General features: G+C 38.5%; 3 protein-coding genes across 4 annotated transcripts; 1 reads left to right on the top strand and 2 right to left on the bottom strand.

Moving 5' to 3' along the window:
* Window positions 1-15,870: 15,870 nt before the first annotated feature.
* Window positions 15,871-40,096, bottom strand: LOC128864825 (uncharacterized). The gene is made up of 4 exons (XM_054104582.1): window positions 39,623-40,096; window positions 38,985-39,494; window positions 16,064-16,170; window positions 15,871-15,902 (listed from the first exon to the last, which is right to left on the bottom strand). Exons 1-4 carry the CDS (start codon window positions 39,679-39,681, stop codon window positions 15,871-15,873), a joined length of 708 nt encoding a protein of 235 aa, XP_053960557.1. The 5' UTR covers window positions 39,682-40,096.
* Window positions 40,097-42,037: 1,941 nt separating this feature from the next.
* Window positions 42,038-43,821, top strand: LOC128864103 (cryptochrome-2). 2 transcript variants are annotated; one of them, XM_054103603.1, is made up of 2 exons: window positions 42,038-42,794; window positions 42,862-43,821. In XM_054103603.1, exons 1-2 carry the CDS (start codon window positions 42,131-42,133, stop codon window positions 43,788-43,790), a joined length of 1,593 nt encoding a protein of 530 aa, XP_053959578.1. In that variant the 5' UTR covers window positions 42,038-42,130; the 3' UTR covers window positions 43,791-43,821. The 2 variants fall into 2 exon arrangements, with proteins under 2 accessions (XP_053959578.1, XP_053959577.1); XM_054103602.1 differs by having other exon boundaries at window positions 42,850-43,821.
* Window position 43,822: 1 nt separating this feature from the next.
* On the bottom strand, window positions 43,823-45,198 carry LOC128864104 (uncharacterized). The gene has a single exon (XM_054103604.1). It carries the CDS (start codon window positions 44,995-44,997, stop codon window positions 43,954-43,956), a length of 1,044 nt encoding a protein of 347 aa, XP_053959579.1. The 5' UTR covers window positions 44,998-45,198; the 3' UTR covers window positions 43,823-43,953.
* Window positions 45,199-72,089: the final 26,891 nt, after the last annotated feature.

Here is a 72,089-nt window from a genome sequence, read left to right as displayed (position 1 = left end):
TTATATGTATGTATTTATGTATTTCCCATTTCGACATTCCCTCCATTTGAGACACTTAAAAAAGACATTTTCAATAATTGTATACGACTTGAAAAATAAATAAACCTTGCATACTCGTATGGTAACTTCAGGCACTTTCGGGCACCTCGACTGCTTAAACTCAGGCACTTAAGCCCAGCTGAACTGACCTCAGATACACTCGTACAAAGAGATCGCTTGGAGTGTTGATTCGTGTTGCTCATTTCGTATGCGATCGGAATCGGTAAAAATAACAAATCCACTTCATTAACATTTACATAATAGTTTTTTGTTAGTTTTACAATTGAAGTTGAAGTTGTTCAAATGCAAATGTAAGCGCCGAAACATTTGACTTCGACTTGACAGTTACAGTTGAACCGATTGTTGCATTACAATTGCTCTTTTCAACGACGTCACCGTAGTTGTTGTTGGTGTCATTGAGTGCATTTATCTCAAGAATTGCAGCAACAAGCCACAATGTGACAGACTTACACACAAGCAGTCAAGATACCCGACGACTCTGTAGACTGTGACTCTAAAGCGACAGACGAGTGAAGATAACAATGTTTTGTTGTTGGAATTGAAGCCGGCCGGCCGGCTGGCTGGTTGGTTGGTTGGTCGGTCGGTCAAAGTATTGGCCGGTTGACTGGCCGCTTTTACCGGCACTGGCGAATGCGTCGAACAAAAGTGAAATTGTTGGCAATAAATTTTTGGGCAACATAAAACAAATGAATACAACAATATAATTTGTCCAATGCTATGCTAACGGCAAAGGTTACCAAATTGCAACACACACTTACTTGTTAGCATTTCTATATGTATATATGTATGTGTGTGTGTGAGTTTAAGTGGCGAGGTACACGCTGGACTAAACGAAACCAGCATCAGTTGGTAATGGATGGGCATGACAATCAACGGTGGAGTATGGTGGTACGCATATGGGTATGTATGTATGTGTGTGTGTGTGCTGGTCGGCGAGGATTGCAACACAGTGTGCCATTTAAAGGTAGATAGGACGAAAAACGTTATGTTGGGGAATATAAAATCGCATAGAAATAAAAATAATATATATTTAAGAAGTGTGTTCATTTCCTATACAAGGTGGTTCATATAGTGGTAAGTTTTTAAATATTCAAAAAAATGAACAAAAATCAATTTATTGGTATATTATTGGTTTATTCGACAGAGGAAGCAAAAAAGGTTTTTTGGCTCTATCTCACAAATGGCTTGCTCAACATTCGCTATTCAATCTTTCATGGCACCCCACAAAAAGGTTTAACGGAGTCATATCGTAGCTCTGAGGTAGCCAATTCACATCGCTGAAGGAAAGAGCGGGAGAGACACTGTCAAAATAATATATGATTAAAAAATAGCACCCTGTACATCTGTATTAGGGATACAAATTTTCATGATTTTACTGAACCCGTAATTTTCGGGATCTTATTTTGGGACTGTTCCAAATGTAATCGAAGTATAGATTTGTTGGACGCCGTAGTCGAATGGGTTGGTGCATGACTACCATTCGGAATTCAGAGAGAACGTAGGTTCGGATCTCGGTGAAAGACCAAAATGAAGAAAAAGCCTGTTCTAATAGCGATCGCCCCTCGGCAGGCAATGACTAACCTCCGAGTGTATTTCTGCTATGGAAAAGCTCCTCATAAAAAATATTTGCCGTTCAAAGCCGGCTTGAAATTGTAGGTCCCTCGATTTGTGGGACAACATCAAGACGCACGCCAGAAATAGAAGGAGGAGCTCGGCCAAATACCCTCAAAGGGTGTACGCGCAAAAAAAAAATATATATATACATATATAGATTTGTTATATTTAAAATATACTGGCGAATTACTTTTTGTTTTCATTAAAGCGTGATCTTAAAAATACCAAAGCTTTGAGAGTGTTGCCCTCCAGCCCTGACCTAAATTTATTAGATTCAACACTTCTTCGCTGAAATGTTGAGATAAAAATTGAAATGTTTCAAATTTGACTATCTTCAAATCATGCCTCTATTACACCGATAAACAAATTTCGATTTCTTTAATCAAAGCTACTTCTTTTACCCTTGAAGCTTGGGAAGTGCTGATTAAAGACCTATTTAAGCAACTTATCCTTCAGGCTAACTGCTGAATGTGCCGGTAATTTTTGACGGTTATTTTTGCGCTCTCTAAAAACACCGCCAATCTCCGCCAAATACAAACTCTGCTGTTTCGTAAAAATAGTGTTGAAAACGCTTAAGGCTTAAATAATGTTGCAAATATTTTATCTTATCAAAAATGAGGTTTTTTGTGATGAAAATTTGACTAATTACACCTGATGAAAAAATATGCAATAGTCCTGAGATTTTAATCAACTTGTCCCGGGGTTTTCGAAATTTATAAAAAGTCGGGATTCCGGTATCCCGGTATTTCCATCCCTAATATGCATAAGATGTTTTTTATATGATGGGAGTCTTACTTTTGTTCCACCAGTGAGTAGATAGAGATACAGAGAACAGATAGTTTTTATGAGAAGCTTTTTGCGACAAAAATGCACTCGCAGATGTTATAACTTTGGCAGTAGGATAGGCGAGGATACTCCCGTCACCAATATTTGTGCTGTGCAAAGATTTAAAAGCGTTCAAAGTTGTATGGTATGGCTGAAGTGGCATGGTGTAAGTCTATATTGTTTATTCTCACGACTGAAATTTATTTGCAATTGGAAATGGGTATTTCGACCGGATTTGGCATCAGTAAACGGGGTAAGAGTGCCTCATGATTGTTGTAAATGACCTTTGGCCTCTCTCAAGGTTTTTACACTTATTTTGAGTCTAAATGCTATGGTCTCAAGTCCCACCAGCAGTCAACGTCTTTGTGTTTTGTGTTTTTGGCGTAAAAGGAAAGGAGTGCGAGATAAGTTGAAGTGGAACATGAGAAAGTAGTATGTTAACTTCTTTACATATTGGGTATACTTTCTGTCGAAAAAGTACTGAGCATCGATCACTAGAGAAGCCCATTTCAAGAGATTATCAAAACTAAAAGAAAAAAGAAACAAAAAACAAAAACAAAATCTGAAGGTAACTGACTACTCTTATCGGGATGTCGTGCGGCGTTTCAGAGAGCGAATTCGTCGAAGAAGGTCAGCTTTGTGAAAAGAAACTCACACGATTATCGTTGTGAACGAATTTCTGCCAAATATTGTATTGTATTTTAACAAATATCACGGAACTAGAACCAAATTCATCTGATGTGTCTCCGGCAGACTTGATTCTGTTCACAAAACTTAATTTCCTTCCACGAGGCTCACGCGTTTATTCGATAGAGGAGTGAAAAGACAACTCGAATAATCAGAGGTAGATCTAATAGCGGTCGCCCCTCGACAGGCAAAGACAAGCTTCCGAGTGTATTTCTGCCATGAAAAAGCTCCTCATAAAAAAACTATTTACCGTTAGAAGTCGGCTTATAACTGTAAGTTCCTCCATTTGGGGAAGAACATCAAAACGCACGCCACAAATAGTGGGAGGAACTCGGCCAAACACCTAACAGAAGTGTAGACGACAATTATTTATTTATTTACTAGCAATCCCGCAAACTCTGTTTCGCCACCAGATGGCTTCGTTTTTTGTAACATTTCGTTTAGGGATTAAAAGATGAAAAAAAATTATTTTTTTTTGTTTTATATTGTATTTGAAAAGGAAAAATTGTATTTCATTTATCCGTTTCATTGAAGTGCTTTTGGTAAACCACATTTTTTGTTCTTTGGTATGACGTTAACACAAAAGAAACGAATGGTTTCCCAACTCGTGAACACGCAACGTATGCTGCCCATGTGAAAAGACTGATTTTTTAAATTTATCCCGCAAACACTAAGCGATTGGCTTTGCGACTTCTTAATTGTCATTGCGAACGCAAGGCGAACCGGAAATTGCAATCGTTTAAATTCAAACGGCAGATCAGTCGGAATCATTGGTATTCGAGAAATACATACATTTTCACCTGCGTAATTGCGTTAATAATGGTTGCCTCAATCAAATTCGGCATAAGTCTTTTCACCGCAAGTCGAGTACCGTTGCAAAGTCGCGGTGGATTTAAATTACGCAATATCATAACAAATGAACCAATTTTGAGTTGCAAGTTATATGGTGCAAATCCTGGTAATTCCAGAGAGTTCAAAAACTCCGTTGCATAATTTACAACATCATGGGGATTTGTTATGGAATCAACGAATTTGTATGTCACCAAATCGCCATCGAATGGTGAATGGTGAAATTCAGGGCGTATACATCAGTATTCTTTGCGGCGAGAATTGCTCGTTGACTTAACCAAGCATAATTCAGATAATTTTCCCTAATGTTTGGGAAAACATTTTCAATAAGAGCTAATTGAGAGTCTACAAATCGGCAAAAGTCTTTGGTAAGAGTAATTAATCCAGCTGTCGCATCATCTGGGACTTTTCCATTTCCAACAGCTAACAATTGTTTGGAAAATTGTGGAGCACTTTGTTCATTTTGAAGTTGAACTCTCATATTAGTGGTTAGCGATAAAGTTTTTACGTTATTCCACGGGGAATTACTGGCAACGTCTGCCTGAAATCGTCTGCCAACAATATGATCAAGCCGCCAAAGGTGTTGTTATTTCGCCGAAGATCCTTCAGTATGAAGTTAGGCGCTTCAAGTGATTTCTGCAATCCAAACGCTAGGATGCAAGATTACTGCTTGTGTTGCAATCATATCGAAACGCTGCTCGATTCAAATCAGCACTTGATAATTATCTTCTTGCGCGTCGAAAATAATCTACTTGTTGATCTCTGTTATTCGCTCGACGATTTCGCATTGCCAACCGAGCCGTTTCACGGGCTGCCTCGCTTTGCTCTTGTGATTGAGAAGCACGAAGTCGACCCATACTAACGCGGCGCTCTTCACGGGCAATTCCTTGTGCTTCTTCAGTCGTTTCATTCGCAATGTTTCGTATCCTTCTTGCATTACGGCTTTGCCGGGAAAGATTCGATCGTCTTGGTCGCAGCATTGATAATGATGATTCAAATTACTGTGATTATATATTTCTGACAAAATTTATATTATCAAAGTTTCTACTTAACCATAGACAAAATTACGTTTAGCTGTCATTTGCGTATTATTATTCCACATCAGATGCGTTTTTGTTATACCACATTTTATACGAAAACGCGTCCGAATGGGATAAAAAGTATCCTATGTCCGTCTCCTGGTTCTAAGCTACCTCTCCACCAATTTTCAGCCAAATCGGTTCAGCCGTTCTCGAGTTATAAATAGTGTAACTAACATGACTTTCTTTTATATATTATATTATATATAGATTTATATATATAGGTATGATTGGCATGCAGAGGTTTATCCTGAATAAGTAGAAGCTGAATCTGGTACAATGACCGGAACATAATCGTGCCAGCTTTACGCGCGTCTCATGATAGCATTCATGGATCGAGCGTTTTTCGAATGTCATTGATTGCCTACCCATAGGCCGTCGCACCAACGATGGGATTATGAAACTCGCGTTTTAGCTCAAGAAGGTGACTTCTGACGTGTTTAGGAGGCGGCTCAGCTGTTCTAAAAAGACTGTGGAGTCTTACCACTATCTTTTCATCGAATTGGGGTTTCATAGTTTGAGAGCAGAAGGCATAATGGCTTACCAAGAACATATTTTTGTCTTTGTTTCAAGTGCTGCCGTCTAGCGATTTGAGGACTTTCTTGCGATGAATAAGAAATAGTGCGGTTCGCTATACAAAATAGTTATAACACAGAAATCGAATCCTAAATCGGGCAAAACCATGGTCATTTCAGTAAATACAATCCCTCTGTTTTGTGATGTTGATAGGTAAGTATAAACCGGAGAATAAGTTATTTTTTTGACAGTAGTTATTGAAACTATTGTGTTTTTTTGGAGCAGCTTACAAATTCCTGTTTAGATCGGTGAAATCATCAGCCGTTGTGGTCAATATCGTCGAAAGGTGTTGGCTGTTTCAAAGGGGCTGGGACTAAAGGGAAGGTGGAGGTGAGCTCCTGACATTATCTTAAGTTGCCTATCAACAGCTGCATTAGACTTAACTCTTACATAGAGTGTCAAAGGAATAACGCCAACGATATTTAAATGCTTATTCGGTGCAGGCTACTTTATTTTGCGGTGGAAGGTTTCAAAAGAACTCTGAAAGGCTACGTAACGTGAAATCTTTGTACACGCCTATCTGAGTAGGCTTTCCCTTGTCGGTGTGAATATAACTTTAATTTTTATTTTACCCTTAATTGATTGACAAGTTTCGCTTTGACACTATGAGCTCCGCACTCCCATTTAAGCAAACTGTCATACTGTCATTGAAAACAAACCACTGTCTAACAACAACTCAAAAAAGTCGGATAAGGGATGTGGTGGGCGGCTGTAGGTGTATTCCCATTGGGATGGATTGAAGTGCAGTGAGCCAGCAGTTTGGCCGTATTATTCCCAAATGAAAATGAATTTTCCTTTTGGCCACATTTTCATGCAGATTATTTATTTGTATACCGAAATCGTCCGCCTTCTTGTCTGGTTAGCCTAGCCAATAGAGTCAGGGATTGTCTGGCGTCCGGCAGAGTCGTTAGACAGTGGTGACTGGGTATGCGAACCTAATCAGATGCCGGTCAAACGGAAAGACAGACAACAAACAGGCAGGCAAAGATACAAAGAGTGAAGTTACCGCTAAAGGCCTGTTGGATCTGCCGACGCGCGGCGAGCGAAGTGGTGAAAAAGAGGAAAAATTTTGCCAAAAAAAATACAGAAAAATGTGAATAACAAATAAGACCGAGCAAAAAGAGAGAAAAAACAAAGGGGGGAAGAAAAAAATTAACAGCACAAAACCGGCTGGCGCAACCAACACATAACTGACTGACAATTCTGCCGGTCCGTCAGTCCAATCGTCCGCATATCTGTCGCGGTTAATTCATTCAGCAGTTTTTGAGTCACCAAGTGGGTAGGCAACGACGGTGGCTCTAAGGATGACGTTGGTAGCAGCAATGGATACTAGTGACTCGCTGCCGGTCTGTGAGTTTTTAAGATTGTCTTTCCGCCGACTTACAAATGAATGAAATGTTTACTTTGCAATGTTTCTCGCGATAACGAAAGGTGGATATTTTTCGTTTCGATTTGCTTTTTTTTTGTTTTTTATTTTACTTTTTTCGATGTTAATATCAATTGCAAATGTTTGGCTTTGCAAAGCGCCAGTGTGAACTGGCTATATATGGCGAATGGGGCAGAAACGAGTCGTTTAAATGGCGGCAGTGGCAGCGCTCAGCGGTACTATACACCACTTCGGCACCAACAAAATTAAGTAAACACCAACGCGAAAAATGGCTATGCACTTCACCTCCACCGGCGGGCGGCATAGCCAACAATACAGCACAACGTATTCTCCCTCAATGACTTACGATGCTCAGCCGTAGTACTTGGACAGTTGCAGTTAAGTATCTACAAGTCAGGAAAATGCGCCATAGTCGTAGATCAAAACACCAGCATACGGCTTAAGTAAGAGCGTGGAAATGTTGTATAAAGGAAATAATGCAACAAATACAGCAATAAATAATGCAGCTTGCAGAAAATGCGAGTGATATTAAACAAAAAGAGAAAAAAAAAACAATACGATCGCGACTTGAAAATGCGTCACTCAACGAATTCCCAGTGCAATTATTGCCAGCAATCAACGACTGAATTGCCAGCAATTGCAGCAACGCACTGATAGCATCGCTATGTGCGCTTATGAGTAAAGCAAGCAAGCCAGCTAGCTGATGGCATCGTTGTTGCTCGCCATTCATAGCGTATGCCGTTTGGGATTCACTTTTTCAACTTTGCTAGATCAGCGCTCAAGATCGCGATCGGGATGCAATAAAGTTGAGAGTGGCAACGGCGGCAGCAGCAGCAGCAGCTCATTTGCATTAGGCGCAAATTTGTGAAGTTTAAACCGAAATATGCAAGCTGAAGCAGTAGGCATGTGCGCGGCTCTACCTATGGCATGTTCAGGCAAACTGCGATAAACGCAAACGCCATTACCAGCCGTAGCGCCAGTTCCGTGCGCGCAGATCAATCGGAGTAATTGCCAATTTTGAATGATTACGGAGGCACTTATTCCATAACAACAAAAACAACAACAACAACACACACACACATACAAATCAAACAAAGCGACTGATCACGCATGCGAGCTAACTAACAAACAGTTATAGTGGATGATCATCCTCCCGCACGAAACGAACATTGCCTGCCTGTTGGCTGTCTGCCGACTTTTAACTGCAATCTCGTCATGATGATCATGACTTTTCGCTGTTCAGTGACAACACAAACGATCGGCGCATGATAGCAACAGCAACAGCAGCATCGCTGAATAAACAAGATCACACATGTGTCGTGTTGGTGGCGGTGGCGGTGGTGGCGCTGGTGGTAATGTAAATATGTATTTTGTGAGATTATCGCCGCTTGTTATTTGCAACGATCATCATTTGTTTGTGTGTGGGGTATTTGTGCGAAAATTGTTTTGTCTGCGACTTGATAATGAAAGTGAAAGTATCAGCGCGGCTTACATGTAAGCGACGGCCTGCAAGTATGCAAGCGAGTAGGTATGTAAGTGAGTATATTAAGTAGTCAAGTGCAAGTGTAAGTACCGCTGCCGCATATGTTATTGTTGGCGCGTTGAAATAATCGTAAAAGTTCACCTGAAGCGCAAAACGATGCGGCTGGCCGTCCTCCTTTACTTTATGCCATGCCATGCCATAGTCAGTCAGGATATTTACAACAAAAAATTTTAATATATTTATTAAAAGAAATTGTTTTATTTTTCTTTTTATTTCTGCTTTTTTGTTTTGCTACACATTTATTGCACTTATCTTGCTTTGTTGAATTGCACTGTATGTTGGCGCATATTTGTTTTTGTGTTTTTTTAATTTTCATTCCATTTCATTTATTTTATTTATTTATTTTTCATTTTCATTTATTTCTAACCATTTACTACTTCACTTAGCTTGATTTCGTTTAAATTAATGCAGACCGTTTGCTTGTTTTTGTTGTCCTGTTTTTATTGCGCATTTTAATTGACATCATTTGGAAATGGTTGCAACCCGCAGCGGTGTATGCCAATATTATGTCCATATGTATGAACGTATGCACATTCAATACAACATTTCTTCGTTTGCTCACAATATGCGTGTAATAAATTGCAACTCTGCGTTTATAACTGCCATAACAGCCAGTAAAAGGTCAATGCATGTCGGCTGGATGAATAGCTACTCGCATGCGCGCATTCGTACTTACTTGTATACATACACATATACATACATACAAATTTACATCCGAATGTACACGTCCACTCACATAAACATTTAATGTTTCACCTCTTTGCTGTCTTTCGACTTGGCATGAAAAATGGTAGCATAAAGCCAACCATAAAAATTGTTTTTGGCACATAAATAACTATAAGCTAGTACTCGAAGTGTGTATGTATGGGTGTATACCCCTTGTAATTAAGCCGCTTGTGTCAGTAGGATTTTCTCGCAAGTGATTTTTATAGCGCAAAAAGCCATGTTATGTAGCCGCTCAATACTACTGGAAGATCAAACAGCGCACAGCGCCTGTCTGTAGCGTAGGTCAGGTGATTTTGGCCTTGTGTACAAACAAATTGTATTAAGGAAGGCATAAAAAAGGGATTAATTGAAAAATGCTGTTAGGGTCACTCAGCCACCGGTTTGTCCATTTATAAATGTTAAGTGCTAAAAATATGATTTTCCCTGGTTATGTTGGAGAAACATTTGATAGGTGTAGGAGAAAAAAGAAGGATAATCGCAAACATAACAAAGAAACGGGGCGTTGTTGCTTTAGTATGATTTTATGTTTAGCTTTTTTGAGAAAGCTTATTTTTAGAGATTTTAAGACTTGTGCTTTAAGACTTCATTAATTATTTTTGGCGTTCCGGCGTCCATCTCAAGACGCTAACCAGGGAGAAGTCCTGTGTCGCTACTGATGTAATTAGCACTGAATGTATATAACATTTAAAGCGTTTTCGAAAGGATAAAGTGGATTTTGTGTGCCGATTATAGATGAGACTTGGATCTGTCCCCAAACAAAACAAGAGGCTAAAGAGTGGTGTGAGACTGGTTTTTCAGCTCCGAAGCGAGCTCGCCTCCAGAAATTGGCCAAAAAGGTGTTAGTATGGATGCGAAAGGAATTTTGTTTGTGATTACTTGCAAACTGGAAACTGGTAAAACAATAAATTCTGAATAATATTGTAGTTTTTAAGACTAGCTGAAGGAAAATTTTCGTGAAAAAAGCCCAAGTTTGCAAGAGAAAAAATGTATTTTCTATCAGGATAATGCACCGTGTCACAAAAGCATTTTGACTATGGCTCAAATCCATGAATTAAAGTTCGAATTGTTGTAGTATCCACCGTGGCCCCTAGTGACTTCCATCTGTTTCCAGACCTAAAAAATATGCATGCGAGGAAAGCCTTTTGCAACAAATGAAGAGGTCATAACAGCGGAGTCTCGTTGAATTAATAATCGACTTCCCACTTAATTTCCTTCAAAGTAATTTCAATGTAACTAATAATCAAGCACCAAAGGTTTTTTGAATTAAAAAACTCAAAGAATCAAGAAATTTCCGAATCGGCCTTCGGGACTTCTTCTGTATAGGCGCAAACGCTTTCCGCGAAGTAGCAACTCGTGTCGTGGGCACAAGAAAAAAATTACAAGTGGCCATAGAAGGTGAGTATGGAGCTTGCGTAATCTTAGCAAGGCTCGAACCCACTGAGAAACACCAAATGATAGAAAAGGTTTTTCCCACTTGCGCCCCCCCTCGGCAGGCAATGACAAGCGTCAGAGAGTATTTCTGCCATGAAAAATCTCCTCATAGAAAAAAAAAAAGAACTGCTGTTCGGAAGCGGCGTAAAACTGTAGGTCCGTCTATTTATGGAATACTATCAGGACGCACAGAGCAAAGTGGAGAAGGATGGATAAATGATGTACACGCCAATTATATTTATACATCTATACCCCAGTTTAAATTAGGTCTCTACAAAATACTTTGGTTTACAAAAAAAAAAGTCTAGTAAGATACTCCTAACAAGAATTCACTCTATAGCCCTTTGTGTTGAGCAGAAAAGATTTCTACAATCCTCTCCCCTAAACATGCTTAAGTTATCCCGTTGTTTTTATTTTTAGTAAATTGACTAAGCCTCTATGATTCTTCAGAAGCTTAAAGCTAATTATTTGAAATGCGCGGCATTGACACAGGAAGTTTTAAATGGGTTCTACCTCTTCTTCATCTCTACATCTCTTACAAAAATCGTTACGCATGGCTCCGAACCTTCATACGCATATTATCAATAGTTCAGTGCCCCATTAATATTTGAGTGAGAAGTCGTACATTCGATTTTGTTCATCTACTATACTAATATTCAAACTGAACGTGGTACTGCGTATGCATGGTGAAAGGAATTGAGAAGGTGTGGTCAAGATCAGACCGTTATCCAGCTCTCAGCGAATTTGACGTAACTGGGGTTACGAATCAGTTTGTTTAAGAAAAAACTAAGATTGTGTTAGTGACATACGAAAAAATGTACACAATGTCACTTCATTGCTGTCTGAACTGCGAATCGCGGCTCATGATAAGATTGGTTAGTGATATACGAAACCAAAATTCACACAGTTTATGCTCATGCAGCTGCGTTGCTATCCGAACAACGACTGATGGGACGAGTGCGTGAATACATGTAAATGATCATGCAGATTTCGACTGCCGAATCTCTCTTGTGACGTGGCAGCCGAGGTTCCCCTCACAATTTTCTTTTTCGCCATAGTTACAGAGCAAACCTTGTAACCTTCTATCATCTTTGCGTTTGTGTGTTCGGAAATACCAGCACAAATTGTTGCTGTGCTGACGAAGAGATTGAGTTTATTTACAATTCTGGACCAAATTTTGAGTTAGCCATTACTGACTCAAGGCTCTTGATTACAGATTTTTCGTCGAGTTTTGATGGAACGAGATCCACCATGCTTACTAGTTTGTTTGCTGAATAAATCTTGACTTTAACAAAGCTGCATTATTTTGAAAATTCGTAAGCATCTCTCAACACGAGTGGCTGGGAGTAGACGGCAGAAACTGTTTCACAGCCACTTTTTGCATGCGTCTGTGAAAATTGGAGTTCCGCTAACGTTTTGAACTAGTTGAAGTTGTCACCAGATAATCTCGCCTTCTTCGTTCCAGCCCCTTCCCGCTTGATAATGAGGTATATCCTTTATTCGCCTTCTGCAGCATGTTACACGTCTTAAGCCTTAGGGCGCACTTTTGAGTGAAATGTTTGGGAGTACTTCTTACCTCTAGCGCCGACTCAGCCCTAGTAATAGCTTTTATTGTTAATAAAGGATTCTCGACAATTTCGTTTTCTTAAAGTGTTAAAGTAAAAATTCCGGTCTCATTGGTATACGCCTGACAAAACTTTTCACTTCTGAAACTACTATAGTACAATTTTTCTTCTTTAATGACTTGGAGTCACTTTCGAAATCACTTTCCCGGTAACATGTTGATGAACACCCCAACGACCCCTTTCTAAATAAATGCACGTAAATATATACAAGTGTGCGTGTGTATGTGTGTGGATGTGTTAAAGCACAATGCAAATATTAGTGAATTAAAACTAACTACTAAAAGCAACATCAATCATTGCAGATAAACATTTGAATACATGAATGTTTGCAAAAATTAACAACGACAACAACAGCAATAACAAAATACATAGTAGTAAATGTTGCTGAAACATTTCGATATTTACTGTTGATGTTGCTATCGTTAACTACCACTTGTTGTGCTTGTTGCTTGTTGCTCGGCACTTCGTCGTGCCATATCAATCAATTACAATTGAAAGTGATCACACAATTTTATTGCCAAATGCGCACATATTTTTGATTTATTCCTTTGACTCTGCGGGTAAATTGATTTTTCTCTAAATTAGCTTAAAGCGCGAGCAATAACTCCTTGAGGTGAACTGTTGCACGAGTGGGTGAAGGAGTGTAACTGAATGTTAATGTGACTTTCTGTGTGTGTTTGTGTATGGGTATGTGTGCTTGGCGGTCATGGCTTGCAAAAACACAAACAAAAAATTGCTCAATATAGTCGAAATTCATACTAAGTAGTATTCCTGGGTGAATGCCGCTGCTGCTGACGCGACTAGTAGTTGAGCTCTAAATTTATCAGCCAGAAGCAGACGAGTGTAGACTGAGGTAAGCGCGCAGAGTGTGCACTATGCCAAAGAGCGCGCGCTAGGCCAGGTGTCGACTGTAAATGCGTTTTCAATATTTCATTTAACCGCCGCACGTTGGCGTTTGACATTTTTCCATTAAATGTGACGGCAACGCGACGGCAGGCGATTTACTAACTCACATGATGACGATGCCTACTCCGTATTCTCCATTGTCGTTTCCTCTGCACCCCCTTGGCGGCGTTTAAAGTTAGTGAAATGCCTTTATAAGGATGTGATGGTGGTTGGCGGTGACGGTGGACAGCGCAAACGATTTATGCATCAATGAAATGCCCACTCTGGTAAAATTAGAAAGTAAAACTAAAGTAAAGCAAGAGCTTAATGTGGGAGGGGTGAAGAGGCAAGGGGGGTGGGCGGAGCAGTTGCCAGCAGTAGAAGCTGATGTTTGGAAGCGCAAAACTGGAACTAAAGCACGCGCGCATATAAGCGACAAATAAAAATTTACATTCCTTGTGTTCCAAAAGTACCCGAAATTTCTGAGTTTAATGAACGGGGCTAATTTTTCTAGGTTTTGTACATCTGGCAGGTGTTTACATGCAACTTTTGTGTGACATCTGCGTGCATAACAGCTTCGTAAACGATTCATTGTTGGGTGTGGGAGTTTTTTTTGTAGGAATTTCGATATGCTAAATTTAGTTAAGCAAAGAGGTTCTCAATAATTTTGAGTTCTTAATAAAATAGTACGCTTAGAAGCATTGAAAAAATTCGCAGTAGTCTACGCGACTCGAAAATATATAAAACACAAGCGTATGAGTGCTAAATGGAGTTTAAAATAGGCTGCATTGTGGTTGGTGCTTCGTCACCCATCCACTTATGACTGACGAAAATAACGAAAAGTTAAGAAATGGTACTAATAGTTATTTCTGTAGCAGCTCACAAAATCCCGCCAAGTGCACTAAATTCATGGGTCATCGGGGCGTTGCTCCCAAGGGAAAGGGGTTTTAGATGGGTGGGTGCCTAATGATGTGCGGGCTAGCTTCACATGTCGGGCGTACCTTGAGAGTAGGCCTGGGTAAATTCTGGTTTGGTGAAGAGCGATGGACTGGATTATGGTGCGTTTATATAGGAGCCGTATTCTCAGTTCGCTGAGCGGCCACCGTAGCCGCATCGGTTGGTGTGTGACTGCTTTTCGGAAGTGCGTAGATTCGAATTTCCGCGCATAAAATACCAAAATGCTGAAAAAGTTTTTTCTAATAGTGGTCGCCAAGCGGCAGTCAATGGCAAACCTCCGAGCGTATTTCTGCCATGAAAAAGCTCCTCCCAAAAACCATTTGCCGTTCGGAGTCTGCTTAAAACTATAGGCCCTTTCATTTGTGGAACAACATCAAGGCGCCACAAATAAGGGGAGGAGCTTGGATAAACACCTAAACAGGGTTTTGTTTTTCGAGGAAAGCGTCAAAAGCCTACTCTAACCCTAACTAAAACCTCCTTTCGTCCAACCGGTAGCGCCTTCCGGAAACTTGACGTTAAGTAATGCGTCGGAAGGCCGTTGTCAAGTACTTTTACTCAAATCGTCAGTCTATGTCAGCGCCGGTAACTGTCCGCTGTTCACGCTGCGACGGCTCTTTCCAGTTTTCAGCAGCCTGCCTGTTTCGTCAGTTGAAGTTGTCGTTTTCCGAATGAAAGCGGTGCAAATATTCCTTGAAACATCCATGGCTTCTCAGCAATTGCGTTACATAAAAGAGGGGTATTACTGAAGATTGCTGTTCGATCAGTAAGATTTTCAGATTCTGTACCATCTTACAACTCACATCTTCTTCTGATTGGTGTTCAACCTCTTGAAACGGGAGAAAAATTCATTCTCTCTCATTCGTTTTTTATATTACGAGGGTTGCTATTTATATTTCTGGCTTTGTCTAGTGTTCTAATCTAGTTTTTTGGCACGTCTAGTATTGCCAAGCACCATCTAACGTTTCCACTGATAAGTGTGAAATATTTTTCATATCAGTGTTTTTTACAGTGACTTTAAAAATTAATTTCGGTGCGATTATTTTTCACAATTTACGACGTGGATTAATTAACAAGCCAAGGATGCATTGATGAACTAAAATCATCAATGACGGCGACCAAGCACCATCCTTTAGCACTGGTAAAATCTGATGCAATGAATTTTCTCGTGATCGCTGTTATTATCGTTTCATAAATTCCGTTTTTTGCCTCACAAGGCCACATACAACTCTTTAAAGTTCACAAAATTTATGTTACCATTACGCGGAAAGCATTTTGAGACGATTGAGGTGATAAAGAAAAAGCACCAGAAGTAGCTGAAAGCGACTGCCGCAATCCGCTTGCGAAATTTGATTTTGTGTTTATTTATATTGGAAGAAATGCTGGATTATACAATATGTATTGGCCACCCCGGAGCTAACCTGATGCAAATAAAATAAATATGAGTGAATAAAACAGTTCTACAAAATTCAATTTTTTTTGGGTTTGTTTTCGATACCGGACTGATTTCCGATGCACTTTTGTGTGCTGGATACTTTTTGAACAGAAGTTATTTGTGTATTTGTAGTATACGCCATGGCTGTCGCCATTTATCGTGGGAGCTATGCGCGACTGATGAGCTTGCGCAGCTTAACCACCGCCACCGCCACCGACGCTGATGCCTGCAGTGCGAGGACAATGTGGGTTGTTCGAAACGGTTTATTTTCCTACTATTTGTTGTTGTTGTTGGTTTTTCACATACTATTTATGCGAACATTTCTGCTGCAAAAATTATGCATTTATCCCTAAGGGGTGAAAATGGTGCGCGATTAAATTCGCTCACCACCACCTTCACCACCTTCACCACTAACAACTCGAACTGTGCGCGTACAATAGAAAGTGTGTGAGGGTGTGTGTGTTTGGTAGCAACTCATATGAGTTGTGCTCCATCTGTGCGGGCGGATTTTAGCAATTTTAATTCATTTTATGCTAGTTTTTTATTTGTTTGGATTTTTTGTTTGTTTGTTTGTATTACTCGTACATTTTCTGAAAAATTTTATTTTCACCGTTTTAATTTCGTTGTCATAAAAAATTACATTTAAATGCGCAACGTCGGGTAATTGCAGGCGTTACTGGTCAAGTGGCAGACTGATAAATTGATATGGACAAGCGCGCGCATTTAGGCGATTTTGCTTTCGATTTTCAAAACAAAGTTTTCGAAATAAGTATGAAAAAAAACAAGTGAAAAGAAAAGGTAGAAACGTTAATTGTTTCTCGAATGGCGACATGGCGTGGGAAGCTGTTGAACGATTGCACAGATGGTGGCTATAGATTCGTATTTTTATTAAGCTAAGCGTCAATGAACTGCCTTAGGGGGAAATGCACTGTAGGGTACGTCGAACCTTTGGTTTTTCACGTAAGAAATATTGTCCAAATATTCTTCCTTATCGACCCTTAATTGTCGTAGAAGTACTACAAATCATAGCACCTTAAAGGAGGCCCTATTTCGGTATGATTTGACCTTAGAAGGCGCGGTTCAGCACGACAGTTGCTAAGGCGGTGGTGATAGAAGTCGGAATTGGTTGCCATTAACTATGTTGCATTATTGGGAACATAGTTTTGCCAGTATACGCATTTTTCTCGACGAAAGTCGAATGTTCCAATAAGAAAATAATGCTTTGACATACATTTTGTTTTATATAAAGAGTGTTAGTGACGGTCGTAGGCATTTAAACGCATCATCGTTCACCGAATGCATCTTCTAACACTCCCAATGCCTCTAAGTCTCAGGCAAGAGAAGGGTCGTACTGGTAAAGCGGATGAGTTCCTTTAGGACGAGCTCTTTAAGACCTAACACCGGTTAAAATCGTCTTCTCGAAGCGCGTTCACCTTATCCACCTAAAGGTTGGTCATTCACATATATAAGGAAACGCAGTCTAGTTATATTCTAGGTACGAGATTTCCCATAAAGTCTAGCCTCTTACCCCAATTCTATTGAGGTACTCACTGAAGGCAATGAATCTCGTTATTTGGCTAAGAATATTCTGTAAATTAAGCACTTCAGTTCGGTCGATGCTTGGGGCGGCAGAGAAAATTATATACTACCGGTAGCTTCTGAGACTATGTCGGTAGTTATAGAATTTCTGTGACAAAGGTTGACTGACTTCAGCCCATGATACACCACACAGCCATGCATTTTTTCACCAAACCAGCTTTGTTGAGTGTGTCAGTTTTGTATTAACCTTATAATCTGCATGTGTTTGTAACTACAAAGCGTAACGGTATAGGATCTGCCCAACTCTCCTAGTCTGTGCCTCGCCCACTATCTTCGATCCCTTACATTTCGTTTAGTAGCTGCGTAACAGCCACAGACTTGGCGAATCCAGATAGAAATTACCAAGTAGTGTTCCTTGGGTATGTTCTCCCGATATGTGACTTCGTCTATGAAAAGCGGGCTTAGGTATCAAAAACCCATTTTCACTTTTTTGCCTATACGGATAGAGATAATTTGTTGAAAAGTGTACCGAACATATTTCGAATCAACAATTTTAAAATCGTTTTGTACTCCTATATATAAAAAAAAAGAAAAAAACTAAACATACATATATATATTATATTACATGAAAATATTTTTATTCGAAACAAAAATAATAAAAAAATAACAACCACGTGTGCGAAAACCAGGTCGCAAATTTTGCCAAAAGCAAAAATAGAAATCGAAGAATATTTCAAAATAAATTAGTGTCATTTTATTTATTTGCTGACTTGGCAGTTTTTGTTGAATTAAATATATGTATAGTATGAATAATTTTATTTTATTTTTATTAGAAAATAGTAGTATACTCGAACATGAATATTAATGCCTTCCTTTTAGTTTTTTCAATTTTTTGGAATAAAATATCTGCATGCGATGTTGTGGATAACCTAAGCTACCCTTTTTCTTTGTTAAATTTTTTTTTTTTTTCATTTTTATTTCATTCATTTTTTTGATTGATTTTTATTTTTTACCTTAACAATCACCCAGACATGCTAAACTGTAAGTTATACAAGATGGCGCGAAATTTGTTTCAATAAATTTTTTACGAAGTAAAAAAAAAAATTATTTGAATAATGGAAATCTTTATTTTGACCTTTAGATTGCAGTCAGAGTGAGCCGAAGACGAATATAAAGGCGAATTGCTTGTGTTGCGGGCAAGCTGGCGAGTATTCATAGTGGAAGATGAATGAGATGTAATAACAGATACAATGGAGTCGTCTCCAGATGGGCAAATGTTTCTAAATGAAAAACTTTTTTTAAAGGTAAAAGAAAAAGAAATTCATTCACGAAATTAATTTTTATAGAGAATTTCCCTGGTAAAGTTCCTTTTTTATCTGGCGTAAAAAATGTCTACGATCGTCCCGAAAAAACAGCATTTGAGTCATGCTTCATTATTACCTTTTAAAGAAGAGTGCAGCTGAAACGGATCGTATTTTGATCAATATTTACGGTAATTACGCTCCATTAAATACAACTTGTAAAGAGTGGTTTCGACGCTTCCAAAGTGGAAATTTCGACGTGACTGATAAATATTGCGAAGGGGCACTGAAAAAATTCTCAACTAGAAGATACTCAACTACAACAATTATTGGATGAAGGCGCATGTCGAACTTTTGATTATATGTCTAAAGAGTTAAATGTTGACAGATCAACCATCGGTAAACGTTTGCGCGCGATGGGAATGGTCCAGAAAGCAGGTAACTGAATGCCACATCAGTTGAAGGACAGGGATTTCGAGAGACGTTTGGAGACGCTTCTTGAACGGCAGAAAAGAAAAGGTTTTCTGCATCGCATCGTCACTGGCGATGAAAAAGGACAACGCAACGAAAAACAAAATTCCTGCTTCAAAGATTACGTTGCGCATTTGCTGGGATCATCTATTATGAACTCCTTAAACCATCAATGCTTTGACTCGAGCTCACAAAGAAAAGCGGCCGGCGAATAGGACGGTAGACATGACAAACCGATTTTGCTGCATGACAATGCCAGGCCGCATGTTGTTAAATAGGTCCAGAAATATTTAGAGGGACTGAATTGGGAAATCTTGCCCCACCCGCCGTATTCCCCAGACATTGCATCTTCGGATTACCATCTACTCCGATCAATGCTGTCAGCCCTTATTGGAAAGCGGTTCACTTCTTACGAGAGCTTCGTAAACTGACTCAATGAATAGACCAAGGCAAAAGAACTAGAATTTTTCGTCAGAGGAATCCGTATGCTGCTTGAAAAATGGAGTAAAGTTGTAGGTTGTATTATGTATTCTTTAATTGTTTAAATAGTTCGTAACTTTGGCTAAGAAAGAATGGATACCTATTCTCATACCTATAATACCAAGAATGTCAATTAAAATTGAGCCATTTATTCAAAAATAAAGTTCAAAAAAAAAAAATTCCAATAAAACTCCGATTATTGCCGCTGAGAGATTGTTTGTGACTTTTGGGGCTCTTGACGGAGGGGGAGAGGTGTAGCACTTTAAGCCACATATAAGCACAATCCAAACTTTATTAAGATTCTTATGGATCACTGTAGATCCATTTGAAAATGAGACAGAAATCCACAATATTATTTTAATCCAAGATAGTTTATTTTAATTATTATTAAATTTCTTTAATTTATTAAATTGTCATTAATACATTTTTCAAAAGTAAACCGCGTTTATTTCAACGTAAAGAATTCACTGCAGTAAGCGATTCGCCTTCGGATACAGTTTCAAGTTGACCGTGCCACCTTGTATAAATTAAGCTTGGAGTAAAATGATTCAATATTCGTTATAAATATCGATATTTGCATTGAAAACTCAATTTTCTTTTTTGCTTTTAGATTTTATTGAACTCTGTGAGAGTTCTGAGGATCGGTGCAATAGCAAACTCATTTGCTTTAATTGAATGCATGTAAAAGGATTTCGAATACGCAAGACTTCGTTGGGATGTAGTAAGTGGAAACTCTAACCACTTAAGGGGCAGTCCTGTTAACTCGATGATGCACATACAATACAGCGAGCGGCTTCACAAGGTACTGAGCCTAGTGAATTGTTCAACTAACTGCCTACAGTACAATGCCAATATATCCGTTTAAGTGTGTAGATCGGGAGAGTCAATAAAATCACAAATCAAATCATAGACAATCGATTTTAGATTATATCTTTGTTTTAATTCCTGCATTTGCATAAATGATTGTGATTGAATCCACCATAATTAATTTTTTTAGCACAAAACTGAGCACAACGCAAACAACTTTTACTAAAACCTATGATTTCTGTGAGAAACAACTTAAAGCGTTTGGTCAATCGCATCTGGATTGGTCAGTGACTAGTAATTTAATTGTCAGCGATGGAAATGTACGAAGGCCAGTTAGTAAGCGATATAATCCTCGTTATTGTAAGGAAATAGTAAAGAACGTTGGAGTTTGTGTAATGGTGTGGCACTGCCTTTCAGTTCAAACGGAGTTGGGCCATTATTTGAAATTAATGGACTTATGGATTATTTACAAAAATGTACAAAAATATTTTAGACTGTAATGCTTTCATACTCGTATTTGGCATGGAAAATGTCGTTGCATGGGATTTACTAACAGGACAATGACTCAAAGGAAAGGAAGCGTAATTATCTGAATTCTGCGCACACATGATTTTCGCGGTTCTGCAAGTGGCTAGATTATTCCACCTCCTGTCTATCAGTGTTTTCATGTCCGCAGCGATGTCATTGTACAACGTATTTAAAGGTTTCAGTATGAATTGTATGTAAACAGCGCTTTTGGCAATCTCATCTACAATTTTGTTTCCGGCAATGCCCTTATGTCCGGGTACCGAATAGATGTGTAACCGTCTGTCTGCGACTAGCCTCTCCGGCTTCCCTGGCCCTAAGAACGTTTTTAGATGAAATTTTATATGAGTTTATTGCTTTTATTGCCGTTTGACTGTCAACTTATATATTTAGTCTGAAGTTGCTCGACGTCCTTGCTAGTGCTATTTCTGCAGCCTTTCCTATCGCAAAGGCTTCTCCTTGAAAAATACTGCAATGATCAGAGCTCAGCTTAATTGCCCGCCTGATGTCTAGCTTTGCGCAATAATTCCTTGCACCTACTCCGTCCATCATTTTCGAGCCGTCAGTAAATATATTGTGGCTAGGTTTCATACCTGTTTTCCTCCCCTCTTCTTCTATTGTTGTTCGGAATCTTTTCACCCAATTGTATTTCGAAGTCATATAGTCCGTATTGGTCCGATAACTCATACCTATTGAGCTATGTCCGAATATTTTACAGGTAAATTCACCCGTTGCGTTAAGTCTTGCGGCAGATCCAGCTGTTAGACCTTCTTCCGCAATGTCAATCGGTGGTAGGTTGAGTATTCTTTCAAGTGCTGCCGTAAGGGTAGTTTTAATTGCCCCCGTAGTGCAGAGGGCACCAAGACGTTGAAATCTTTCCATAGGTGTTTGTGTGTCATTTTTTCAATGCAATCCACCACACTAGAGCACCATAGAGTAATATTGGCTTTACTACAGCTGAGTAGCACCAATACATTATTGAAGAAGAAAGATTCCATGCAACTCCCAGCATTCTTTTACCTGCATATAGTGCACTACTGGCCTTTTTCTTCCTCTCCAATATATTGTGCTTCCATGATAGTTTGCTATCCAAAATTACTCCAAGATACTTTGAGTGGTCTTCCAACCAAAATAGATTCGGGGAAAAAATTATCTTCACAAAATTAGCAAACAAAAAATTATAATATTTAAACATCAAAGGCAGAAGTCAATCTATAGAAAATGGGGAATCAAGGCAGACAGAATTCGAGATCTCGTTGAATTCGCTTAGTGAATGCAATAAGGAAGCATTTAGTAGTGGCTTTATCTGGATACAAGGGATTGAAATTACGTAGAGTTCTCGGTGTTAGAAGAAAATTGATATTTTGCAATAAAGACGGGCAGTCGACAGTCCTATACATTATATTAAGAACGAAATGAAGCGAAAGAATATTTTTCCTCGTTTCAAGAGGTCAGAGACTAATAAAAAGCAAACATGAATTCTAGGAATGTATACTTATATTTCCGTGAAATGTTGCTGAAGTGACAGTTCTTGGCCGCATATTCATCCGAATCGTTCCATTAACGTAGAATCGACTTTCCAGTCACAAAACACTTAGGTTAAGTAACTGTAAACACAAAAACATTTTTCTAATAGCGGTCGCCCCTTGGCAGGCAATGGCAAACCTCCGAGTGAATTTCTGCCATGAAAAAACTCCTCATAAAAATATCTGCCGTTCGGAGTCGGCTTGAAACTGTAGGTCCCGCCATTTGTGGAGCAACATCAAGACGCACACCACAAATAGGAGGAGGAGCTCGGCCAAACACCTAACAGAAGTGTACGCGCCAATTATTTATTTTTATTTTTTTAAGTAACTGTACTTCTTCGAATTACGTTTTATGAGTCACTTCAAGTTGTTGGTACCAGTTTAGGTAGCTATAAGCTCGAATTTGTTAAAAAAATAAATAGTACTTCTTGACAGAAAATCTGCACGCTAATATTTGGGGTTTCCTTCTGTGACGAAAAAAAGAATTCTGACTCTAAAAATAACACCAAGAGCAAAATATGCATTTTAAATTATTTTATACAGCTGGTATTCATTGAACTAGAGTTTTTTGATATTTATTTGCGAAATTTGTGTAACTCTCGTCTGACGTTATTAAGTAATGAAGCAGAAAATAATAACAAAAAATGTAAAATAAACAAAAACATCACAAAAATAGACAGGAAAAAAATTAAGTATATAGGGTGGGCCATGTAAAAAAACGAATCAATATTTTTCCAAACTCTTTTTTTTTTATTTTGAAGATTGAACATTGTCATTTATGAATGAAAAATAATATCGTTCATATGACTGCCACGACTGGCTTTACAGTAGGCCATTCGATCAACCCAATTTTTAAGCACATTTTCGATTGTTTGGGCTCCAATTTCATGAATGGCAACTTCGATTTCGTGTTTTAAAGCATCAATCGTCTCTGGATGGTTCGCATAGCATTTGTCCCAAACGGCTCCCCACAAAAAATAGTCCAACGGGCTTAAATCACAGCTCCGAGGCGGCCAATTGATAGCGGAATTTCGGCTGATTATTCGGTTTTCAAAAACGGTACCCAAAAGTTCGAGTGTAACTTTGGCAGTGTGACAAGTTGCACCGTCCTGTTGAAACCAAATGTCGTCCATGTCATCCTCTTCAATTTTTGGAAACAACTCGTTGAGCATGTCACGGTAACGTTCGCCATTTACTGTGACCGCGGCTCCTCGCTCATTTTCGAAAAAAAAAAATGGCCCGATGATGCCGCCAGACCAAAAACCGCACCAAACAGTGACTCGTTGTGGATGCATTTGCTTCTCTGCAGTAACAGAAAAGAAGAAGAAGACTCACCACTTTGGAAATAGGTTTTCAATATTTCCCAATTTTGTTCAAGCGTATAGCGTCCCATTTCGTAAATGTCAAACCTTTAAGTAAATTATGAACAAATTTGACATGTCATTTGTGTTACCATTTTCAAAAAAATAGGTGGTTCAAAAAGCCAACGCTATATGGCCCACCCTGCATTATTTATATTTAAATTTCAGCAAACACTTGATGTGCGTATGTCGCTGCCAATTTTTCGAATAATTTTCGAACGTTTATTTTTGTCTACTTATTTGCATTATTTCAGAGTGCGCACAACACAATAAGGAACTCAACTAAACATTTCTAATGACAGCAGCGACCTTGAAATGGTCAAATTACTCAATTGCTTGGTTAATGGAAAAAGAGACAAACTAAAAGTCAAAAGTGGCAACCTTGAACTTAATACCGAACTTAAAACCAAGGGAAAAGTGGACGGTGAATGTACATATTGACTGAGTATTTATGTTGTTGTTGGGTAGCAAAAGTTAGAAATGGTTAATATAATCAAATAATTTTAAAAGCACGAAACAAGTGAAAGAAAAATAATGGTAATGAGAGCAAATATTGTGAGTTGATAAAATACATCTGTATGTATTTGAGTACAAACATATTTTTGTAATATATATACTCGTATTTTTATATTCCATATGTTCTATTAACTAAAAGTGGGTGTATAGGAAATAAAGTTAATGAAATAATTGCCGGTTCAGTGCCTAGCGACAGGCACCGATAGCCGCTGCTGATAACGTACCGCTTAAAGCTGAATCATTCACAGAGCATTAAATACCCACATTTAAATATTTTTTAGCTTGCATATGTTCAAGTGTGTGTGTGTTGAGCATCACGCGGATTTAATAAAAAATACTGCATACATACGTTGTGTTTTTAGAGATCTTTTTTACAATAGAGAGACATTTAATTTGACAAATCCTGCCACATTTTTATTTAGCATTATTTGGTATTTGATGATGCAAATGTTTGTAAGCATTTATTTTCAAAATAATATTGTAGTTTAGTGAAAAATTGTCGTAGGATGCCCCATCCAATTTACGGCATACATCTTCAGCGAATTGGGTGAAACAAGCAAAATGCAATAAAAAAGAGTGCGAGGGAATGGGTCTGAAAAAGCTTGTTTTCAACAGGCTATGTTTTGAAACACGGTGCACTCGTACAGAATGCAAAGGCGGCACCCATTTTGTATCGATATGCCGTTTTCAGTGAGTTTCACAAAATTGCTCTGTGTGTGACGTCACACTAGATAAAAATATATAATTGGCGCGTAGACTTCTTTTGAGTGCTTAACCGGGCTCCTCTTCCTATTTTTGGAGTGCATCTTGATGCTGTTGCACAATTGGAAGGACTTACAGTTGCAAACCGACGGCAAATGGTATTTATTAGGAGTTTTTTCATGCCAGAAATACACTCGGAGGTTTGCCATTGCCTGCCGAGGGACGACCGCTATTAGAAACCACTTTTTAATTTTGCTGTCTTATGCACGAAGATTCAAATCTACGCACTCCCGAGTGGTAGTCACGCACCAACCCATTTGGCTACTTTGATCTTGACCGGATAATTCGAATGCCATCAGAACAGTGTACGAAGCTATCGAAATTTTCGGACCGAAATGGACCTATACATTCTACTTCAAGATTAATTTTTGGTCAGCATGAGTAAATCAAAAGCTATTGCAACTCTGAAAATCAGCGTCATATACAATAAACGCGGCATACGCTCTAAAATATTTCAACAGTTTTGGAAAATTGCTGTTCTAGGATGTCATGATTTGCCACCAAGGTTAGGATAATTAGGATAAATGGCTGCCCACGCGAGGGGCCCACTTGAACAAAGAATCAAAAAAAGGTCGTCCATTGTGACGCTTAAACAGAGGGCAAAGAACCAAGCAGGGGAAAAAAGCTAAAAGGGGCTTTAGATTGGAAGATAACGTCCAAACAGTGGCTAATTATATTTGTATTAACCACTTCAAGCCACTGATTAAATTCACCTGGTGTTGTGATATTTAACCTTGCTATATCCGCAGGTGTAGCAAAGAAGTGAGAGCCCAGATGCCTGAATCTTAGCCCGACGAGAGCAGGGCAGCTGAGATTATTCCCCATCATCCTCCAAATAGCTACTGCAGAAAGGACTTGAAGCAATCCCAAGTCTCCCCGCTTGGATACCTAACGGACAATGCCCGGCAAGGACAACCACCAAATTCGACAGCTGCGGATTTGTTAGCCTTAGAAGTTCCCTCGGTCGCGCAAGGTCTTATCTTTTGCCAGTAGAGTCCGCCCCTATAGGGATATAGGCGACTGTTGCCTTCCTTATCTTGAGCTTTCACGTTATGGTAGACAAAGCTTCGAAAAAATGTCCAATTATTAATGTCAGGCCTTGTCTACTGTATGAGGAAATCTTATTTCCTAAGGGCCGCTTTCTTCATTACCTGTTAAAATGTTCGTTTTTGTTGTTAAATTTTTAAGGCACGCAATAACAACAGTGCCATCTACGTATTTGGTAAACATTAAGCTGATGTAAAGGGTATTTTTTTAAGATAATACAAAACAGAAATGTTGAGAAATAAATGAACGCAACCAGCAAAAATGCGACGCAAACGATAGTCTTTTGGTTTCAATTCTTTCACGAGCTGTATTTTATAGGCACGGAAGCCAAGATGCTTTTGTAAAATTTTTCATGTAGTCGAAGGACATGGGCCAACAAGTTGAGAACGACGATGAATCGACGTTACGGCGTCTTCTTCAATATCTCATGCTATGAACTTGGCGAACACACTTATTTTTTTCCCGCAATTTATAAGCGTAGTTCTGCATTAAATGATTCAAATGACTTGCCAAATCTTACAGAACAGAAATGTCAACACCGTTTGCCATTATCAGCTGTCAAACTATAGTTATCGATATGGATAGTTTTCATGCACTAGCATATTTTTGTTGCTGTTGTTGTTAATATGTGCTCCTCAGCTAAGTCCACAAGAACTACCTCCGTTTTGATAGTTAAGTTCTCTCCGCTTTCTATAAATTTGTTTATTTTTTAACAGCTAGACGAAATGGTCAGCCTGTTTCGTATTGTTAATATCGTTCATTTGCTGCAATATAATAAAAAAAACCGCAATACCGAGAAAAATGGCTCAAAAGTTTTCAATTTACTATGCCTCCATATGAAAAAAGGAATGACAACTTTTTATGTAATAAAAAATTATGCAGCGTAAAAGAAGAGTTTGATCTGCATAATTATTAAAAAAAAGTATTTGTAATATGACATTCTTGCAGCGAGTCAGCGATAAGCTGGTAGTGAGAATACGGCCTTAAACTTGCACTAATCTAAATTTATAATCTCACACCCCAAAAACAAAACTTCTTTGTTATAGAAATGTGAAAGAGCTATAGGCAGCACATTTGCTATGCCATTCACAAATAATAGACAAAAAAAAAACAACAATAATTATTTATAATAACAACGACAGGAAGTAACAATCGGAAAGTAATGTAATGGAAGTGACGTTCAGCTTTGTTATCACTCGCTCCCTCATTTTTCTTTACTATTACATTCGTACTTCTCTACTATTTCTGATAATTGGTTTATAATTCGACGAAATATGAAACGTACATAAAATCCGACAGTGTAAAAATTAACAGAGTGCTTTGTGGAGAACAATGGCCTCTGAAATATGGAATGGACAGGGTGGCGCAAAATTAATCATCCTATTTTATTTTTGAATAATTTTGTTATTAATAAAAAAAATTAAAAAAAAAAAATTATGTTATATTTTAAATAATTAGAAAAAAAAAATAATAAAAAATTAATATATTAAAAAATTTATTGAATAAAAAATTATTTTATTAAATTTTTTTATTAAATAATAAAATAATCTGATTGATGGAATATTTATTTTGATCTTTTCGCGCTTCATTGATTATCTGTTTTTATTCTGCAGTTGTCCAGTTCACCAGTGACATACGACCCAAAATTTGCAAAAAAACAATAAATCTTCTCATAGGGTGATTAATTTTGCGCCACCTTGCCTAATATATTATAATAAGAAAGCGAAATGGAAAATTTTCCATAATCCCGATTAAAAAACCAACAACAAGACTCTGCTATAAACAGCGGCGCATGTGCGTAAACGAATACTCGTATGCCAACCGCAGCTACCTATAAATATCAGCTGTTGGGCAAGACAAATGATTTGATAAAATGGATTTCATTGCGCTGTAAACAGTTGGTTTGTGTTAATAGTGTTAATGAATGTGTACACAATGAATGCCACACTTTTTGACGTACTATTGTGTTATTACTGGCAATTAAACTGGCTGACTGATAAGATGGGCGTAGACGCATCTAGGCAGATAAATCGCTTCAACAAGTCATTATATGTGTAATATATGGCATATTTATGAGGGTGAAGTTCAAGGGAATAACAAAATGCTAATGAAGGTGTAATTTCATGTGAATTTAGTTGGGTTTTTCTTTTATTCAAATGCTTTCATTGAAAACTGCAAAAGTATTCAGAAGCAACAATTAATTCAACGAATCAGTAGATAATAAATAAATAGTAAAAAATACAAAATAAAAAATAAAGGTGCTAAAACGTAAAGTTGGCAATATTTACTCATTAAAGTAACACACGCGTTAAGAATTTCTAATGAGGGCGTTTTGTTTACAGTTCGCTTCCATATCGTAACGGCCAAATAGCTGATATTTGAAACTGGCGGAGTGTGTAAAATCCGTTATTACAGTTAAAGGAGGCTCGACTTTTGTATTTTTGTTCTTTGAATACTAGATGTCGCCGTTAATTCACAATACGATATAAGTTTTGAATGTAATAAAGCCAAAATTTATGTAAATACCAAAACTGTCCTATTGAAAATCAAAAATATCGGTCTTAAGTTAAATATTATATATACCCAACTAGAAATATATATAATATTTACTCCAAGTCATATTTTTGACTAAGCTTTATACATAAGTATATATATATGTATGAATGTAGGGTGCACCCCTCTCCCTATACAGGGTGGGCCATATAGCGTTTGCTTTTTGAACCACCTATTTTTTTTGCATTTACGAAATGGGGCGCTATACGTTTGAACAAAATTGGGAAATATTGAAAACCCATTTCCAAAGAGGTGAGTCTTCTTCTTCTTTTCAGATGAAGCTCATTTTCACATTGGTGGCTACGTCAATAAGCAAAATTGCCGGATTTGGGGCTCAGAAAATCCACACGTTACTGTAGAGAAGCAAATGCATCCACAACGAGTCACTGTTTGGTGCGGTTTTTGGTCTGGCGGCATCATCAGGCCATTTTTTTCGAAAGCCGGGGTTACAGTAAATGGCGAGCGTTACCGTGACATGCTCAACGAGTGGACAAATGCTATGCGAACCATCCAGAGATGATTGATGCTTCAAAACACAAAATCGAAGTTGGCATTCATGAAATTGGAGCCCAAACAATCGAAAATGTGCTTAAAAATTGGGTTGATCGAATGGCTTACTGTAAAGCCAGTCGGGGCAGTCATTTGAACGATATTAATTTTCATTCATAAATTACAATGTTCAGTCTTCAAAATAAAAAAAAAAAGTTTGAAAAAATATTGATTAGTTTTTTTTTTATAGCCGATTCAAAAAGCAAATTTTACATGGCCCACCCTATAAAAAGTCGCTATTATTTATCCATCGGAATTGTAAAATTTATTATAGTTTTTGGATGCGCTCTCAAATCGGTCCAACTTAAAAATTTCTAAATAAAGGATTTTTTAAAAGACGCGCCTAGATGTTGTTTCAAAATAAAACATGTAAACAGTTAGATTCTTACAGGTTTCGTAGAACCCAAAAAACCTTTGCATTGCAAGTTTCAATAGTTTTAACGAGTTGTTCTATCGTGTAAAATTGTACAGCGCTTAGTCGACAAATGTCAAAAAGGCATAAAAAGGCGACAAATGACATAAAAAAAGGCGCCGTCTGGTCACCTTTGTCTGAAAGACCTTTTTATTTTATTTGACAAAAGTCTTAAAATATAAAAAAATTTCATAATTGTTAGAAAAATCATAACGTGATGGCGTCCTCGTAAGGTACCATGATGTATCTATACGTGGGCGATTCAATATGTACTCGTGTTTGATGACAGAGGGCGTTCTTGAGGGAAGTTGGTGTTAGCATCGTGTGCTGCCATCTATCAAACGACGGCAAAACAAATTTCAGACTGATTCATAGGTTATTTCGAATTTGGCTGCTATTCGAGTAGGACATATTTCGACGCTCCCAAGACAATCGGTTCTACGTTACCAGAACGACCCGGATTTATATCCGGCCAAGGACTGTCACTTTAGCAGCATTCCCCATATATATGAGGGGAATGTTTATGCTGCTACAACAACAACAAAAATACGTGTTTCGTGATTTTCACTAAGATGAAAATTCGCTTTTTGTTTTCAGATGATAAAAAATGCGAGGAGATAAAAGCAAAGTTAAATGCTGTCTATGGGGACGCTTGACCATTTATGACCACAGTCGCATATTGATTTAGCAAATTTAAACGTGGACGAACATCCGTTTTTGATGAAGAGCGTCCAAGACGCCCGGCAGACGTGGTTACCGAGGGAATCATTTAAAAAGTTCTCGTCATGATTCACGGAACGACAATTAATATTTTACATGATAAGTTGGCGATGAAAAAATTATCGGCCTTATGGGTGCCGCGACTGCTCATAAGCAACAACAAGCGGATGCGGCTGTTAACTTCGAAGCATATTTGGAGCAATTTAAGCGAGATCCGAAGGAATTTTTGTGTCGAGTTGTCAAAAAAAATGGTGTCTTCATTTCTAACACGGGTATTTATTGAACCCTCCTCGTATACATATGTATATATTTGGCGTCTATCGCCTTTTTGAACTATGTGGCCGAACTTGTCATTCAATTTGCGAGTGAGTCTAGTTTTATTTCAATTTAATGCTGCATCTGCTGCAGGTCGCAATTTACAAACAATCTCATTGACAGCCAACTATTTTTGTATTTTTCGAGTTTATTTTTAAGTTTGGAACATTGAATATAAACTATTTTTACAATACGTTAAAAAAAGTGAACACTGTAAAAGCACAAAGAAAATTTAACAAAAAACAAAAAAATTAATAATAATTGTTCAACGATTTGCTGTGATATTCACTGCATAAAAACGTACATTAATATAAAAAATCGGGTCATGTGCAATTTTAGGCAAAATATAATGATAAACTTGGTGGATATGTTAGGAAGTGATTCCTGAACCTTTATAACACCCAACATTCCGGAAATAGTAGTTTTTAAATTATTTGTCTTCAAAGTGCCTTCAATAACTTTACTAAAGTTTGGCACATTAGAAAATATTTTCTTCTAAACTTCACTTCAATTAAAAAAATATGCAGTCCCAAACCTGTTTTTACTTGTTTTTATACTTGTATTTGAAATATTTCAATGAAAATTAAATGCAAATGCATTCATCAATATCGTCACTTTCCAGTTGGAAACGAGAATAACAAATCATTGGCATTGACAACAATATTGTGTTACCGGATGCCTGCAAATGAAAACAAAAATACGAACAAAAAGGAAGTTGTTGTTGTTTTAACAGTAATGGTAGCCCCGTCAGTGTAGGGCATATCATCGGTCGTCTTCGTCTAGCTCATCTAGGGGAAGGCCCAGGAAACATGCTGTTTCGACAGGTTGGGTCTAGAGGGAGAGGTGTGTTAGATGAGTCGGTTTAATCGGTTTAACCTGCTACAGTATCCAGAACGTAGTTGTGCCAGTTTTACACGAGTCTCACGGGGAAGCTGGAGCTCTTCGTCTGCAATAGGTGGTGGTTGGACTCTGATTACGGCATTCACAGGACGGGAGTTCATGAAGGTGGTGACGGTCTCCCGGTGGATGTCGTTTATTGACTGTCTAAATATTGTCCGGTCCAGTAGGTTGCGGTCAGTTTTGTCCGGGATTTCGTCAGCGTAGTCTAGGAGGTGTATCCTGACGTGCCTGGGAGGCGGCTCAGGCTCAAGCAGGTGTCTGCAGGGGTGAAACCTGCGATAACATCCAAGCAGGAACTGCTTGCTGAGCAGTTTGTTATGCTCCACTACTGGGAGCATTTGTGCTTCGTTATGCAGGTGTTGAATGAGGGACATCAGGAGGCAACCGGTCGCTGTCCGAATGGTAGTATTTTGACATGTCTGTAGCTTTATCCACTGCGTGTCACTAGTTCCAGGCGACCAGACAGGCGGAGCATAGTTCAGAACCGGCCGACTTATTGCCTTAAATGTCGAAAGCAACAGTTCTTTGTCTTTGCACCAAGTGCTGCCGGCAAGCGATTTGAGGACCTTGTTGCGAATTTGGACTTAGTGGCAATTGCGGTTGTGTGCGCAGAGAAGGAGAGCAAGCTGTCAAAGGTTACACCCAAAATTTTGGAGCATCAATTTTTCATTCCCATGGCAGCCGGTTCTACGTTACCGGAATGACTCGGGTTTTTTCCGGCCAAGGGCTGCCGCCCCAGTATACTAGCCCTGTCTAGTGAACAGCATATCAACAAAAAGGAAGTATTTCAGTTCAGTGTTGATGATGGAGATGGGGAGAGGTGAGGGGTCTGGAAATACTAACCTTTCGCTAAATTACACAATTTTATAATAATAAGGTTGGGTATACACTCCTTTCTCCACCCTTTACACCCTTTTTTTCAAAACCTGTGCCATTATATTAAATATATTTGCCAAAACATCTTTTGCAAAATTTTGGAGATTTGAAATTCGTTGAGTTTTTTTATATTTTTTTATACCGAATTACCAAAATGAAACAAAAACTCCTAAAAAATTGTGAATATCGCACCCATTTAAAAAAAAAAAAACATACGTCCCGTTTTGAGTGGCACTGTATAACAAATCTATTGAAGAAGTTTGATGAATATTTGTTTTTAAAAAAAAAGGTTTTTCTTTAAGAGAAATTTGTGCTTGTGTGATTTTAAAATATATTTTTATAATAACTTATCAAACAAAAGTAAAAATGGCAGATGCTGCAAGCATTACAAAAACAAAATTGTTGGATGATTTTTAGTGCCACTCACGGTACTTATAGGTATATGCAAACATGTTCATAACTTGAAAATATTTCCCATGACCGTGCACAATATTCCCTCTTCATTTCCCAATAGCAACACTTGGCATGCACGAAAATTGTAAAATATTTACCAAAACTGCATTAACAACCAATGAACTGTGACAGCCTATAAATATCAAAAATTGTCTGCCAAAATAATAACTGCGCCAATAAGTATTTAAAGTGTTTTCCTTATTGCGCGTTTCTTGTTTTTATTTTTCGGTTCGAAAGTACAATTTCTCTGCATATTTTTTCACAAAAGATGGACGAAATTCCGCATCCAGAAATAGTCGATAATTGTAAGATGTGAAAAATGCACGAATATGCATACAAGTACCTACAACAAAGATGCCGCCTGTCAGCTAAACGACTTGAGCAAAACGAAAACAACGACAAAAAAAAAAAAAAACCAACAAAAGAGCAAACGACAAACAACAAAAAATAAATGCATTTCTAAAGTGGGGCCGTAAATGTTTTAACTCGTCTGTTTTCTATCGCCTCGCCCCTCACTCCTAAGTGCCCAGGTACTAATTAAAATTTCTGAGAGTACAAAGTGTAGAAAATTTAAGGTACGAGGTGCGAGCACATAAAGGAAAACACTTAAAAATACTTTGCGCCAAAGTTTGCATAAATTAGTGCTCCAGAGTGTTATCAACTGAAGCGCACAAGGCGCGTTGTAGTTGTTGTAACAGCATATATATTCCTCGTAAATATTTCAGGAATACTATTGAAGCGACAGCCCTTGGCCGGATATAAATCCGGAGTGTACCGGTAACGTAAAATCGACTGTGGTGTCGCAAAGCTTCTCGTCGTACGCGCTGGACTTTGCTATTCGCATTTTTTCCATCATTCAATTGCATTTACACTCACAATGCGACAAATGGTCAGCCATTACAGCTGGTCAGTAGGGCTTACAGCTGAATGCTTTCTTGATTAGGGCAATAAAATGTAACGCTGCTGTTTTAAACGAGCTGTAACAATGAATTGATAAATGAAGTGGGTGTTCTAATTATAAATCTTGCACTATTTTTGTGCTCGCGACGAACGCGGAAGCGATGTATGATAATCCACGTGAAATGTATACAAATTTTATTTTTATTTACAATTTAATATTGCGGAATGTGATCTAGTATATTATATGTATGTATGTTTGTATGTATGTACGTAAGTTGGTCCGTATGGTGCCATAATTGTGCAATTATTAATTTCTATGTAAATTTTGCGTACAATTGTGGCATATCGAAAGACGCCAACAAGTCGAATGCGTCGCAACCACAGCAAAGTGCTTAAAAGAATGTAAACAAGTTATAGGATTACTTCGGTTGATATTTAGCCATAATTGTTTAAGAAATTGTATCAAAATATTGCATATTGTCGTGCAGTCGTTATATGGGGAGTACGCGCAAAACCGTCACGAAAAAAATTACCAAAAATCAGCGAGAATTTTGAGCCACTTTTAACTTGTACTGTTAAAATTTAATGGGGTATAAAACTGCGTATCGCATTTTTTAATTAATTCATATACGAGTATTTATTAGAATTTGTATATAGTTATAAAAGTAATTCGAGAACGACAATGACAACCAGCTGAAATCAGGGCCTAAAAATGTATGTCATAATTTTAAATTAATTTTTTTTTTCCAAAATCTCGCTGAAAAGAAACGCCCGAAATGTGCTTATTTCTAAAATCGCCCGTTTTGAATTGGGTTCCCATCGTCTACGCTTTGTTCGTTGACTTATTTATTTAAATGTAGTCTAATATTATAAACAATATTATACTTAGTAGGAAAGAGGAAATCAAAGACTTGGGCATAATCTTCGATTCAGGACTTACGTTCTCGAAACATATTGATTACATTATCTCTAAAGCTTTTTCTATGATTGGATTTTTACGTCGTAATACGGAAGACTTTTCAGATCCCTTGACTTTGAAAGCACTCTACGTCTCCTTAATTCGAAGCCGACTAGATTATTGTTCTCTAATATGGAACCCATTCTACCAATGTCATATAAATAAGATTGAAAGAGTCCAAAAAGTCTTTACCAAATATGCGTTGTGTAAGCTGCGCTGGCCTAAAGGGCTCCCTAGTTATATAGGCAGACGCAAATTGGTTGGACTGCAAAGCCTTGAGGACAGACGAATCTACTTTTCGATTCTCTTCGTGTATAATCTTTTAAATCTCAATATAAATTGTCGTGAGTTACAGAGTCTAATTACATTTCAAACAATGCACCATGATTTAAGGCAGGTTCGTTTATTTGTAGACCAACGGTATAGAACTAACTATGCCCTCAATGAACCAATGGTGAGATGCATTCGATTCTGCAATAATTATCCTAGCCTCGACTTTAGACTAAGTTTATATAATTTTAGGCAACAATTGTTTATAATCTTTAATTAATAATTAAAAATTTGTCTAATATAGTCTGTAAGAATTATTTGTAGACTGAATAAACGAATAATAATAATAATAGAAGAACAAAAAAAAAACGAGCGAAACTAAAATACAACTTGAAACGCGGTAGACAGCAGTTTCAGCGTGTAAGGGTCTGCGAAGTTCGAACTGTTGCGTCTAACAAAGTCTAAGAGATAATATAATTGATAAGACTTGAGAATGAAATAATAGTCAAAAATTACTCCAAGGTCTTTGATCTCATCCACAGATTGGAGGACATTATTAGAGATATAATAGGTCGGTCTTTTAAATTTAAAGAGATACATGAATACGTACACCAAGAAGCGGGTTAAGTAGGGTCAGCCTAGAACCTAAGCACATCCTCTGGGTTTCTTATTGAGGCAAACATTTTTAAAACGTCTGCATATAATAGGTGCCTGGCCTAGAACGCTACCTGGAGATACCCCAGAAGTGGCAATGAAAGAGGTAGAAGATTCACCATCAATTTTAACAAGACAATTTCATTCACTTAGATAAGATTTAAACTATAAAAAAAAAAACGAGAGAATCACACAAATTCACAATGCACCAAAATAGTCAAAATTCAAAATCACAATGGTTTAATTTTTTCGGAGATGGTCCTGAACTTCGTTGTTGTTGTTGTTGTTGTAGCAGTATCTTCGCCCTGTCAGTGTAGTGTAATTACCGGTCGTCTTCGTCTAGCTCATCTAACGGTAGGCCCAGGAAACTAGCTGTTTCGACGGGTTGGGTCAAGATGGAAAGAGGTGTTAGATGAGTGGGTTTGATAGGGCATGTGAAGAGGTGGTTAGTGTCGTGCGGGGTACCTTCACATGCTGGACATATGTTTAGTATGTCGGGTCGATTCTGGATAGGTAGGAGTTTAACCTGCTACAGTATCCAGAACGTAACTGTGCCAAGATTACGCGGGACTCTCGGGGAAGCTGGAACTCTTCGTCTGCGATAGGTGGTGGTTGGACTCCGATAACGGCATTCGGGGGTCGGGAACTTAAGAAGGTGGTAAGGGTCTCCCGATGAATGTCGTTAATAGCCTGTCTGTACACTGTCTGATCCTGGAGTGGTCTGTCCGTTTTGTCCTGGATCTCGTCTACGTAGTTGAGGAAGTGTCTCCTGATGTGCCTGGGAGGTGGCTCAGGCTCGAGCAGGTGTCTGCATGGGTGAGGCCTACGGTGATACCCAAGCAGAAACTGCTTGCCGAGCATTTTGTTGTGCTCCTTAACAGGGAGCATGCACACCTCGTCATGCAAGTGTTGGATAGGGGACATCAGGAGACATCCTGTCGCGGTCCTGATGGCAGTATTCTGGCAGGTCTTGAACTTCGTCCACTGCGTATCACTGGTTCCAGGCGACCAGACAGGCGCGGCATAGTTCAGAACCGGTCGGCCTGTCGGCCTATTGCTTTGAAAGTCGACAGCAACATTTCTTTGTCTTTGCCCCAAGTGCTGCCGGCGAGCGACTTGCGTTTTTTTTTCCTGAACTTCGTATTTGTGATTGCTATTGAAAAAATCGTACCAAACCTATGTCAGACCGATTTGGCCCATCTTAGCGATTGGTAGCAGAAACAGCTTGTTCCAAGAGCTACGGCCCAAACGGAGTGGCGTTTTATTGTATAAACACTGGTTGAGGGGCTCTGTGGCAGATTATCGTATCTTGAGGTTTTCTACAAATTTTGGACATACATTTGCTTAATATGCCAGTGTCTCACCTCAGCAGCTCGAAATTGAGGGACATTTTAACAAACAGAAATGTAGCATTTGGGGTGCTGAATATCAAAAACTGATCTGTCATGTCCCACGAGCTCCTGTTTCGATGTATCCTTAACAGCCGGTTCTACGTGACTCGGGTTTTTCCCCGACCAAAGACAGCCATCCCAGTAATCTAGCCCTGTCTAGTTCACCGTAACTCACAACTCCTGTTTGGAACTAATATTGGGCCGACGGAGTGATGAGAGCGTTATTTTCGAAAATGCAGCTAGTAAATAACATTTCGTCAAAGGAGCTTACTTATTACATTGCATACCATAAAAGCCTAGATGTTTATATCCTTTAAAAAATATCACAGCATCAAGATAAACACGCACTCTTATTTAGCGCTCTAGATACCGCAATTGCTTGTTCGAAATTTTCGGGCTTTTGTACAATTTAAATAAAAATGGTCACTTTTATTTGTTAGCATTTCTTTACCTATCCAACGAAGTTAGTTCTGTATATGAATAGTTACTCGAAAAAATTGGATATACTCGATTTTATGCTCGAACATTTTCGAGTAATGAGCAACGAACAGGTGTGTGGGTGCAAGTTGCTAATACGCCCGTGATATTTGGAAATGTTCGCATAAAAAAATAGAGTTTTAGTCTTAATAGAATCTTCTTTATTTAAAATTGCTTCCCAAGCATGCTAAAACATTTGCACTTGTATATATGCCTAACTCTAGTAAGCCATGGCGGCCGCTATAGCCGAATGGGTTGGTACGTGACTACCATTCGGAATTCAGAGAGAACGTAGTTTCGAATCTCGGTGAGAGACCAAAATGAAGAAAAAGTTTTTTCTAATAGCGGTCGCCCTCGGCAGGCAATGGCAAGCCTCCATGAAAAACCTTCTAATAAAAAATATCTGCCGTTCGGAGTCAACTTAAAACTGTAGGTGGAACAACATCAAGACACACGAAACAAATAGGAGGAGGAGCTCGGCCAAACACCCAAAAAGCGTGTACGGGCCAATTATATACATAGTATATACCTCTTTCTTTCCAAAAAAATGATTTTTTGGATATACGGTCCACTTTTCAAATCATACAACGCAGGTATTTTTCAGACCGGTTTAATAGATTAATATTAATCTGCCATTAAACGTGTTTGAGTAATAACATAGACAGACGGCCGCGTTAATCGGGATTAACGGGTTAATTCGGAATTATTTCAGGTTTTAAGTCAACTAATGCGGTGTGACAACTAGACTCAATTCTCATAATTAAAGCGGATTAGGGGAATTCTATTTTCGATGGCAACAATGTCGAAAAATGACAGTTAACATCTATTGCAAATGAAAAATAATGAAACTTATAAAGAGAAGAACAAGAAAGCATATATGCAATGCTGGTTTGCACTAACACGTTCGAAATTTCTTAATAGTTTTGATATTTTGGAGAAGTTTGAGAAATTGAAATTTATTGTTTTTTTAATAAATAATTATTTCTTAGTATCAGGACAGCTAATACCCGGATTTATCGCCTGAGATCCATATTTTGCTGACAAAACTATCCAATAAACAAATCAGCTGTTCACTAATCCGCGTAATAACCGTCTGGCACACTACAAGTTTAATCAGAATTAACTGCGCCGGTAATCCCGATCAACGCCGCCGTTTGTCAGGCTATAATTCTGCCTTAGGGCAAATTAGTGGAATCCTGCATCGTGAACATCAGAAGGCCGCTTATGTGGTAAATAATTACCTTAATAAGATGAAACCGTTTTATTTAAATAACTTCAAATTAAATCTCGCTTTAAAATAAGTTATAAAAGAATTCCAGCGAGTTTCAGAAGTTACAGGCTGAACTAAAACAATATGGTAAAACACACTATAACACTATACAATTATGTATTATAATTATGTGATATTGCATGCTGGTATAATGCTTATAATTTAAAGAGGTTACATCAACATAGACTAGTCTAAATAAATATTTCTGCCTATTGCAGAGTATTAAAGTTATTTTCTTTCTTCAAATCAAGTCGCTTATGTAAGTATGTGCATACCTTTCATGTGCGCCGGCTTTTGCTTCTGCACTTTGCAAGTCATCGCTGTGCGACGCCGGCAGAGCATCAGCTGTTGCGAACTCCTCTTTGACTGTTTCCTGCTTTTGCTCGCGCACTTCAGCTTTAACTGCATCATTTATATTTTCTTTTATATCTAAATCACTTGCAGTTGCACTTGCACTATCAAGAGCACTTGGCAACAGCCAGCCTTCAGTTGACTCCGTTCCTGCCTCTGCCTCTGCAGAGGCTGCTGCTAGGCCTTCGTCAACAACATTGTCCAGCATATTAGAAACAGCTGGAGCAACTGGTTTTGGGGCCATTATTGTGGCATCTTCTTCTTCATTTCTCAATTTTTTATAATTCGGTAAAATTTCTGCATGTGCTACTGTTGCCGGCGCGTCAGTGGCACTAGGCGCATCGGTTTCAGCGGGTAACACTGCTCCAGCTATATCACTACATGCAACTACATATTTAGCGTTCTCTGTGAGAAGCACTAAGAAGAGGAAACAACTGCAATGGAAAATGCGTGAAATAGAGAATTAAGTAATAAGTGCAATGGACGAATCGTTGGGCATTTATCAAACAGTCTATATGTTGATAGAGGCATAGATTTTTGCTACTGCAACACTTGTGCTTACCTCGAAATACACGTCACCGATAAGAGGCTCAAATAGGCTAATCGCAAGTGGGACCGCATATTTTATGCATACACACACATCCGCACACTTTTAAATTTTTTTTTAGTAAAAATTTCAAGTTTTCATTAATTTGTAAATAACACTCATTTTTTTGCACTGAATTCGCGGTACTTTTTTTGCAACATTTCTTTTAATTTCCCTCTTACGCTTAGCGTTCTCGCCCTACACTTTCACTATACATTGCAACCGTTGCACTGTTTGCACAAAAAACATTTTCAGTGCGAATTTTTGGCACTATTCATTCAGGCACACGCATATATTTTCCATAAAAGCCTTTAATTTTCCTAGCAGAAAATCAAATGCAAATTCACCTAAAACGTACTTTTCGAGTGAAATATGAGCTACGAGAACCAGAACCAACACAAGAATCAACTATTCACGGCAAAACGGAACTACAAAACAAATTAAAAGAAATACGTGCAAACTGTCAAATAAGAGAATGTCAAAGATAATTGGAAATCGGCGAATAACGAGATGAAGCAAAGACGGACTAACTGGTGTTCAGTGTTGCTACTTTGACAAATGTTTTAACCCATTTAAATGATTTAGGGATTTTTATTGCACAATAGAATAAACGCGCTGCGAAAATTTCTCTATAATTAAAATCATGTGTAGAGAAAAGCTTGTACACAGGCAACTCTGTTTTATGAAAAGAATTTATAGGTGTGTTTTTATTATTTCCGTCGATATTTGGTTCCTTATAGTGGGTGCACCCTGTAATTTAACTACCTTTCGAGTTGTTCTCTTCTTGGATATTCTGAACACTTATCAAAGCCATCTTATCCTCTGATATTTTATAAATTTTATAAAAGAGTAACAACACGGAGAGTTACTGGATAGCCCCGACGCGATCGATAACATATAAAAAGTTGGAATTGATGGAACTTGTTTCCAATAAGCCTACCTTCACGCAGGTAGATGAAGTGTCCAGAGAAGGCTTAGCAAAGCCCAGTAACAGCTTTCTGAGTATTGCTAAAACATTGGAGTTAGTATTCAAAAGTTTTAACGTTACTGCTGAATCCATTTCATCTATGAAAGAAATCATTGTGACCCTAATTGGCTTAAGTAACATTATAGCGTCATATTGGTGAGACTTCGCAGCTTCGCGATTAGTTTTAAATTTAAAAACTAATTCACGAATTATAGTATTGGATTAAGTGAAACACTTTGTTGTTTTAATATCAACTTTGGAAATTTCCGCTAAAAACTTCTTTTTTGGACTTCTATGCACCTATATGAAATATGTATATTTAAATTCTCCATAAAATATGTTATTTACATTCAAATGGTAATTAAAATTTATTTTTTCCAACCGTTCACAGTTCGTTTCTATTTAAGTAAAATGAATTTTTTTCCTGCTAATTTAAACCAAAAGGTTTTAACTTTTTCCACGTTCTTCATTTTCTCAATTAAACCCATGTGTAATAATACGATCACATATCAGTAGATGATCTACTTTTTCGTGCTTAACTCCCCAAGCGTCAATAGAAACCGAGATTTCCCATACAAAATTTCTCTCTAGAAATCTGAGATTTTAAAATAATGCCAGATTATAATCAACTTTTTTAAATACAACCCTGCGTTTTCAGTGTTATCGATAATTATTTTTACAAATGTAAAGAGAAACGTGGAAGTAAAAACGAAATAATATGGACGCCGGCAGAGAAAACAGGTTTGGAAACATAATTCTAATAAAAATTTTGTTAGATATTATTAATTAAGCATTCATATTACAAAAAAAAAAAACCAGTGTCCATAGACGCTTTGGCCGGTTATTGCTTATTAAAAAATGTAATATCGAATTTCGCATGCGTATTGCTGTCATAATTATTTGCAACTTCAGCAAACGTCACTTACGGATTTCCCCCAACTGTTTATTATTAGCAGCCATTTGCGCAATTAAATTAAATATTCGTTCTCCTTGTCTTTTCTTCATTTCGTTAACAATAATTAAACAAACCAAAAACTTCAAAATATTCCATAAAAGTAATTTTTATGAAGGAAAACCTTTCAAAACAGCATTGGTATCTGATTGTCAATTTGGGAGGTGATCTGCCATGTGTGAACGGGTAGATTAATCTTGTGGGTTTATTGGTGATTACTGCATATGTGAACGTACTTTAAGGGAGTGTCTAATATTTAATGACACAAGTGAATACAAATTGAATCGTAGTTTTGGGGATATATCCAAATAATTATTTGCATAGTATTTGGCAAAGATTATACTCAATCTATTGGAATAATATATGAAATGTCGAATTGTGAAGATATTTATTGCGTATGCGAACGCAGCTATTGATTTTTGAAAAAGTGCTGCCAACCTAAAATTATGGTTCAAGATGCCGGTCAGCTATTAGAATAACAGCTGTTAGTTTCTTCGGCTGCATATTTGTAGTAAATGCATTTTTACGATTTCAATTTTTCAAATTTGAATTTCAATTCATTACCATGGAGTCAAAACACACACTGGTTCATTGGTTTCGCAAGGGTTTGCGTGTACATGACAATCCAGCGCTGACGCTTGTGTTTACCAAAGCACTCAGTGCGCCAACACAATATTGTGTCCGTCCAATTTTTATACTCGACTCTGCGTTAGTGGAATGGCTAAGAGTTGGCGCGAACCGCTGGCGCTTTTTGCAACAAACACTGGCTGATTTAGACGCACAACTACGCCAAATAAATTCTAAACTCTATGTCGTGCGTGGAACGCCGGCTACAGTTTTTCCCCACATCTTTCGTGAATGGCGGGTCAGTTTGCTAACATTCGAGACAGATATTGAACCTTACGCACTGAAACGCGATGCTGAGGTGCAGCGTTTGGCAAAGGAAGCTGGCGTAAAGGTGGACACTTGTTGTTCGCATACTATTTATAATCCGGAGTTGGTAATGCAACGGAATGATGGCATTGCTCCGTTGACTTACCAGAAGTTTTTAAGTGTTGTGGATAAATTCAAAGTAGCGTTGCCAGTGCCGATGCCGGAACAATTGAATGATGAGAATGAGCCCCCAAAGGATGCAAAGGAAAAACGTGATGTGAATTGCTATGCAATTCCCTCATTGGAAGAGCTGGTTAAGCGACCTGAGCAACTGGGAGAGAACAAGTTTCCCGGCGGTTAGTATATTATAACTTAAATAAATTTTCATTGTGTTCTCGTCTACAATTACAGGTGAAAGTGAAGGTTTGCGACGCTTGGATGCATCGCTAAGCGATGAGTCATGGGTTGTCGCTTTCGAGAAACCAAACACTTCACCAAATTCGCTTGAACCAAGCACCACTGTGCTCAGTCCCTACCTTAAATTTGGCTGCCTCAGTGCGCGTTTGTGTCATCAGCGGATAACAAACATTTTAAGTCGGCATAAAAAACATTCGAAACCGCCTGTGTCACTGTTGGGGCAACTACTTTGGCGTGAATTTTATTACACTGCTGCTGCTTCCGAACCAAATTTCGATCGTATGTTAGGCAACAAATTCTGCATGCAAATACCCTGGGAAAGTAACGAAGCGCATTTGACAGCTTGGGCGTATGGGCGTACTGGCTATCCATTCATTGACGCTATTATGCGTCAGTTGCGCAAGGAAGGTTGGATTCATCATTTGGCACGTCACGCAGTCGCATGCTTTTTAACGCGCGGTGATTTGTGGATCTCCTGGGAGGAGGGGCAAAAAGTGTTCGAGGAGCTGCTGCTCGATCAGGATTGGGCTTTGAATGCGGGAAATTGGATGTGGCTCTCAGCATCTGCATTCTTTTATCAATACTTTCGTGTTTATAGCCCAGTCGCTTTCGGCAAGAAAACTGATCCTACAGGCGTTTATATAAGAAAATATGTACCTGAGCTTGCAAAGTACCCTGCAGGTTGCATTTATGAACCGTGGAAGGCGACATTGAGCGCACAACGGGAATATGGCTGTGTACTGGGTGAAGATTATCCGCATCGCATCGTTAATCACGAAACAGTGCATAAGGAGAATATCAAACGCATGACGGCGGCATATAAGGTGAACCGAGAAGTAAAGCAAGGCAGCAAAACTTGCGACAAAGACGACGAAAGGGCTAAGCGTAAAAAAGTGGGAAATAGCGTGACATTGGCAAAAAAACGACGTACCTAATGCAACATATTTCCTACAGTATTATCCAGTAGTTTAGTTATGTACATAGTTTATTAAACAATGAAATGTAAAATATATTAAGCGCATTTCATTCAGAATGTAATCTAAACATTTTTTTTAAATCCATGAAACGACATTTACCTACACACGTGCATGTCACGATTTACTTCTCAAACACGCAGATTCGAATGTCATCTGGTTTGTCCTTGTCCTTCGGATCTAAGCGATAGCGATAAGTTGCATCGCGCAGCATACGCTTTGGCATAATGATTTTTATGCCCTTGAATTCGAAAATATTGTTGCGCTCCTTTGGTATGGGTGGCAATTGCATACGTTGACTGTCACCATAGGCGTCAATATCTACAGTACCTTGCAATTTGTCCTCTTCGTTTGCGAAGGCGTCTATGTCAACGGGTGCCTCACAAATGTTCTCAATGCCGCTGGAGGTGCATGAGTCTGTGGCTTGACCAGCAAACACTTCTCCAGCATTAATAGCGTTTTTTGACGCAACTGAAGCGATTTTACCACCATTATCTGAGTTTTCCAAGGCCACCGCTTGCACATCATGCGCCAGCATTGGTTTATCCTGCAGAGTCGCTGACGTATCTGCCAATTGTTGATCACTATTTGCCGAACTGCCATCAACACCGCTGGCACCTGGCACTTCTTTGCCGGCTGCTTCTGTTGGTTGAGGCAGCGACTCCGTTGTTGATTTGTCTTCGTACATCATATCATCGCCAAAGCCATCAATATCGACAACGTTGGACATTTTTCTTTCCAGTGGTAAAATTAATTTGGAGGTTATGTCGCTTGCAACTTCTTCATTATTTACATTATCTGCGCGATCCATATGCTCCATGCGCTGTTCAAAGTCCATGTGCTTATAGCCGCCATTGATGTCCACAATGGTTATGTCTGGCAGCTTACTATCCTTGCTTGACGGCTTTGACACATTGGCGCTCCCATCACTGTTGTTGCTCTTGTCATTGCTTTTGTTGGGATTGATTGTGTCCATTACCACGTTCGGTTCGCTAGGCAGTTGTTGCTTCGTGGTAAAGCGCGCTGGCTCAGCGGGTATCGACATTCTGCGGCTACCGAAGTGCGGTTCTGGTGCCGAGGTAGAAATTATGCGAGCCAGCCTTGTAACGACGCTTGGCAAACTATGCCGTTGGATCAACATCTTGGCAGCGCTTCGCAATCTTGACATTCTTCTTCAAAGTTGACCGTTTTCAATCGGGCTAAAATCGTTTTTTGTTTTCTTCTTCCGCTTTTGGAGTATGCAAATTTTCTTGTTGTTTTCTTATTGCAAATTGTTCTAGAACGCCAACTTCAAATTTTTAGGCTAATTTAATTAAACGCAGTTTGGATTTTGTGTGAATTTCAATAGGAATTTAGTTATAAAAAGTTTTTTCTATCAAAAAAAAAAAAAAAAGATAAAAAGAAGAGTAATAAAAAGAAAAAGATATTCAATTGCAAGCAAAGTGTGTGTTGACAAAAGGTTATTTACTTCTAATAAATCACGCCTAAATACCGCTACAACGTCCGATTCCTCCCCAGTTACTTTCCCCAGTTGTGAAGACTCTTCAAGCCCTTCTACTCCCACTCTACACGAAACATCTGACCCCAGCCTCACACCAGCATGGCTTCCGAAGAGAGCACACTACCTGAGAGGTCGCATTCGTCGGTGCTATTTCGGGACCAAATCAAAACAGAGGAAAATAAAGCAAGGAGCTCCGCAGGGTGGTGTCTTTTCACCCTTGCTTTTTACCTTCTATATTTCGTAACTCCTCCAGCCACCACAGGGAGTCTCCCTGGTTTCCTACGCCGACGACTGCATGATAATGACGTCGTGCAATGACATTGATGGCCTGTGCGCCAAGGTAAACGACTACCTCGCCTGCCTTTCTCGCTTCTTTACTGCGAGGAACCTACAACTTTCCTCCACTAAATCCACGGCGACCCTCTTCACCGCCTGGACAAAGGAGGTCAAACTGCAACTTGAGGTAAAAGTCGATGATATACCAATTCCAACTGTAGACAACCCCAGAATATTGGGAGTTACCCTTGAAAGTTTGCCCTCCTTCTCAGCGCACAGAATTGCTATTACCACCAAAGTACAGAATCGCAACAATTAGCTTGCTGGCAGCACTTGGGGCAAAGACAAAGAAATGTTGTTATCGCCTGTCTGATCGCTTGGAACCAGTGATTCGCAGTGGACGAAGCTACAGACTTGTCAAAACACTGTCATTAGGACTGCGACAGGATGTCTTCTGATGAACCCACTACAACATGGCCCATGACGAGGCCCATATGCTCCCTGTAAAGGAGCATAATAAACTGCTCAGCAAGCAGTTCCTGTTAGGGTGTTACCGCAGGTCCTACCAATGCATACACCTGCTTGAGCCTGGCATATCAAGAGGCACCTCCTTAACTACACGGACGAGGTTCAGGACAAAACAAGCTGACACTTACTGGATCGGACAGTGTACAGACAGACAATTAACGACATTCATCTGGAGACTCTTACCATCTTTTTAAGCTCCCGACCCCCGAATTCCGTCTTCGGAGCCCTACCACGATATATTGACGAAGAGCTCCAACTTCCTCAAGAGTTCCGCGCAACCTTGGCACAATTACGTTATGTAAACATATGTCCGGCATGTGAAGGCACTCCGCACAACACTAACCACCTTTTCACATGCCCTATCAAACCCACTCATCTAACACCCCTCTTCCTCTGGACCCAACATAACGAAACAGCGCGTTTTCTTGGCCCATCGTTAGGTAAGTTAGACGAAGAGGACAGGTGACTACATCGCATAGACAGGATTCAGTACGTTGCTACAACAAGAAAAAACTGCCGCTTCTTCTTTCAAACGACGGTTGACTTTACTCGAACCAACCAGCTATAGATAATATATCCCGCCAAGGACTCCTTCTAGAAAAGCTTCATGGCGTTGCAACAACAAGACAAGCCACATTTCATTCTTCGTCATAGTAGTCCAACCTACCGTTAGATGAGATTGGTGGTAACGACGAGTGATACATTAATCAACTTAGGAAATGTAAGTATATGTTATAACAACAACAAAAATAGAAGTTCCTTGTTCTTCTTCACCTTCTTAATTCGCGCGATAACCGCATACCCGATTTTGGCCGAGTTTAACAAAACATGCCAGTCGTTTCTTTCTCTTGGTAACCGGCACCAGTTGGGCACACGAAGTGAAGCCAAGTCATTCTCTACATGATCTTTTTAACAGAGAGCAGGCCTTCCTTTTTCGGAGCGTTTGTTTCCTATCGGACGACATGACACAGCCAACGAAACAACTGGATATTAATTCGTTGCGCTCGTAAAGCTCAAAGAGCTCATTGTTCATCGTCTGCGATACTCGCCATCGCTAACATGCAAAGGTCCAAAAATCTTCTGTATAATCTTTCTCTGAAACACTCGAAAGACGCATCATCGGATGTTGTCATCGTCCAAGCTTCTGCGTCATACGATGGGGCTTCATGATAAGAGCCTTATAAAATGTTACTTTTGTTCGTCGAGAGAGGAGTTTATTAATCCTACTTGCCTACTTAGTCCAAAGTAGCATTTGTTGGCAAGAGAGATTCTACGTTGGTGCTTGGTTTTGTCCTCGTTCACCACGCCTGGATAAAGATCCAGTTTGGAAAAGGCCTAACAGCACGGTTAAAATTGATTCGGAGCAATTAAGTTCTGTGTCTCGAACGAAGTTACACCTATGAGACTTCAAACAAGTTTAGTAAATCACGCCAGTGATTAGCTGATATCATTTGAAAATACGTTCCACTGACGGTCGGTTCTTGCTTACCGGAACGACTCGGATTTGTATTCAGTTAAGAACCAAGTGAAGCTGAGTTAATCTGGCCTTTTTAACCTAGCACTCAAATGTAATCAGTCTATTAACGGACTTAAATCGTTTGTTGTTGTTGTTGTTGCAGCATGAACATTCCCCATACATAGGTATATGCTGCTGAAGTGACAGTCCTTGGCCGGATATAAATCCGGGTCGTTCCGGTAACGTAGAAACGACTGTCGTGGGAACGGACTTAAATCTTTCATACAAGGCGCTTTAGTATTTTAAATATAATTTAAAAACATCCTTCTTGTACCCTGAGACGTTTTTTCGCCCATTTCCTGCATAAGAGCCGTGACATGCATGGCAACTAATCACTAATCATAAAGCATTTCCCAAAAATTTTGAGTTGGCTGCGAATTATGAAAGTAACCCAAATTCTACACAAAAATGTTTACCATGAAAAAGTTTTGCTATTCTGAAGTAGCAAAATGGATAATTGAGAGGAGATGGAGCGGAAAACAGATTGGAGTTTTTAGTGACAGTCAGGCTGTACTGAAGGTCCTAGAGAACGCGCAGCAAACCTCAAAGTTTATTCATGAATGTAAGAAGAAGCTCAATTCTGTTGCAAGACTCACACTGTTGTACTTATGCGGCTTCCAAGACAACGCGCCATTCAGGTAAATGAAATTGCCGATGAATTAGCTAACTGCGGAACAGCGGTTACCCCACAGGAACCAGCGCCACTAATCGGAAACCGCTCTGCAGGAATCATGAATTGGATCGGCGATTATGTATCCAATTTACATAAAAAACGGCAATGGTCCACTCTCAAACGCTGCATAACTGCAACGTGTTTTGTGACAAGTCCGAACAGAAAACTGTCGAAGACTTGGAAAAGAAGACGTTCCATGGGGTCAGCATATGACTACTATTGGAATCGTTGAGGACCCGATTTGTCTGTCTTGCTTAGAGAAGCCGGATAGTACTGAGAATTTTCTCTGTCCTGCCTTTGCTAAAGCAAGGCTACGAATTTTCCGTTCCGATGTCATGAGAATGAGTAATATTCGTTCTCTCAAATTGGAGGATATTTTCAGATTTGCCAAAGAATCTGAATGGACTGGCTATCTCTGCCTCTATTCTATCCTATTTCTCTCTCTCTCTCTCTCTCTCACTTCTCTCCTTTTCTTCTTGACTATCTACCCAGAGCTTTGAATACATTGGGCTTTTTAGCCCGCATGGCTTGGGAGTTAACAAATCTCTCGTTGCTTTTTGGCTCGCCTCTTTCAAATTTCAATTTCAACATTCCAGGATTATTTTTGAACAGCTGCGAGCGGTTGCATGTATCAAACTACTGACTTTACTTCGAACTGACTCCATCGTACCGACCGCAATCAAGTCGAATTCTATGAAAAGCTCTTAATTTTGCATAAAAGTCAATATCTTCGATTGCATTAAATACCTGGTAAGTATGTAACGCTGTTGTCTTGAGCTTGAAACCACACTTTATATACGTATGCGTTTGCTAAATCTACTAGCGCATGTGTGCAAGTGTGTGTGTGTGTAGGTGTGTAAATTTGTGCACCTAGTGAGCAAATCCTAAGTCACGTTCCAACACTCAAATCGGTTTAATTTAATCCACAAGAATAATAATATTCTGCACTAGTACAACCAAAACCCCCTGCAAAAGCACCTCTATACATAAATACATACATACGTACATATTTATGTACACTGCTGAAAACAAATGCATACTTAGATTGACTCAGTCTACAGCTGGCCAATGGCGCCATCCATGGTAGTGGAGTAGGGCGACAATCAAAGCTAACAAGCAAGAATTTACTCAATTTCCTCAAGCGCAAACCAAAGGAGCAACAGTGCATTTCATAGGAAATCAATTAACAGAACGACATGGCCGAATGGCAACACTAGAAGGTATGTTTTTAGGCATTTTAGGTGATACAAATTATAACGGATGGCAAGAGTGAAGCAAATAAACAGCTCACTGCTGCATAAACATAGGCGCTTACTACACCTATGCTGCAGTATGCGGGGAAGAAGAGGAGCGTGCATGGGCTTAAAGTTCGGTCTATCGGTCTGGTTATGTTTATGGTTATCAATTTCTGGAGTGTTCAGCGCAAAATGCGGATATGGTTTGCTTTGGTTGGTTACGGTGTTTTGAATTAAATTTGTTGGCAGATGTTGCACATTTTAAAGCGTTCACTAAGCTAATAATTCGATTATTTCGCTCATACGACTAGGATTAGTACGTTTTGAGACAAGACTAGTCCCAGCTTAATCACCAAGAAATGTTTTCATATGCGTATTTTTACAACATGACCTTACTGCTGTTATAAAAATTGCCACCCTCCACATTCTTTGTGACAAACAGAATTCTTATCTGGCTTACTTACCAACAAGAGCAGCATAGCCCATATCTAAGTGATACCTGGGCCCCCACCTATTTGTTCGTGTAAGCAGACGTGAAGGTGTGCGTGATGAAAGCTCTTTAGTGATGATTAACATATCTCAGTTTTTCTTAGACGAATTCAAAATTTACATCAAGATGCAATCTCGATTGGCAGCCGGCGTAGTTGGATGTGCTTGCGCGTTCGACTATCATTCGGTTAGTTCTGCGCTAGATATCAATAGTTGACAATAAACACCAAATGGTAGAAAAGCCGTTTCCGATAGGGATCGCCTCCATAACACGGAATGACAAACCGTGGAGAGCATTTCTGCCACGATAAAGATTCTCATAAAAACTATTTGCCGTACAGAGGTGGCATAAAAGTATAGGTTTCTTAAGGCGCTCACTATAAACTAGACGGGAAGCTCGATATGCCTGAATTCTGCATTAACCCTTTCGCGATATTGTTGCCATATGGCAACAGTAAACTTTAAAAGGCCGTCAACACTCTCTTGTAAAAAATATCAACTTTTTTGTTACATATTTTTAAAAATTGAAGTTTAATGGTTAAACAGAAATAAAATAAATAATAATCGTCCATTATATATCGGTAATACCATATTTTTAAAGAAAGCCTTCTGGCATATAGCACTTCACTCTGAAGTTTGTATTTTGCATTTTTAGATTTTTGAGGCATTTTGGGCAAATGTTTTCAACAATTTTTGAATAAAGTATATAGAAAAATGTTCAATCTGTCATTTGGCATATAAATATTTTTTTGCTAGCAGCTTTGAAAGCTGTACTAATTTTTAAAACTAAGCTTGTTGCCATATGGCAACAAATTTTTCGTAAGGTGTTAACATGCATTAGATTGCAGAAGAAGTTTATTTGCGATTGAAACGAATACACAACATTTGTTGCCATATGGCAACATTAAAAAAAATCACTTAACAAAAAAAAAAAAAAAAAAAAAAAATGTATTTGTATTGTTATTGGTCCTAAAATAAATACTCAGACAAAAATTTGGATTTTTTGGATGGCGCAATAAAAAGATGTACCGAAAGGGTTAATGTATAATATGAATAGTAGTTGCAATAGATATGTATGTATGTCGGTGAAAGTGATTTTTTAAGCGAGAAGTCATAAGGTGTGCATCTCAATCGAAAATATTTTTGCAACGGAAAGAAAACAAAAAAAATAGCTTAGTCGGGATTACAATTGATGGCCGTGCATTTTAATGGCCGTTGTGGCCATCGGTGTGGGCCTTTATCCCGAACTAAAACCTCCTTTCGTCTGAACGGTTACTCCTCCTGGAACCTTTCCGTAAAGTAATGCAGCCGAGTACTTTTATTCAAATCGCCAGTCTATGTCTATGTCAGTGTCGGTAACTGTCTGGTGATCATGCTGCGACGACTCTTTCCAAATGAAGGGTCGATATTCAAAGATTCTTTGAAACATCCATGGCCACCCAGCAATTGTGTTACATAAATGTTAAGCCGGAGTCTCCGTGCTTTCTACCAAGCCATTTCGCAATATCCCGTATTAGATTATAGGTCCAGCGACACTTTGTTGAATGCTCCCAGCGCTGTTGCCATTATTTTATGGTATGCTCCCGCTCCTCTTTTTTTAACGTTGTTGGCTTGCAGAGTCTCTTCATATCCTTGATGAGTAGCTTCTAAGAGAATTTTCCACGATAATACGGCTATGGTAGCATCGGAAATCGTGGCGCACGAATATTTGAAGTACGGCTGCGATTTTATGTGGCTCTCGCCCACAGCGATGATCAACTCCTCGCGTGCCTTCATCGTGCTAAGCAGAACGATTTTCGTCTTCTGCACCGCAAGCTCTTACTTTGCTGATATCAGCCCCTTCCGTATGCGCGAAATGGCATCATTGCATTTTATTCTCAGGAAGTCGAGACTTTTGGAAACGATTTCCAAAGCGATATCGTCTGCATAACCAACGATTGTTGCTCCTGGAAAGGGTTTGAATATATATTTGTTTGTTTTATGAGAAGCTTTTTCATGGCAGTAATTCACTTGAAGGTTTGCTATTGTTTGCCGAGGAGCGATCACTATAAAAAAAATTATATATATAATTTGGTGTTTCATGCACGTAGATTTGAATCTGTGCACTTCCGAACGGTAGCCACGCATCAACCCATTCGGCTACAGCGTCCCATTTCATATGACTTAAGGAGTAAAATTCAAGCATTGAACTCCCTCTAGGTTTTTTGTTTCTACAGATTCAGAAAAAAGCTTCAACGGCTGGTTCAAAGGGATTAGTCAAAAGGGGGTTTGGAGTTAAGGAATAAGTAGACTTCATTCAGTACTTTCTGTGCGGCTATCGTGCACTTCGAAGAATAAGCTTCAGATTTCTGGAGTAGCCTCACTCCTAAGATGTGGACAGTCTAGGAATAGTCTCGCTTGGTAGAGTCGTCTGAATTCACCAAAAGAATGGACTCGTTTTAGCACATCTAGCAATGGCAATGGAGGAAATTTTTCCTGCGTCTCACATATGCTTCTGTCTTTGCTGAGTGAAAGCTTTATAAGCTATCAACTTAAGCGGACCCAACCTAACCTATGCACTAGTTTGTAGAATAATAAAGAAGACTATGTTTACATTGAAGTACCGGATGAGCGTTTGTAGGTTCATTCTGCTTCGTACGTTAGGTTCAACTTTTTGTATTTTTAGTTAGCATCGCATCAGATGCAGTAACGAGCTAGAGGTATTCCTAAAAGATGAAAGCGTCGAACGGTTTGTTAAAGAATACCTCGCAAAGTTTTGGATGCACGTGAAGAGGGCAACCGCGAAAAAAGATGGTTAGAGGACGTTGAGGACGATCTAAGAATCATAGTAGCGACGAACTACCGTGGTATGGCTATGGACTGAAATGCATGGATAAAAATTATGGAGGAATCTAAGGGTCACACCGAGCTGCAGTGCTATGCATGATGATGATGATGATCTGAAAACGTGTTTAAATGTATCCACTGTTGGATTTATTATAGTGAAATATCAATTCACATTTCCGTTTTATTGTTTATTCTTTATTGTTTTTAGATATCCAGCCCAGTAGAGCCTTGTTCTTAGCTCAGATAAAAATCAGCGAGTCATGTTACTTGAAAGATGTGCCTCTTCGGAATCTTTCCTAGCGCTATATTGGGTTTTCGCTTGGCTTAATTTTCCATTTGGATCGGTTTTCGAAAGCAAGTAAGCTCCAAACTAGGCTCCAGCCTACGAGCTTCTTCCGATGTATAGTAATTTCCTATCTTCTAGATCAATCGAACTTTTGTATACCTCATCTAAAGGGTGGTTAATTTAAAGAGCCGATGTTGAATGTGAACAACACCTAAACGTCAAGCTTTTTCTGCATTTCATTTGACATTTTTTAATTTCAGACTAACTCAATTTGAACCATGGAAAGATACACAATCGAGCAACGCGTTAAAGTTATTCAGGCTTATTATGAAAACGGGCGTTCAAATCAAAATGCATATCGCGCACTTCGTGAAGAAAATCATATTCAGTGATGAGGCAAATTTTTACCTCAGTGGATTCGTCAATAAGTAGAATTGCCGCATTTAGGCGAATGATAATCCGAGAGTGATTGCCGAAAAACCAATGCACCCACAAAGAGTGACTGTTTGGTGCGGTTTATGGGCCGGCGCCATCAGGCAGTTACTGTGAATAGTGTTCGCTATCGTGAGATGATAACGAACTTTTTATGGCCCGAATTGGAAAATATGGATGTGGACGATATGCGGTTTCAACAAGACCGAGCCACTTGTCACACAGCTAACGAAACAATGGCTCTTTTGCGCGAAAAATTTGAAGCCGAATAATCTGACGTCGCGGCTATGTCAATTGGCCGCCAAGATCATGTGATTTGACACCGTTGGACTTCTTTTTTTGGCATTATTTGAAAGGAAAGGTGTACGTCGATAAGCTAGCAACAATTCAAGAGCTAAAGGATGAGATAATTCGGCACATTAACGGCATAGAACCTCAATTATGCCTCAGCATCATCGAAAATTTGGAACATCGAATGGAGGTGTGCCGCCGAAGCCGCGGCAGTTTTAATACGTGGTGCTCTAGCCATGTCTGTACTCGGATCATCACCTAATTTAACTTCGTTTTGGCTACGCCAGTGTTTCGAGTGATTATTCAGCTGCAATATCCTCCGGCAGCTCTATTCAGAGGATTTCATCGTAGCTTATATTCCAAAGTTCGAGTCCGAGTATTGATCCTTGGGCCAACCTGCTGTTATTTTTTTCGTCTTGCGTAAGAGCACGCGGTTGCTTAGATGACTGCGAATAATCTTCATTAGATTATTCGATATCTTGAATTTTGCTTTTGAGACTTCAATTACGTCGCTCCATCCTAAACTGTTGAAAGCATTTCTAATGCCCAGTGTGAGGTCTCTCTCTTACTTTGTTACCTTCAGCAGATATCGTTTCGAATTCTCTTCGAGCTGGAGCATTTAAATCCTTTCGCATGGCATGATCCCCCATCAGAACCCATGGATCTTTACCAGCTTGTTACTTATAAATTTAAAATTTAATTGTCCACTCAACTTTCCGCAAACAGGCCCATTTGGTACTAGTTCGCGGGTAGCTGCAAAATGAGTGGCACAGCAGTACCTTATTACCTTAAATTTTCCCAATTTTCACTAAAACCCTATCTGCACTTAAATATAGGTAGCAAATCCTGTTTCTGTTTATATTTCATAGCTGGACTGCATTGCATTAATTATTATGAAATTTTCATTTATATTTAAGGTGTTGGAGTGTGTGCTTGTTGTTGCAAAGTGTGTCGGCAATAATTTGGAATTATGTACGAATTTTCTCTTTCTCTGCTGCCGTGCATCCTGTGGAATGTTTGTATAATTTAAGGCAAGTTAGCATAATTTTAGGCGCACAAGCAGGCTAGTGTATGTTTACTTGCGTGGTATACGTGCCTTGTAGCCAAATTAGTACTTACATATCCGTGCATCCATACTTATTTATAAGCAGCTGTATGTATTTATATTTATGAGATTAGATTTGTGTGTCTGTGTGGTGAATTTGTTGTCATTTACATTTTACACTCGACTTGCGATTGCTATCAAAATATAATGCAAATATAAATATAAATGTACATGTGTACATGTGTGTGTGTGTATTTGTAAAATTTACATAAATATATATTCCCTACATATGCTGCCTTCTTTGACTTATCTATGCACAGTTAAACTCACAAACAGGGGTGGCCACAATAATAGTAGAGCGACATATTGCCAAGTTTCGCATATTTATTTATTTTTAATTTAATTTATTTTATTTCTTTATAAAAATATAGGTCATAATACAACAAAAACCAAGAAATTGCAGGTTTCAAACTTTGTAAAAAATTAGAAAAAAATCTACAATTTTTCAGCAAAATTTCAAACTTTTTTTCTAAAAATGTTAGACGCGAAATTCTCGTTAATTTTTGCTATTCTTTCCCCTGAAATTCCTTTTTCCAAAAACAGAATATAACCGGAATTCGTTATATGGAAGAAAATAAAGAGACTTGTCCAATATTCACCAAAATTCATTGAGCTACGAAACAGTATGCTCACTATATTTCTAAAAATACTTCTTAAAAAGTTTGAAATTAAAAAAAAGTAATTTTAGTTTAAAATTTTTAATTTTATGTTTTTTGTTTCAGTATGAACTATTTATTTATAAAAAATAAAAAAAAATAAAAAATACGTTGCTATTATTGTGACCATCACTGTACATTTTGCGCTGTCGAGGATTTTGTGCTTGAATTTTAGCTGCTTGAATTAGTAGATATGTATATGTAGCAAGCCGGTGCCTGTTTTTCTTCTGTATTTCATCACAAAAGACTAATTGGATTCTTTGTCCAATTGGGCCCTCGCTTGGGCAGTTATTTATCCTATCCTAACGTTAGCCGGTGACTATGCATTGAATGTTTTGCAAAAAGATATTGAGACTCCATAACTTCGTACTATTATTTAACAAACGTAATTAGTTCCTTAATTACAACAGGCAAATTAGGCAAGTTTTGTGCAAGCTCCGATATGTGATGGGAGATTTTCTCTGTTCAAGAACTGCCAAGGGACTTTGAAAGCATCTTTTCAGCACCCTCCAGCTGGGTCTAAACGGTAAATTGTCCCAGATGAGGAAGAGCTCAATTCTATAATCACATGGCAACAAACGATTCTGGAACACGGCGTAAAATAAGATGCAGCTCAGGTATGTGAAAAGCATGCTCGGACTCTAGAGTGTTGCTAAATGGTACAAGTGGGAAATAAACAAACTTCAGCTGCATCTTGTTTATCCTCGGCAAACCACTCAGGAGGATGGACGTTGTCAAATTGTTCCAAGTGTCTTAGAAGACTCTGAATGGCAAGAAAAAGGTAGTTAATTTGAAATTCATTAAATACACACAGTTGATGGTGCGATCAACCCTGCCGCCTTTATAAAAACGCTCAAGGAACTCCTCGAACCGAGCACTTTTTGCGAAAGTATCGACTGACATTATGTATTCTTCCAGCGCGTTGCAATAGAGATCTAACGATTAGCGCAGTTGCATAAAGTTGCAGAAGGGATGAATATTTTAAGGGAGCCAAGTTTGAGACATGAATTAAAAGAATTTAGCAGTATATCTTAAAACCATATCTGTGCTTTCTTTTCCGGAGAAGACGCAATGGGCTATTGTTGCAACCCAGGCCGATGTTAGGCAAGGAGTCTGCCATTTTCGAATGAGTTGGAGAGAGAAAACCACGACTCTCAGAAAATGCCCATAAACGTAGAAAGGCGTTGAAGTTGAGTAAAGAAAAAAATTGCTCTCCAGATCAATTTACTATTTATATCACCTTTAGCAAGGTGGAGCTTATATAGTTCTGATCTAGGAACCATAGCTCAAAAACGGCTGGGTTTCTTGAATTAGTCGACTACTTATATAGTTTGCGATTTCAAAGTACCTACACACAAGGGAGAGAATTTCCATCTACCGGGACACAATTTTTTTAAAAACTCATTATAAGGTTCTAGAATTTTTGAAGCTTTTCCATGTCCAAAGAGGTAGATTTGGCTTGACAGACCCTCACGGTGTGATCAGTAATTCATTGCATGACAAAAATTAACCTACGCGCCCATCGATGAAACTTTTATCCGAGCAGCGAACCGAGTCGAGCTTTATTGACTACTTTTAAGCCATTCGTTTTCTGCTGAAACATTTTCGGTTTCCCAATTTTCGCAGCTTTTCCGTGACCAAACAGGTAGACTTAACTTTGCACTCCCCTAGGGTGCTATCCATATTTTATACTTTGACAAAAATGTAAAGCTCATTGCTCCATCGCCTGTGATTCTCGCCGTTACCAACGTGCAAAGGTCCAAAAATCTTCCGCAGAATTTTTCTCTCACACACGCACCTCTTGGCAGGAGACACTCTCCGTTGGATTACAAGGTTGGTGGCAAGAGTGGCCACTGATTATTCTTGACTATGGCCAGACGATTCTTCTGCATACCGTCCAAGCAGCTCACAACTTCCGGGCTTCGTCCAAGTATCCTCTAGATAGCTCTTGAATATCCGTTCGAGAGCGAGCTAATGTGAGAAGGTGAATCAACCCAGGATATCTGGTTGTGCGTTGAGCTTGGAACCCGCCACGCAAAATCCCGACTCGCAAATTAAGCGATGGAACGATTAGCTGTATGGGTTTTGTTGTATAACGAATAAAGATTCAACCGTTTCGCTAGGTAGTTCATATTCTACGAATGGACACAAAAGCACCAGTTTGAAGAAGTGGCAGAGCAAGCGGATGACTTTCTTGGTTTGGGAACGTCAAGTAAAGAAAGCCAAGTCTGGGTATTCCAATACGCGCAGATTAACAAAGCAAGGGAAAAATGAGTCAGGATATTCTCACAAACATTATTCCTGCTCATTGTAAGCTGGGAAGCCATCTGCTTAGGTTCGGGATTTGATCTAACTGGTACTGTCAATTCTGTGACCAGTTCCTAGAAATACCATCACACTTGCTTAGTGAATGTGATGCTTTAACGAGTAGAGGAAGTAAGAATATCGGCCAGTTGAGAGGCGCATACGCGCAACCCTGCCCAATATCATCTTGATGTTGATTGAATGAACTGGGTATGGCTGAGGTACTGCGAGGAGTAGAGAGCACAATAAATCTCAAGAGCGAAGTGTTAACTTCTCTGTATATATCGACCTATTTATCCATCTTTGCATAGGTATTTAGCTTAGGAACCTTAGAAGGGTCTTTCGTTGAATATTTTTTTGGAAAATCAGCACTTTCTGAGCATAACAACTGGAGGAGAACCAGTAATTTGATGCAAAATTTTCGAAATACCATCTATTGAAATAAATAAAAAAATAAATAAATAATTGGTTAGGTGCTAGGCCAAGCTCTTCCTCCTATTTGGGGTGTGCGTTTTGATGCTGTTCCACAAATGGAGCGGCCTACAGTGGTAAGCCCATCATCCTTCACACGCCAATATTCGCCACTGATACGATGGTTAAATACACTTAGCTTCTAAGCTTATTCAACAATAAATTCTATCGCTTAGTTCCACGCCATAAAATACTCGCTTCTGTAAACTTAAAGCATTCTAAAATTATCTCTTTGTCAACTTATCCTCCTTATAATTTGGCATCGCCATAAATTTCTCTCATTAACTGACCTCCTGATTTCACTTTGCTTAGCTTCTTAGTGATTCCAATCTCTGAATCCACACAAAAACTTTAGCGATATATCTTCCATTATGCAAAATAATTGATTTCGCTTTCCGTGCACACATACACACACACACATATACTGACATTTCCTACAATACTACTTATGCACATCTACCTACAAATACACTGTCGCATACAAACATAAGTTAGGTGTAATAAATATCGCCTTTGCACCTTTCCGTCTTTCTTCCTTCTCAGCGCTTTTGAGCCGTTCGCGCAAGAAAAAGTGCTGCAACCAAAAAAACAGCAACACAAAAGATGACCGAAGACTCTGGCTGCCGAATGTCCTCTTGTCTATAATGCACTACAACGATGGATTATCTTAATGTTGGTTGTCCGCTCGCTATCCGCCCATTAATATCGACTCACTGCCCTGCCGCCGGGTTTTGTCCGATTATCCTGTTCTCAAGGCATCCTCGCTTCTTCTTCTCCGCCCAGTGTCCTATTGCCATTTGGGTACCTTTTGGCAACACGACAACCTTTCATTGCTTCCTGCATTGCATAAATAACGATTCATGCGCCACACAATTTGGCTTTGCTTTTGCATTTTGATTTTTCGCCATTGTCGTGTGCGCTTAATCCCATATATCTTCTGACCTGGCCGGTCGGTAAATTTTCGTATGTTGAAGACGCACGGATATTGGCCTCGCACATAAATTGCTCAGACGTTGCATAAAATCATACGAAATTAGCAGTTGTAATGTATTGCCATAATGTGATGTGTGTGTGTGTTTGTGTGTCTATGTACATCAGCTGCACTTATGTACTTATGTATGCATGGATAAGTATGAGTCGATAATAAGGACTCCTAAGACAACATTGTTGGCGGTTTTTTGGTTATAAATTTATAACTTCCCATACATTGAAGTAACTTGTGGGAAGTGCGCGAATTGAATAAAAATGTGAAGGTCATTTGAAGTCCACATTTGAGGATTACTAAAGAGGTTAAAAAGTGGTTCAAAGATAGAGTTGAGGTACGGCTAAAATTTGTTTTAAATTTAAAACTTCTCCTAATGGTATCGGGACCCTCGGCGATCTTAATGACACCCCCTATATAAAAAAGAAATAACTGGCGCGTACACTTCTGTTAGGTATTTGGCCGAGCTGCTCCTCCTATTTGTGCGTCTTGATTTTGTTGCAAAATTGGAGGTACCTACAGTTTTAAGCCGACTACGAACGTCAAAGCTTGAGGAGCTTTTTTATGGCAGAAATACACTCGTGGTTTTGCCATTGCGTGCCGAGGGGCGACCGCTATTAGAACAACTTTTTCATTTTGGAGTTTTATTCATGGATGGAATCTACGCACTCCCGAATATCAGTCACGCGCCAACCCATTCAGCTGTGGCGGCTGCCGATCCCATAAATGGATTTTAAATGTCCAAGTTTTTTCTTTCAGTTTTCGGTTATAAAAATATTTTCAAACGTATTTTTCAATTGCAAAATATCACCACGAAAGAGAGGGAGAGAGAAAAATGTTCACATCAAGTTTACCAAAAAAATATATGTAAGCATAAAATAACTGATATTTTCACATAAATATTTTTCCACACTTTGCGCAAAATAGTTTCAATTTTATATTCTTTATTTTTCTATTTTTCAAGCACTAAAAAATTGCCATTTTTCATCCAAGGTCACTTGGAATAAGACCAACGCTACGAGTGGTACTGAAATGCTTGTGAATTGCGCTATCGATTGCCATTGGCTATTACGAGCACACACAACTAATCAATACATACAAAGGATTACAAATATATGCGTTTAAGCGCATACATATGCACGCACTCACTCCTACATTCCTACACACATACATATAAATAATTTACACTTTCATTACAAGTATTGCAGCGGCATGTGCCATTTATAGAAAAAATTGGCCAACGGCTGTACAAATTCATTCATATTTTTTTCATACAAAATTTCAGGAATTTCTCATTGCTCTTTGACAGAATGCAATTTATGTAGCCTCCTACATGGCGTTATATAAGAGGACACTCAAAACAGCTGTAAGATCGCTTGAAATTGAGTACAAAAATATTATATGCAGATATTTGTAATTTATTGTATTTAATTAACATTTAACTCTCATAATCTCAGGCCAAATAGAGATGAACAATTTTTGTTCGAGTATGTTCGAATATGTATATTTGTTTGCAAAAAGTAAATACATTTTTGTGTGTTTTTTATACCCTATGATCAGAAAGTACCGATAATGTTTAAATAAAGGAAAACAGAGTTAAATTTCAGGCAAATTTATTTTATCTCCTTCAAAATATGACTCGTCTGAAGCAACACACATGTGCTAACATGCTAACCCAGTCCTCCATGCACCCCTGGTAGGCCGACGAAGGGACGGCCTTCAGCTCCTTCGTCGCATTAAATTTGATCTTCTCTATCGACTGAAATCTCCTTCCACGAAGTGGTAACTTCAATTTGGGAAACAAAAAGAAGTCGCACGGGGCCACATCAGGGGAATACGGTGCTTGCACGATGGTATTTACCTGCACAATTTGGGCTCGGTGCGATGGCACGTTATCATCATGCAAAATCCAAGAATTGTTTGCCCACATTTCCGGCCATTTGTGACTTACAGCGTCTCTCAAACACTTCAAAACGGATAAATAATATTCTTTATTGACTGTCTGGCCCGATGGAAGGTACTCATGGTGCACTACGCCTTGGCAATCGAAGAAAACAGTCAACATCACCTTCCCGGTACTTTTTAATCATAGGGCATTTCCACGTAAAGTGTTAATATAAGCAAGACACCTATGCTCGCAGTACATATTGCCATATTGCTGTATTATTGCCACTTTTGCATTTTTTGTTTATAACTCCACGGAAAGTGAAAAAAAATGCCTATATGTGGGGAAGTTAAAGGGTTAATATTACCAAAAATAATCTTTTTGGTGTTCATATTCCCATATTGCTGTACTATATTTTATGTCGTTATACACCACTTTTTTTATAATTTTCATAGAGTGACAAAAATATGTGAAGAAGTTATTTTAACTAAATGTGATTTTAGTTATTTTAACAGAACGTGAATTTCGCAGCAAATATACGACCCGTCTGCGGGTTACTACCCAAATTATTTCTGGTAGCTTAACATAAAGGCACTGGATCAATTTTAGATCAAAAATCATTAAGATGGGCTCGAACAAGTCGATCACTTCAAAATATCGAGAAGGAGGCACTAACTTCGACATGAAAATGCGAACCGTAAACCAATCTGTCACTCCGTAAGTAGCACTACAGCGCCGTTTTGATACTATCATGAGACCTCGAACAGGCAAATATCTACAATCAGCCTGAGCTGTGGATGTATTGGAGAAGATTGATGGGATTTAGATTGGAGTACTGCTCTAGGCTGTCGAAGAAAGGAGCACCCAGTGGTCTCAGTCGCCTAGCTGCAAACCCCGGACATTTACAGATAAAGTGCTCAACAGTCTCCTTCTTTGAAAGGTCCCCACAGCTTCTGCAATGGGGGTTAAATGGTTAGTCAGACACCAACTCCATCTACAAAAAGTGGCGCTTTTTCCTCAAAACAAGTGATTAGGGCATATATCAATGAACGAATCATGCTGAATAAATTCTTCATACCGAAATCGGTTCGTTTTCATGACAATCGAGTGTGCATTACCGGAGCCACTCGGTTTTATATCCGGTTAAGGACTGTCGTTTCCGCAAAAAATGTATATCGAATGTTTCATGCTCCTACAACAATAACAACCGAAATGGGTTGAGTTGAAGTTGGTGGATATGTGCTTCCAGCCATGCGGTGCTAACTCCCACACAACGCCCGCCACACCATGAAGATTTTGGACAAAATTTTTACGGGCCATTTGATTTCTCTATTAGCAGATATCAGTGTAATGGGATGGTCTTTTTGTGTGATTACTTATGGGAGCTGATTTATGTAAACAAGTCACGTGCCTTCTAAAGCTTCAAGAACAAGAAGAAATTAAAAATCTCATTCCGGAAATCTTCACGTGTGTGAGGCAAAACTGATGTCTCTTTAGACAATATTTTGAATTCTTATTTTTGTTTACTTAATCTTCTTTCATGAGATTTACATAAATATTTGGAACTCCTGGAAATAATTTTTAATATGGAAAAAAAGTAAACTGAACAAGCTGACATTTTTGTTAATTTTTTACTGGCACACGACGAAAAAAAAAAAAAAAAAATAATTAGCTGGTCTACTGTCACTCCTGTCACTATCACCTTTAGTAAGTTCGCCTTTGAAACGAAATATTTTTAAGTATGGAAAAAACAAAAAATTGTCAAAAACCAACACGATTTTTCAGTCACTCTGCTCTGGGTGCCAGGACGTAGTAACATTAAAGGTAACTGTAAGGCAGATCCGTTAGATAGTCAGGATAAGGTCTACATACCCATGTCCTTGGTGAGATGTAAATGTTAATAGACGTAGTAACATTAAAGGTAACTGTAAGGCAGATCCGTTAGATAGTCAGGATAAGGTCTACATACCCATGCCCTTGGTGAGATGTAAATGTTAATAGACTGATGGTATGTCTGTTTAAAATTCCAGCTGGAAACAATTAAACACCTGCGCTATTAGTAGACAAGAGTGGTCCAAAGGGAACCTGGATCGCACTAAGAGTCTACTTCAATTAAGTAGGAAGAATTTAAGAATCGTAGTAGGTATCCTATCTGAGCACTGTCTAATAGGAATATATGCCAGTAGATTAGGGGCACCATCCAATGGCTATTGTAGAAGCTATCAGGACATCGAAGAGGAAGAGACAGCCGAACACCCTCTATGCGGGTGCATGGCTCTGTGAAGAAGACAGTTGAAATTGCTCGACCTCGCTTTTCTGGACAACATTACGGATGTAGCGAGTTTTAAACTAGCTGTTATAGACAGCTTTTTAAAGGCCTCGCAATGGTTTAGAGAGGACCAAGTAGAGTAAGTATAGGATAGCTGCGGTAGTATCACAAGGGGCAGTCACTTCACATAACCTAACCTAACCTAAAGATGCATTTTAATTTACCAAAACATTTTTATAAAAATTCTGAATTAAATATTTAAAGTTTTAAGGAATATTTGTTGAATTCGTTTTTTAATTTGCACAAAGTTTAAAACTTGGTTTTATATAGTTATTGTAAGACAATGAACCATACTTTTATAAAAATTAAAAAAAAATTATTAAAATTAAAAAAAAAAAAAAAAGGAAATAATGCAAAATTGGTCGAAATATTGCGTTTCCAATTAGCTGACCATGGGTGTATATGATTTTTGTAGGAAAGTGTGAATCATATTTTTACAAAAAAATATTAAAACTAAATAAGAAACAAATAAACTTTTCAATATGTTCCTGTGCTTTAGGTCTTTAAGACGGATCTATTGTAAAGGGTGGTTAAATTTCGAGGGTCGATGTTGAATGTGAACCTCACCTAAACGACAACGACACCGTTGGACTTCTTTCTTTGGGGTTATTTGAAAGAAAAGGGGTACGTCGATAAGCCAGCAACAATTCAAGAGCTAAAGGATGAGATAATTCGGCACACTAACGGCATAGAACCTCAATTATGCCTCAGCGTCATCGAAAATTTGGACCATCGGATGGAGGTGTTCCGCCGAGGAGGCGGCGGCCATTTGGCCGATATTTTGTTCCATACGTAATTGAGCCATACGAATATTGTCATAATAAAGAGAAATGATAATAATTTTTTAAAAAATTGTATTTTATTCAAAATCAACACCGACCCTTGAAACTTAATCACGCTTTAGATAAGGAACTATTTGTATTTGGTGGTCTTTGGAGGTGTGCTGCCGAAGTCGCGACAGCCATTTGGTCGATATTTTATTCCATACAAAATTGAGCCATACCAATATTAGCATAATAAAGAGAAATGATAATAATTTTTAAAAAAATTGTATTTTATTCAAAATCAACACCGACCCTTGAAACTTAACCACCCTTTAGATACATTTTTAAAAATAACCCGAGGTGGTGTTTTTTATTTTGCAGGGAAAAAGCTTTGTGTTGGATTTATTTAATTGTTATTTTATTATTCTTTTAATTTATTTTTTAATATAAATTTTTCAACATTTATTTATTATTAGAGTTTTTGTTAGTAGTTTTTAAGCTTTTTTATTATTGTATTTACCTTTTATTTTTTATTTCATCTTGTTTTATTCGAAATTTAAGTGAGAAATTTGCCACCTGACTCTTTTCAAAAGAACTGAGTGAATGTTGCTTTAAATTTGAGTTGCGCTTTCATCCTTTCCACTTATGTCACTTATTCGTAGTTGAATAAAGTACACGCATACACATACATACACAAATAAATATCGTAATAATTATGCGCCAAAGAGATTTTTAACAGTCATTCCGCAGCAAATAAAGAAAACGAGCACTTTTTATAAATTGAATTACATACACGAAACCTGGCAAGGCAAATCAAAGCTACAAAAAAAAAAAATAATAACAAAAAAATATAAAAAAAAGTACGCAAAGAAAACACAATTATTTAACACGCTTTGTGTTCATGAGGTAGCGTTAGCGCATAAGCGTGTCTGAAAGCTCGTCGACTGCGGTTACATTTCCACGTATCACGGAATTTTCCTGTATATTTTTATATTTTTGAAGTGCTATTCGGAAGGAATGTGAAATTCGCACATTTAAACTCTCTGGAAATATACCCTGGAGAGTTAGTGAGAAACGGGGGAAATGACATAAAATGAAATGAAAAACCAAAATAAAATAAAGAAAGGCATACATTGAGGCGCTCGACAGCACTTTGGCACACATTTGCATGGTTCATATGCTGTCTAACACTAACAGTGACGCTTAAACAAATAACTAAATGGATGTACGCAATTGTAGCTTTAAATGTTTATTTATTCAAATGCATGTATGTACGTATGTATGTATGCATGTATGAATGGCTGTGTGTATGTCGGATGTCGGATACGTGGTAAGCCATCACTGTAGTTAGCGCAACGAGCGAATTGCGCCAAATTTCCAACCGCAAAGCACTTCAAGCGACATCACCTTTTGTGTGCGAATTTATTTTTAGGGGTGCGTTGTTGTTGTTATAGTCATATGGTTATGCGGATACATATGGAATATAAAAAATGAGCATTACTTTTACGCCAACACATATATTCAGATTTACCTCCATATTTTTGTGGCCTCATGGTTTGCGATATAATACTGCATGCATACATACACACGTACACGTACATATGCACGCGTTTGCTCTAAAACAAAAGCCTTGAACTCGTCACTGTATTGCTGAGTAAATGAATGAATTTTTTTATTGTTGAAATCAAAAAAAGAAAAGAACACAAAAAAAAAAGAAGAAAACACATCAAAGCATGAAAATCCAGCATCTCTTGTCACACCATAAGCGGATATAAAAGTTATTTTTGCGGAAGAAAATATTTAGAATTGTGCATTGTCTGTTTTGCGCCAAGTGCTGTTAAAGATAAATTTCTGTAATCTGAACAGGATTTCTTTTTAGCTTTGACAAGTTAAAGCAGCGTAGAAAGAATGGTGAAATTCATCAATTTTTTACAAGTACAAGTGAAGTAGTGTGAATATTTTTCGTTTTTTTTTTCACAGCTGCGATAAATCGATTTCGACCAAATATGCCCCGTTTTCTTCGATAATGGTTAGCCTCTGCTCCATTAGCCGTTCGATAATGGCTATCCCTTGGAAAGACAACTTTACTGTGAATGAAAAGGTCCTCGTTCCTATTGTTAAAAAACTTGACCAGCTCATGCTCACACGCCTCTGCTGAGGCTAGTTTTGTACCACCAAACAATTTTGCTAATGCTCGACTTATGACCATTTAATTTCAGGCTTGTGAAACCCCAGCATTGTTTTTTTTTGGTAAAACAACTACTGGCCTACTGCCAGGAACCCCAAAGCTGTGACTTGAGAGAGGACTCATATAGTGTGAGCATTTGTATTCGTCTCGTAGATGTATTTGCACGATTACACTATATATATGTCTTGACACACCGCTTCTCGTGACTGGCCGCTCTATGATCATGGACACGCTCCAAAAGATCTCAGCTTAGCCTGCCAAGGGAAAGATGTTGCCCATTGTCCGGTCAGCACCCACGAGGAGGGTTTGCTAAGAGGATTTTTGCCAACCTACACGCCAGTACGCGCATCTTGAGCGATGCATATTTTTGCTAAAATAGGACTCTGATCTGGTATCACTATGAATCAAAACAGTTTCTTCGACCAGCCAATCTAACCTAACCTAATTTAATATCAGGCTTGGTCTTCAAGGGGGATGTGATATAACATCCCATTCAACTTCTTGAAGCAATTGACACTTCGTTAAAAGTATGTGCGCTCCGATATTATTTTCCCTTCTTCTTTCTGGTTATAGGACCAATTCTAGCCACTTCTGATCGAACGCCTGTTACAATTTTGCCAATTTTTAACAGTTGAGCGCTTGGCTCGATGGGAGTCGCTTATGATTCTTTTGTATTGCCATCAAACACGCGGTAAAACATTCTAAGCCGCTAGTCCAAGATTGGCTATCATTCAGGCCAACTCGGCGCGATTTTATCATGATCTTTTCCGGCTGCTGTTCTCGTACGCGACTCATTTTTCGTCAGCAGTTACCTTTCGCTTTCGTTTTAGCAAATAGTTTTAGAGGTCCATTCTGTTCAAAAGGTTCCTTTCCATCAAGTTATGTTTGACCCATTCTCGTAAACTGAGTAGTAAACGCCAATGACTCCAACTTCTTCTTCTTCTTGATTGGCGCGATACCCGCTTACGCGATTCTGATCGAGTTCAATAAAATACGTCAGTCGTTTCTTTCTCGTGCTTAACGACGCCAGTTGAACACATCAAACGAAACCAAGTCTTTCTCTACCTGTTCTTTCCAATGTAGAGCAGGCCTTCCTCTTACTTTGCTACTACTTTCAGAGTCGGAGGGTTTGCATCCATTGGGACGACATGACCCAGATAACGAAGTTGACTCCACCTTATTGCTCATAGTTAGGAGTTATTTCGAGCCTCACTGCATGAAGTTGTATCGGATAGTATCTCTCTTAGTGCTGCTCTTAGATCTCACGCAATATTGAGGGCTTTTGGTTGTTTAATCTTAGAAGCTGCCTCGTCCGCATCTTAAAATTTTTTGTGTCAAGGTGCGCACCCAGCATTTTTTGTGCTGAGTTTAGGTGCACCTCTTTAAGAAAACACCGCAGAGGCTAAAGAAATTCCCAATCTCTTTGAAACGCCTTTTCTATTTATTCTTTTCTTTTCTATCTATCGCTTCGAAACTGTTCTTGATGAGTAATACTGTGGTATTCTGTCAGATCAGGACGGTGTCGTGTTTATGAGTTATTAAAAAGGGGTGAAGCCAATAATGGGGAATGCTACCGATAAAAGCTCATCAATGGGCATTGAAAGAAAAATGATCGAAAAGTGCAACTAGATACGAGTCATTGATTTTACATCATGAAAGTACTTGGCCACATGTTGCGCAGATCGTTATGAAACATTTGGATGGGAAATCTAATCTATAATTCCGACTAATATTTGCTCAGATTAATGTAGATTGCCTTCTCCGGAATATGCTTCCCTTCATTTGAGGGTATCAAAAATTGCAGCGATACGTTCGTGGGCTTAGAAAATGAGTGGTGCTATTGGGATGGGTTCCCTACGCTCCCTGAAATATGGGAGAAAGTTGTAGCTGCCGAAGGAAGAATTAAATATTATGTTTATAAAATCAGGAAAAATCCCCTAAAATACACTTGCATATCCAAGACTCTGTTAGCTCTCCAAAGGAGCTTTCAGTGGTAGAAATCAGTCTATTGTAAAATTCTTTAATATCTCGTCAATGGATTAGAAATGCAACTGTCTTCTGTGTTAGCCTGAGTGTGCACATTCTTGGAATTGCCACTTCCACCTGGCCGAACAAAACTCTATACTTGGTTGAATAGTTTTATCCGCAAAATCTAAAAATAAATTTGTTTTTGGCATCTCCACTAAATGAATTTCCCGCAATCATAACCTGAACGGCGCCGGCAGTTTACAAAATTTAAAATCTCCCAAAAAAAGAGGAATAGTCGTGTGTCAAATTTCTGTCAGCTCGTTTATAATGTATTACAGGAAATTGTGTGTAAATTTTGCCTAATGAAAAGCGAAATGTAATAACACAGACCACACAAAATCAGCTCCTCTATTCCCTATGCGACTGTGAAGTGCTCCACAGGCCATTAGAGGAAAATAAATACAAAGAAAGAAATAAAACACGTTACTGTTACGAAACAGATTCATTTCAATTTGCAGATGGAAAATTTTCAGTAGCCTCAAAATAGTGAAAATGGAGTGTGAAAATTACGCTAATGTTGCTCTGGTGAATTCAAGGGACTAAAAGGACGAGCACTTATATGTATGTATGTATGTACATATGTACACATGTATGTTTCTAAATACTTATACATGTGTGCGTTACCTTTGATGATGACCAAATGACTGTGCATAATGTTTGCTCACTTCCAATTTTTCAGTGTATCAACTGGATGTTTCCTGTTACTTTTTCTCTGTTATTTCTTTTGTATTCGTGCTGGTCTTGCTGTTATTTTGCAACTTTCTCTATTAAGCACTTCCTATTTTTTGCTTTGATTTGTTGTTGTTATTATTATTAGCACCTTCATATGCGTTTTTTATTTTGAAAGGAGGAAACAAATTTCTGGGTAATCCTTTGATGCTGGAAAAGTGCAATCTACAATTTACCCAAATTTTGCGCATAGGAAGTGTAGAGCTGCTTTGGTTGTATACTTTAGCTAGTAAATGACATAGTTCGACAGAGTTGTTACGAGTGTGAAAACTGAGTCGATTGCATCTCTATATCTTTTAAATAAAATTCCAAAATGTGTATGTAAGCTAATACCTGTGCACAAAGTGATCCGATTTGCACCGGCTTTTTTTAATTTTACTGCTAGTCTTTTCTGAAAGGTTTGTTTTGTCTTAAATTGCTCAACCTTGCATGTGAGGCGTGGCTGTGAACCGAAATGTGTTAAAAATTTATGAAATTTATTTTCTAACTGTAATAAATCAAAAATGACTCAACGGATTGGATGGAGTTTTTTTGACTATAAAATACTGAAATGTTTTCTATCATTCTGTATTAAAAAAATATACCAATTATTTCCCGACACTATTAAAATTTTAAAAAGAAAAGTAATATGTTTGAAAAAAAAAATTGCTATTTGTGTGTATGCCCGCTGTGTGATGCGCAAAGCGAACATGGAAATGTGTGCTCTCTAATGTGTTGCTAACTACTCGCGCGTACACTTTGCCTTTGCGGCCGGCGGCGCATGAAGGATATTTTTCAGTTCAAGAGGGTGGAGGGATTAATTCGGTGAACGAAGGCATGTTTTTCAGAATTTTTTTCGGTGATACAGATAGCGTTGAAGCGAAAAAAACTGTGTTGCGTTGTACTTCATAACTCGCAACAGAATGAACTGAGACAAAAAAATTAAAATGCATTTGTTAAAGGAGATGTTTCTCGAGGTATGTCTGTGAGAATTTGCTCTCGTTTTTTCCATTTTTCAACGCAATTCCAAGCTGAAAAAAAAAGAAATCAGCTAATTTGTCAATGAAAGATTAAAAAGAATTAGACAAAAAAACAAAATTAAATAAAAAAAGAGGTTGTCTGTAAAGTCGGTTTACTGACGATAGTTTAACGTTTCAACGTCATAAGAAAATACTGATGTAATGGTTGCAATTTTCAAAACAAAATTTTAATTTTATTTGTTTGATAGATATTTTGTATGGATATAGAGGAGGAGGTAAGTGGAATCGCAATGGAATAGGTCAAGTCACATTTACACAAACGTGAAGAATTACGAAACATTTATCAAATTCATGAAAGATATGTTCAATTTCGATTGTGCATCAGACGTTAATAAGTCAACAACACGAAGAGGCAGAAACATTACACTCGAAACACTCCCTTTCATTTTTCCTACTTTTTCTCTCATCTTACTATACATACATTTATATGCTCACTCAAGTAGGTGTGCAGATGTCGAAAGTTGCCGAATGCGGGACCTATTGTGTTCTTTGTCGTTCGTTCCGCGCTTTCGCTTGCAGTTCAAGCAAGGTAACGGCGATTGAGCAAGGTAACGGCGACTGAGCAAGGTAACGACACATTTTTTCGTGCGTGCAGCCGGCTAAATCGAATTATAAGACGTTATCACGTCAAAAATTCGTAACCGATCGGCCCACTAGATTTTGACTTGTACACGAATTTCAAAAGATCGTCTTAAAGTCAAGCAGGTATATAAGAAAGGCCTGAAGAAAGGCACGCTGAAATACTTATAACTCAATCTCACTCGTCCATTTTTTATATTTTACACCTTTACAACACTACGTGTGATGAACTGTAATTCAATATTTTTATCAAAAATTAAGGTAAATATTTTTTAGCATAAACTTATATACCTATAATGTTATCACTAACGAGTTTTGTTTGTTTTTTTTCAGTGAGTTCAAAAATTCGTTCGTCCAAAAGTTGGAATTAACTCGTGAAAATTTTTGTGTGATGATTTATTACGATTTTCGCCGTAGACTATCAAGACAAGAACAACTCATTGATCAACTTACTTCGATTTTTAGCGAACTGTGAAATACTGATACAAGGAGTTCCAACGTGGTCGTCGATGCTTGAGGGATGAATTTCGTGAAGGCCATCTAAAACTGTTGTTGTGCATAAATTGATAACTCCAGATCGTCATGTGACAAATCTTTGGACATTACTGGGACCAGCATACATTCAACTTTGTATGGATATTTAGTCGTCAAGAATATTTTTTCTCATATATGATGATTGCTCAAAAACGGACTCCTATCGGCTGGTGTAAAGAAATATTGAAGAAACTCCGCTGCGGTGGTTCAAAGCACATCTATGATATCATAACAGGTAAAGAGTCTTAGATGTATGCATATGAACGGGAAAGAAAATAGCAATCGACAATATGGGTGTTCCAAGGTGAGCTTAATCCAAAAAAAGTTGTTCACGGACGAAACATCTCAAAGCAAATGGTTGCTGGTTTTGTTTTTTAAATCAGGTCATTCCGCAAATGTTCCTCTAGAGAAACAATCATTCAGAATTGAAGAATGCTAAACAATCATTTATTTGCCGAAAGTTTTCGAAGAATTAAGGAAAGCCTATCGCTGAAGACGAATTATCTTTCAGCAAGACAATGCGGGCTCTGACGTATCGCCGCACATAGGAGATCTGTTGAGCAGTCAATAAATAAAATTAACGGGTGATTCGTCTTAAGTGCCAACCTATTGGTTTCTTTTTTTGTTCCCGAAT

This window comes from Anastrepha ludens, chromosome 5 (assembly GCF_028408465.1).
Source record: "Anastrepha ludens isolate Willacy chromosome 5, idAnaLude1.1, whole genome shotgun sequence".
Classification (NCBI taxonomy): domain Eukaryota; kingdom Metazoa; phylum Arthropoda; class Insecta; order Diptera; family Tephritidae; genus Anastrepha; species Anastrepha ludens.
The sequence above is the reverse complement of the archived record's forward strand: the minus strand, read 5'-3'. Positions and strand labels throughout refer to the sequence as shown.

What these genes read in the sequence shown, in the direction of transcription:
- LOC128864825 (XM_054104582.1), bottom strand. Translation starts at nt 39,681, where the DNA reads ATGCGGTCCCACTTGCGATTAGCCTATTTGAGCCTCTTATCGGTGACG. An exon ending in TCGGTGACGTGTATTTCGAG is followed by an intron (nt 39,495 to 39,622) that starts GTAAGCACAAGT and finishes TTTCCATTGCAG; the next exon opens with TTGTTTCCTCTTCTTAGTGC. An exon ending in TGAAGGTGGTGAAGGTGGTG is followed by an intron (nt 15,903 to 16,063) that starts GTGAGCGAATTT and finishes CTCGCACTGCAG; the next exon opens with GCATCAGCGTCGGTGGCGGT.
- LOC128864103 (XM_054103602.1), top strand. Translation starts at nt 42,131, where the DNA reads ATGGAGTCAAAACACACACTGGTTCATTGGTTTCGCAAGGGTTTGCGT. An exon ending in AGAGAACAAGTTTCCCGGCG is followed by an intron (nt 42,795 to 42,849) that starts GTTAGTATATTA and finishes CTACAATTACAG; the next exon opens with GTGAAAGTGAAGGTTTGCGA.
- LOC128864104 (XM_054103604.1), bottom strand. Translation starts at nt 44,997, where the DNA reads ATGTCAAGATTGCGAAGCGCTGCCAAGATGTTGATCCAACGGCATAGT.